The sequence below is a fragment of the Silene latifolia genome, chromosome 9 (assembly GCF_048544455.1).
Source record: "Silene latifolia isolate original U9 population chromosome 9, ASM4854445v1, whole genome shotgun sequence".
NCBI lineage: Eukaryota > Viridiplantae > Streptophyta > Magnoliopsida > Caryophyllales > Caryophyllaceae > Silene > Silene latifolia.
In genome coordinates this window covers 125929494-126001582 of record NC_133534.1, presented here as the reverse complement: position 1 = coordinate 126001582, position 72089 = coordinate 125929494, and the positions used below count along the sequence as shown (strand labels likewise).

Here is a 72089-nt window from a genome sequence, read left to right as displayed (position 1 = left end):
TCAATCCACCACAACTCCAACAATTAAGAATACAATCAACAACAATACTTATCATGCCAATTAAATCACAATATCACATCTTAACATAGTTATGCAATCAACTGAGTAGGGAAACCCTACCTTTAGCACAGATCCCATTACGAGTCAACAAGCGGAAGCTAGAAATGTCCTTCTACAAATTCTCCATCTAACAATAATCATAACAATCCAATCACAACATGTAGTCACCCCCTTTTCTCCAAATCCAATACTAGGGTAAACTCTAAAGACAAAACTAACAAAAGGTGTAAGACTAGTGACTTACCGAGTTAGATCGAGAAGAACAAAGACTCACGAACAACACGATCTTGGGAGAGATTAGGGATGATTAGAGTACGTAGAAATGTTTTAGGTTTTGGTAAAAGTGAAAAGTGACTGTTAATCGTAATTTATAATCCTAATCATCTTTAATCAAATCCCGGAATAATTCCCGTCAGACCGGATACTCGGTCGAGTATTGAGCATACTCGGCCGAGTATGCCTTACTCGGTCGAGTATTACCATACTCGGCCGAGTATTCTTGGACATTAGCCTGACCAGAAACACACGACGCATTACTCGGCTGAGTAAGCCCTATTCGGCCGAATAACATAACTCAGAAAACCGTAGTATTACACCCATATCTAATTCTCACCTCTATCGGTTTTAGATCAGCTCTGGGTGTAGGATGTAGCAATCTAAATATCTTAGGTGCACTTTCGAGTCGAGTAATTTGTATATATTATTATTTCTGTTGAGCAATTTATAGACGGGTCACTTCAAGTCTAAGCATTAGGCCAGCTTTTACTAGGGATGTCACTTGGGCAAATTATGGCGCGTCTCGTCCCGGACCTATCCCAGGTGCGACTTGTGAGTAATGATTTGATGGGTGGCTGCGCGTACTAACAATGCCATCCGTTGCGGGTCTTGCGGTGGTTACGGGTATACATGATACCTGTCCTATACTTACTCTGCCCCATACTCACCCGCCCCGCTAATACATTCTTGATGGTCCATTTTATACCGAAGAAGACACCATGTGTGGTCGAAATAAGATGGTCAAAGCTTCCCATCACAATCGCGGTACCACCGCCGAAAAAAAGATAGGTACGATCACTGATTTCAATAGACAAGACTCTCGTTGACGACCAAGAGGAATTTGGTGGTGGCCGCCAGCGAGAGAAGACGAGGTGGTGGATTAGCGGTGGGTAATAATAGTTTTTTTGGTAATTGAATTGAATTGACGCATATATTTGGGAGACGGGCATAAAAAGGTTGAAAGAAGGAGATTTATATTTGTCATCTTAACTCTTAGATTAAACCCTAATTCAGATGAAAGTGAACAATTTGAGTTTTTATAAGAAGAATTTTAAATAAAAACAATTATATATTTTAAAACTGGGTGAACTATGCTACTGTAAAGAACAAAATTGAAAATAAGGCAAAGTCATTTAAACAAGGAATGAAAGAAGAATTTTTTTGGATAAATGGGGTTATTTAGCAAATTAATTAAGAATTTGTGGCCCATTTTAAATTATTTTGGTCCAATGGGTTCACGACATCACTTATTTTTTTTCGTAGTTTTTATCTAAAACCGCTAAAGTCTCTAGCGGCTTGTATGAGTGTACCACATTCCAACCACTAATATAAGGTTTTTAAAAAGAAAAGATGTGAAACCGTCCAAGTCTTTAGCGGCTTTCTAAGTTTGCATACTTGACTTCATTTTCCACATGCATGCTGCAACTTTTAGAAATAGAAAGAGGATAAGCAGTCTAGTTTTTTAGCCGCTTTACTATATCAGTACAAAAAAGTTGCTAACACACATTACACTAACTTGAAAGTGATGCAGATATAAGCCGCTAAGGAACTCGGCGGTTTCAGCTAAAAGTTGGGGAAAAAATAAACCGATGACGTGGACCCGTTCACCTTAAATAGTTTGAAATCAACCCTTATAGTCGATTAATTTACTAAATAACCCTATTTAGCCAAAAAAATCATAAAAGAAAGGGTAATAAACATTGCAAATCATAAAGATACCCACGAACTTCACAAGTAATAAAATTAATTACATTAATAAATACTCACCCGAAAATAAAAATAAAAAACAAAAAATGAAAGTCACAACTCACCAAATCAAATACTCGTATTAGCCATGCATTATGTTAGCAAAGATGGCCAATTATTACACCAATAAGTAACGTAATATTAAAAAAATAAATAGAATTTTTTCATAACATAATTAGCAAGGCCTTTCCCCATTGAAGTTATTACACCATATTAGTAAGGCCTTTCTCCATTGAAGTTACCAGGAGGATAATACTCACAAACAAAAAGAACACCAACACCACGAGCACAAACCACCCTAGCACATCCAACTCTCTTAGTACTCCTCCACACAATTTGTGTATAATGCCCACAATCTCGAGCACGACACGTGTTGGCATATCGGTTATAGTACCGATTTTCAGACAACCACCCGGCCACAGCATGGCCGGGGGTCCAACTCTGACCTGAACCCCTATACAGGTTTTCACCATAGGGCCCATTGGAGTGGATCATTGAACAATCCCTACTTCTTAGGTTCCCATATGCCTTGGCATAGTTAGCTAGCTTGTAGTCCCATGTTAATGGACCGACCCCTACGGCTTTTCGAGCCATGTTTTGTTGGTTTAGCCATTGGCTAAGACTAGGGTCATATGACCCATATATTAAAGGTATGAAAACTAATATGACAAGAATTTTAAGATTATAGTAACTCATTTTAGGTTGGGTTGTTTTGTATGTACCCTTTGTGGTTATATATCAAGTGGAAACAACATAGATTCAACTTATTATGTTAGTTGACTAATTAAGGAGTAATTAGTGGAGGGCAAGTATAATTAATTAATGAATATTATGATAGATTAAAAAATTAGTATAATTTTGAAGGTTAGATTTTGAAGAAATGTTCATATGTAGAGAAGTTGGTAGAAGAACTTATCACTTATGGCCGGCTTATAACTTTATAAAGAGAATATGCGTACGTAAATGGTGGTTGAAGAAGTGTAATGCAGGCCGACTGTCATTCTCATCAGTGTAGTGTATAGCATGGAATTAAGTTGTTTTTGTATCACTTCATCAAGATCTAATAAGATTTAGAACATTTTAATATACATATTATTTTTGTTTAAGACGGGTACATCCGTTTTATATTTAAAACGAGTGTTTAGAAACTAGCAAAAAATTTATCTCAACTAGGGGTGTTCAAAACGGTTTCGGTTCACCGAACCGGTAGTTTGGGAATTTCGGTTCGGTGAACGGACCCTAAAAAAATTGTCGGTTTTGGTTTTTTCAGTTCGGTTTTTTCGGTTCGGTTAACCATAAACACCCTTAGTTATCTATATTCATTTTGGTGTATTAAGCTATTGGGCCAGCCCATGGACCATATGTTATGGGTGTTTGACTTATCGGTTCGGTTCAGTTCACCGTCCGTGATAAAAACGTGAATCGGAGCCGAACCGGTTTTTTTGATATATAAATCGGTTCGGTCACCGAACCGTATGGGAATTTCGTTCTGTGAACGAACCCTAAAAAAAATGTCGGTTTCGATTTTTTCGGTTCGGTTTTTGCGATTCGGTTAACCATGAACACCCCTAATTAGTGAGTAGTCTTCTCACTAGGGTTCGATTAATCCCTAAATGCCAAATTTACTTGATTAGATTCCATAATTAACTAGTTGTTGGGTAATTAGTTCGGGTTAATTAACAAATTTGACTTGTCTATTTTTTTTTTTTTTTGGGATTGTTGTTAATTCTTGACCCTTGATCATCAATGGGAATTGATTAGGTTGGGAGCCGACTCACCTAGACTAGTAGCCAACTCCAGTTGAACCCGTGAGGGAGAACTTGGGAATGGTACCTTTTAATTGTCGGTTTGAACTCTACCTTTGGGAAACAGATTGGGATGACCAGGAAGATAATGTGGGCTTATTAACCTTAGCTTTGGATAGAGGATTCCGACTCACGGACCAGGAGGGAGGTGATCGGGATGACTACCGTCCTAACGCGAACCTGGGAGGGAGATGTTAGGCGACTTAGAGGCCTTTCCCCCCTAACCATTACCCAATAACTTGTTAACGAGATTTATAGTCATAAAGAAGTTGGGTTGGTGGAGAAAATCGGATCCTAGACCTTTCTTTATTGCTTAAATATCTATTTCATTACATGTTTACTTAGTTTAGTAGTCTTCATTAGCTATTAGTTTCGTTAAATAGTTTAAAATCAACTCACTTCTTGATTGGCGTAGCTAACTTGTAATTTAAGACATACTAGTATTCAATATTTGATCTCCTTGTACTTCGACATCAACTATCTTTTACTAGTTGTGAATTTGTTTGGTTGGGTACGTGTTACGACGACCTTTACCCACATCGGTCTGTCTATAACCCAAATCATGTTGTTCCCTTTTGTGTTCTTGGTAGTCCTACGATGAAGTCCATGGAGATGGATTCTCATTTCCACCCGGGTAACTCAAGTGGTCTTACTTTGCCTTGCGGTCCCCCATGTTCACCCTTCACCATTTGGCATGTAAGACACCTAGCCACAAACTCTGCCGCTTCCTTCTTCATTCCGGGCCACCAAAAGGTCTTCTTTAGGTCTTTATATAGTTTATCCCCATCCGGATACACGCAATATGGTGTACGATGAGCGCCAGTCATAATAATTCTTTTCAACTCCTCATCGTTTGGCACACACCACCTCCCTCCGAATCTTAGACTACCATCTTGGTTCAAGGCAAATCGTGAAGGTTCACCCTTCTTTACTGTAACACCCCCATACTCCAAGTGCCTTACCAGGACCACTAAGGTATGAAGACATTACCATCTCGGTTACCCGAGGCAATGATAATCAAATAACAATGAAGAAACAACGTTTATTATAAATACTTAGTGAAGAGTACAATTCTCAAAACCAAACCAAAATGCAATACATGTTCTCAAACTGACTGTTCTAACTGAAATGTAAATATCTAATAAGCTACAACGGAAGACTCCTATCATCATGTCGTGGCCATCCCAGCTATCCCAGTACTCATCTCAATACCTGCTCAATATCTGCTCACCATCCCCGAATGGATCACCGCAGGTTTACAAAACAACACCGGGGTCAGTACTAATCACACAATTCAAAAGATATACCAACAATAAGATAAACAAACAAATTAATCACACACACACACACCAACCAATTCCAATCATCTCAATCACCGACGTCCACTTTGGACCAGCCATCGGGGGGACCGCAGCCGTACCCACCAAATCCCCGCTCCACATAGTGAGCGATAACCCTGTCCATTAATGTGCACATCCCTTCTGTGGCGGGTTCCACAGAAGGCGAAACTAGGCGTGAAGCCACTCCCGCAAGTGACCCCACTCGGTAGAGGCCACGCCTCGCGAACCATAAACAACGATCACAACCACAATCACAATACAATTACTATATCAAACAACCAAACACAACACATCAACCAATATCCCATTATGGGACTAATACGAGTAGGAAATCCTACCTGTAAGCACACAATCGACGGTCTCTCTCTACTTTGAATCAAAAAGCTTCCTCTATGAACCCTCCTCCTATCATACAACACATAAAGGCTACCAAATTACATACTACACATAAACCCCCAAATCTCTAAATTAAGGTTTAACCAAATCAAAGGAAAGACAATAAAAAGGGTACATAGATCTTACCCTCGACGCAAGGAACTCAACGGTATAATCAACGCTAAGAACTGACCTTCCAAACTCCGGGTATTGCTAATAATGCGATTAGGATGAAGAACTTGCTTGCTTTCTCTCTTAAACAGTAATTTAGGTTTTGCAAAAGTGATTTAGAATAATGACGACAAAGCTTATATAACTTAATCGCATAATTAACAAAACCCGAGAAAACTCCCCGTAAAACCGGCTACTCGATCGAGTACCCAAGGTACTCGATCGAGTACCCCCTTACTCGATCGAGTGCCCCAGCTACTCGACCAAGTACCCAACAGGTCAGAAACTTTTCTAAAACGCAACTTACCCTTACTCGACAGAGTAAGGCCTACTCGATAGAGTACCCCAAGACTTATAAATACGGAGTATTACATTTACACTTGCTTTCTATCCAGATATCATGTCATCAAGCAATTTCTTTTCTTTAATCTCATCATACAACTCCGGCTCGAGGGTCAAATGGCTAGTTAAATTTCTTTTCCTTTTCAAATGGATCCCCATTTTCTCCCCCTTTTCTCTTAGCTTTACTCTTGACATAGTGGTACACAAAGCGTGCACCGCCTTCCTACTCTAGGCGTCCCCCCACTACATTGGCCTTTCTGTTGTGGTAAACAATCTCCATGTCGTAGTCCCTTATTAACTCTATCCACCTACTTTCTCTTATGTTGAGCCCCTTTGGGTGTAGATATACCTTAAGCTCTTAGGATCCGAGAAAACTTTGAACGTAGCTTCATACAAGCTAAGTAATGTCTTCATAATTTCAATGTGAACACTATGCTCCCAACTCTATATTATGGGTTGGGTAGTTCCCCTCGCAGGGTTTCAATTGTCTTGATGCATAGGCTATCACCTTGTTGTTATGCTTCAACACGCAACCTAACCCATTCTTGGAAGCATTGATGTATACTTCAAAGTTCTAACTATCCTCCGACACCACTATGTTGGGAGCCATTGTCAAACACTCCTTTAAGAATTGGAACGCCCTTTCATAAACCTCATCCCACTATTCTCCTTCCTCATTAATGTCGTCATCGGTCATTTTATCTTTGCAAAGTATTTCACAAATCTTCTATCGTATCTTGCAAGTCCTAAGAACTCCTACTTCCGGCCACATTCTTTGGAGATCTCTAATATGCAACCGCCTCAAATTACTTGGATCTACCGACACTCTCTCCTTTGAAATTACATGCCCCAAAAATGCTACTCTCTCCAACAAAAAATCACTCTTGAGCAACTTGTCACAAAGCGTGTTATCCCTCACGGTTTGCAACATTATCCTCAAATGTTCCCCATGCTCCTCTTTGGATTTTGAATACACTAATATGTGATCAATGAAAACCACTTCAAATTTATCCAAATAGGGGCAAAATACTCAATTCATCAAGTTCATAAATACGGCCGGCGCATTGGTCAAATCAAATGCCATAACCACGAATTCATAGTGTCTATAACGGGTCTAAACGTCGTCTTAGGTCCATCACCCTCCGTGATTCTTAATTGGTGGTATCCCGGCCTCAAGTTAATCTTAGAAAAGACTTCGGCCATGTAACACCCTCATTTATGCATGGGCCTTAGGCAAGACATTCCCAAGTAAATAGAAATGTTACCATCTCTGTAATACTACGGTTTTTCTAAGTCTGTTACTCGGTCGAGTAAGTGCGTCGTATATTTCTGATTAGGCTACTGTCCAAGAATACTCAGCCGAGTATGGGAATACTCGACCGAGTAGGAGATAATCGGCCGAGTATACTCTATACTCGACCGAGTATCCGGTCTGACGAGGTTTATTTCCGCGGTTTGATCTAGAGACGATTAGAGTTATATAAACGAGATTTACAGTTTCTTAATCACTTTTACCAAAACCTAAACTTTCAACGTAACTCTAATCATCTCCAAATCTCTATCAAGTTTGTGGCTCTTTCGTGAGTCTTTTTCACCCTTCCTTCGCGTCGATTGTGTCGATAAGCCTCTAGTTATATGAGTTTTATCATTTGTCTTTTAGTGTTTTGCCCTAATTTTATGATTTGGGGGGAAGGGGTTATTGTGCATGTTTGTGATTCAATTGTATGATTATTATTAGGTGGGGACTTCGTAGAGGAACCATTTTAGCTTGCTTGATTTGCCTCGTGTCGGATTTTTGCTAAGGTAGGGTTTCCCTACTCGGTTAACTGTTTAATTGATTTAAGATATGTATTGTAATTGATTGTACGATTAATATTGTCATTAATTTTTGCTGGTGGATCGGACTATGGTGTTGGTGTTGTGATGGTTGATAATGTTCGCGAGGTACATCCTCAGCTGAGTGGAGTCACTTGCGGGAGTGGTTTCACTCCCTAGATTTTCCCTATGTGGAACCCGCCACAGGTGGGGATGTGCACATTAATGAACAGGGTTATCGCTCGTTAATGAGCGGGGGCTTAGGTGGGCAAGGTTGTGGTCCCCCACTGGCAGGCCTACACACTTTAGTGTGTAGTCAGTTATGAGATGTGATTGGGAGTTGGAGGTGGACTGTGGAACAGTTGTTTATCTTTATCGTACTTTGTCTTATTTTGATTATGCAGTGAACTGACCCCGTTGTTGTTTTGTAAACTCTGTGGTGATCCATTCGGGGATGGTGAGCAGATTTTGACAGGTGATGCTGGTCTTTAGCTTTGGGGACGAGATGGGGATTCAACACTTTGAGTCTAGCTCCCACTGTCACGAGATTAGCTGTTTTAGATTCAGCTGTTTTGAGAATTAGTAAACATTTGTTTTGATTTGGTTTTGGAACTATGTAACTTTATCTTTTATATACTTTAATAAATATTTTGGGATGGTTAATTTTGATCTACTAGCCTTGGGAAACCGAGATGGTAACAGTCTCTCATGTTAGGGTAGTCCTGGTAAGGCATCTTGGTATGTGGGGGTGTTACAATCTTAGCATGAGGTAGTAAGTACGAAAGACAAACAGATACCAAGTACTTAAAATTAATTAAAACAAATTGTCTCAAATTGATTTTGTTACAAACTTCCAAATTGAATTAACTGAGTAAAATAAACTATTACATTGCATTGGAAAGACTAAATAATGTTTCTATGTTTCGATGTGAATAACTAGACTTCGTGTGTTGCCATCTTGCGTCCCAGCTCACGCATCCAGTCAAGCATTTCAAAATCTAACTTGTAAATTAATTTGCTCCCCATTTAACCGGAAATATTAAATGATTCATTACAGGATGCCATCAATTAAAGTAGGCGACATTTTTACTTTGTCAACAGAAATATTAAAACGTCAACCAAAAGGTTGAGTAGGATAACTAAACAATGTAACATTAAAGCAATAATTATTAAACCAAATTTATGCCTGCAATAGTAAATAAAATAACAAACGAACAAATCACCACCACCATCATCTCGTCTCAACACTACCCACGGACCTACCATGGGTCTGCAGGACCACGGCTATAACAAGCCCCATCGTGCCTGACCACTCAGTCAACAGGTCCATGACTCTTCCATATCCTCGTGCCTGTCCACCAAATCATCAGGTCACAGTCTCGCTGTATAATGCATACATATACTTGTCATCATCAAAACTAAAATTAAAAATCAACTCGAGTCTTTAGTGTGTTTCGAAGTCTAGAATGACGATTGAAGATGTGAATCAAGTTCGTGAATTTTGGTCTCAAAAGTGCATGAAGGAAATGTAGTTTGTTTTTTTATTTTATGTTGAACATTTGTGGCTAGACATTGTTAGGTTGTATGCTTGTAGATACCCTTCTCTGTCGATACTGGCATTTATAGAAATCCCGTCAGCCACCCGATGATAATATGACACATTTATACTCAAACTACATGCTCGTAATATGGATACGTCATAGGGATCTCAAGCAAGGTTACGTCGGCGATTTTAGTTAATTTAAATAACGTTTTGAAATGTTTTGAAACAAATGGTTATTTGTCTCTTTACATTTGTGTTTTCGATAACTTGTGAAATAAAAGTTTTTATTTCATTTATTATATGTTTTGAATGATTTAAATGAAATTTATTTCATTCAGTATTGATTTTTGCAGGTTTTATTTAAATTTTAAATTAAATATTTGAAAATTTGATTTATTTTGATTTGAAAAATCAAGAACTATTTTTTTGTGACAATTTTATTTATCGTTTTAATTAATTCGAAGATTTGAGTTTTTTAAAGCGGGTTTTAATCCCGTTTTTGATGTGTTTTGTGAAGCAATTTTGGACCATATTTGACACGAGTTTCAAGGCAACTTAGAACCCATTACCTTCCCCCATGGTCCAATGTTCGAACCCCCTTTAGCCCAGCCAAAGCCTCTCCTTAAACCCAATCAAAACGCGACACAAAACAGCCCTTAGGGATCCCGCAACCTCTGTTTTGAGCAGCCCAAATCCACACCAAATACCACTTAACCCAAAACCAACCTAGCCTAACTCACTCACTACACCTAGCCCATGACCCTAGACCATAAACCAGCCTAGCCAGACATGACTCGAGCTCCCACGAACCCAAACAAAGCCAACACGAGCCCCTCTTCCCATGCTTTGTTTTTCGAGCCACCTTCCAAGCTCCTTCATCGACTTCCCTCACCTTAACTATCAAGAAACCTATCTTCCCTATATCCTATGATTCCATTTCCAGCCAAGAAAGATCTGAAAATATAGGAAAAACAGAGTGAAAATATAGAGAGGAGAGATTGTTTCCTAAAACCGAATTATCTTTTCTGTTCTCTAAACAACTCGAAATCCTAGAACTAAAGCCTATATAAGCTCCCCTTGTCCTATAAAATTAATAACTAATGAAAACCTAAGCTTAGAGACTTGAAAAAACATAGAAAAATCTCCATCTTCAACCTCGCCTCTCGCAAACCCAGAAAATAGAGCATCGCGCCGCTCTTCAAAAAACCACCTCAAACCAGCACCACAATTCACGAAAATTTACATGGAAAATATTGGTTGATTTGTGCCTTTGTACAATGGTTTAGACAAAGTTTATAGCGTTAATTTGCTCTCTAGTTTGCCCTTAAATGCATTCTGTCCAGCATCTTTGTACCGCTTTTTTTATCATTTTGAAAGCGTTTTAAGTTCGGTTTTTTTGTCAAACATCAAAATCGTGTTGTCCCGTGTTTCCAAAACATCTTTCAAAACGTGTTTTGGTCAAGAATTGAAGTCGTAGTACCCGTTTGAAGTTTGTTACGTGAAATGCCGCCTTGCTAGTGTTTGTTACTTTCGAAATTGTTTGAATTGTTTGAAAACCATCATAGACATACTCAAAAGTTTGAATCCCGACATTCTTGGAGTATCGTCAGAGATACATGTAAGTTGAGGGTGGCAAAAAACACTCCTTTTCTCTATTAATGTAATTTATTTTGTTAATTATCGTTTTTATTGTTTTATCGTATTAGTTATGCAATTTATGCGATATTTACGTTATTGTTGATAATTATGGAGGAGGATGGTATTAAGTATGATGATGAATACCGATAGATGGCCTATTATTTGTTTGGATTGTTTTATGCTAAGAATTAGACGATTTGTATTGTCATATGAATTGTTTTCTCATGTTTTATCGTTAAATATGCTAGGTTAATTCTCGTATGATTAGATCTATGTTAATTTGATTTTTATGCTTTAAATATGGAATTATAACATGCTTTTTTGTGATTATTTAGTATGTTTAGTTTAAAAGTTTGCATCTTGGTATTGTTCTGTTAACATATGACTTAATTAGACTAAATAATGATTTTTTAGTTCTAATTCGTATTTTGGCATTATTAGTGAGATGTTGGCATGAACATGATGCATATTGTTTAAATTAGATTATGCATGTTTATATGATTTTATTTGGTTTTTCTTCACATGTTAATTTGATTAATTAGGATTTAATAAATTAGAATTTCATGAAATCGCATGAAATAGGATGTTTGTGTCGATTTGCTTGTCTCGATGGGTGTGCCATGTGTTTGTGTCATGTGTCACGGTTCCCTAGGCTAAATAATTAGTCTAATTTTTGTATGATTAACATGATTCACATTATTAGATAAGCATGTTTATATTTTTTTTTTAATTATGATTTAGTTGAAACCATTAGCATGTTTGTGCAATTATCATCATATTTGTTTTGTCTCGTCCATTTGTGTCACGTGTTGTGCCTTGTGGCATAGGTTCCCATGCTGTTTTAGGCCTTGGTTTAGTCCTATTGCTTACATTGTTCATATGCTAATCGTTTGTGAAACAATTGATTGATTTGGATGCATGTTTGTCTCTTTTCATTTACATATGATGTATCGTTTCTTGTCATCTATTTGAAACCAAATTGACCTAGAATAGGTTATGTATGTACTCCTTGATGACCATGGTTGGCCGTGTGGTGTCTCTGCCAAGAGGCCTTTGGTTGCCTTGCTTGTTGCTATTGATCATGCTTTGTTTGTTTACGGTTTTATTGTAATTGTTGTTATAATTTAACCTGTGTTTGTTTACATCGCTTGAGTAAGCAAATTTCTTCTATTCTCTTTGTTTGTTCATTTATGATAGAATAGATTAATGAACTCACATGTTTAAATCACTTGACGCAGTTATGCGCATTTAAACCACTAGAATTGATTATCACATGTTAGGGTTAACATGAATGGTTGCATACGACAAATACTAGTTCAGTTAATATTGGCCATTATTTGACTAAGTAGAGGTCGTTGTTTACAACGAGCGGGGTTTTGTGTTTGAATGAACATCCCATCACGTACCCACGCACGAACCCTTTTCTCAAAAGGTTTCTAAGTTTACCTAAACCTTAGTGGCGACTCCATGTTTTTTAAAACCCCCGTGGATACAAATTCCCACATCCACAATACTTTAACCATAAATTTTAATGTGTGTGTGTCTAGTTGTGGATTTGTAACGCTTGGATTTAATTGGATGTTTGAATCGCGGTTGTAATAATTTAATAAAACTAGTCTAAACCGGCGTGCTACGCAAGACTCTTTCAAAACAATTATAATATCAAATTAGCTTTTAAATAAAATTAGCTATTAACAAATATGACATAATTACATAGTATTTTCATGTAGATCAGTTAAGACTTTACTTGTCCTGACCGATCCGTATATAGATCTTGACCGATAACTCATAACCCGAAACAACCTCAACTGGCAATGATTCAGCAATATGGAATCAACCATCATCACAACTTGGTATCACCTCGAAGATAAATTTACATAAAAAATATAACGACTTATATCTGTAAAACCTTGATATTTTAGGACCCGCAAAGGAACCATGGGATGCGTGAGAGGACCCTCGTGTTTGATGAGTCTACTCGAGAGTCAAGTATGACTATAAAGTGGACCGAGTATAATATATACTAGACTTAGTAGAATTGTTATAATGTCCGCCTATACAAGGGTCGTCGTAAAACTGTCATAACTTGAGATTTAAACATGGTATTTATGTTATTGCAATTGGAGGTGATATCTTGTTCTCATAAGATTATAACGGTAGGCCACACGCCCAAAATGACCAAGAAACAAGTGAGATATGACTGTTTTACGAAAACTGGTCATTGCTGAGAATTGCGTTGTACTCGACCGAGTAGATTGAACACTCGACCGAGGGAGGGTCACTCGATCGAGTGTTTGGCACTCGATCGAGTGGATGCGGCACTTAATCGAGTGCACTCTAGCAAACGAGTTTTAAACCCTCAAACCTCTTTTCTTCTATTTAATTTTCTATCTTCTTCCTTATCTCTTCAAACTCTCTCAATTCTCTCTGAAACCCTCATAAACACCATATTAGGGGATTTAAACTTGGATTAGAGGATTTCTCACCTTTTTCTTCATCCTTTCACCTTGTAAGTTAAGATATAGCCTTTTTCTAGTCTTATGAACCCTAACTTTTGGGGGTTTTTAATTCGGTTGATTAATTAGTAATTATTGTTAATATATGGGTAATTAGTAGGTAGTAATAAGGGGTTTGCTGTATTATAGTATAGGGTGATTTGTGATAGTCATTATGTGATTTATGTAGGTTGAGACGGTTTTATGAGATGGATACTTGGTGATTTCGACTAGCTTATGGATTATGCTATAAGGTAGGTTAATCCTACTCGATTTCAATAAGTTTGAATGGTCGTGCATGTCATTATTGTGTAGTCATTGTATTATACCATGTTTGCGGAGGATTCGGGTGAGTCTCATGTGTATTGACATTGCATTACGACATGATGTTGGATTGTATCGACTCGGGGGGTCGGGATATTGAGGAGTTGATGTTTATATCGTATTTGTGGATTGTGTTGCACAATGATTCGGAATTGGTATAGTATGTAGTGTCTTGCATTTATTATGCTTGTCATGTTTATTGGAGTATATGTCGGCTTGTTATTGTTTGATTGTTGTTGAGGAGACGGAAGGCAGTTGGGAGACCGTCTTTCGCTTGAGTCGCCTCTTGGAGCTTCCTACTCCAAGAGGGATGTGCAAACTAATGACTTGAGTACGGAGGAACTAGCTCGTATGGTTGAGACACGACGTCTGGCAGGGCTTCCGGTTGGCTTCCGGACCCGGTACGTGAGGGCGTATCTAGGTACCTGTTTGTGAGATGAGGTGTCATAGGCGTGTCCCTGGCGCCTGTGGTTGTGGGTACGTCTGGGCGTGTCCTGGTACCGGCATGATGATTGAAAATCATGTTTCATTATAATAGCCCGTATTTTATAATTATATATATTATATTATATTTCTACGAGTTATGTTGTAATATACGTTAATTATAATAACGATAATAATACCTCGTGCATATAAATGTATACACTCCCACTTACCACTATATATACCTCTCACCTTATCCATCCGCACCTTATCCTAACCCAATCTCACATAATCAACTCAAATCTTTGAGAGAAAGAAGAGAAAAAAGAAAATGAAGATTTTGTCTCTTCGCCTCGAGATCGTAAGGTAATACTGTCTTAAACAAGCTTATATATTATTTAATTAATACCGTTAACCCCTCTTGACCCCGACTCACCTCTGACTGCCTTTGACCCATCATTTGACCACCCATAATCGGGTCTGACCAAGTAGATCTAGGTTGTTTGTGTTGTTGTGTGACCGTCTTAAGACGGGTTTTTAACTCTCTTGTCGTGACTGACCTGGGTTGGGGTGGTTGTTTCGTGGGTTAAGTGAGGATTGTAGTAGTGGTACTGGGTGGTGGAATGGGTGGTTGTAGGTGGCGGAAATCAAGGGTATAAAAGAGGGAGGTCGGGGTGTGTTGTGTCGGTTGTTGTTATTATTGTGCCGGCTGCTACTGGGGTGTTACCGTGGTTGTGGGATGGTGGTTGGCTCCACCGTGGTCAGGGGATGCCATGGTGGTGGCGGTCCTTGGTGGTGTTTGTGTTTGTGTGGTACGAGTTTGGTAGTTGTTGTATTGGTGTTGTCGTGAGAAGGGGTAGACCGTGGTGGATGTTGGCTGGTCGTGGACCACCATTGGCGGTGGTGGTAGTCCATAGCGGCACCAGAGGTGGTGGTTTTAAAGAGGGAGTTTGGGTGTAAGTACGAGTCGGGATTTAAATAGCTTAAAACGAGTTTTGATTTATTTAATCAAATTCGTATTTAATTTAATTAGATTAGTTAGTATTTAAATATATTTAATTATTATATTTAGGTGACGGTTTTGTGAAAGATTATTATTAGCCCGATTGCTTACGGAGTTTGCTAAAAGATAGGTTAATCCTACTCAGTTTTAATATATGTTTTGAATGGTCATGTGAGTCTTATTTTATTGGTCATTGCATTACAACATGATATTGAATAAGAAGATTGGATGAGTCGGTAATTGGCAAATTGTGTGGCATCTTGCATTTATTGTACTATATTGGATAATATGACAGTTGCGATTGTTTGGTTGTTGTTGAGGACACGGAAGGCGATTGGGAGACCGTCTTCCACTTGAGTCGCCTATTGGAACTTCCTACTCCAAGATGGATGTGCACATTAATGACTTGAGTTTGGAGGGACTCGTGTAGTTGACACACGACGTCTGGCAGGGGACCCAGTTGGCTTCCGAACCCGGTACGACTTGGCGTGTCCCGGTACCTGTTTGTGAGTTGTGGTGTCGTGGGCGTGTCCCTGACACCGGTGGTTGTGGGTACATATAGGCGTGTCCTGGTACCGGTGTGGTGGTTGTTTGATAGCGTGTCATTCAATTCACAGTCATGTTGCATACTCACACACTTTGAGTCGTGTCACACTTTATTTATTGAAACTGACGTTTGCGTGTCTGTGTAATTGTCACCTACTTCCGGGGTGCATATAATATTTCCGATCATATGGGGAGCAGGTTAATTTCAGGGTTTCCTTCTTGACGTGATCGGGATTTGAGTCGCGCCTTGGATTCGGAGTCGAGTAGCATAACATAGATGACATAGATGGTAGTCGACTTGTAATTTGTATAGTTCATGTTTATTTATTTGTTTACATTTATGTAATCACTAAACTTGTTATTTATTTATAGAAGTTTCTTAAATGTAATTCTGATTTCACTGCCTCCGGAAATCGAGACGGTAACATCTCCCAATTACCTTGGCCGGGTCAGAAGGGGGTATTACACTCATTCATGTCAATGACATGTTTCATATTCTTTATCACATAGTGTCTTGTGTTTACTTATTGAAATTGACGTGTTGTGTGTCCGTGTAATTGTCACCTATTTTCGGGGTGGCCTGTGTCGATCTATATGATATTTTTGATCATATGGGGAGCAGGTTGAGTACAAGTTATTTTGGTGTCACGCGGGTGACGGGACGCGCTTTGGACTTGGAGTCGAGCACTTGGATAGTTTATAGATAACATATATAGTAGTCATGAATTGTATTCTTTTATTTATTCATTTTCTTATGGCTATGTAAATCATTAAGTACTTTATTTATAATAAATATTTCTTGATTGTATCTCCGATTCACCGCCTTGGGAAACCAAGATGGTAACATCTCCCAATTATCTTGTCCGGCTAAGAAGGGGGTGTTACAAAGTGGTATCAGAGCGACGATTTTGGAACCCAAACAATTGAACCAAAATGAACCCGACATGAGTACAATAGGATATCGGTTTTGGATGACTATGCGCCCTCACATCAAAACTAGTTCATATTGTCTCGGTTGGTCACTACGTGGGTGGTTGTGAGTATGGGTGTACGCTAAGTGGAATGTTGTATGGTTGCATGGGAATGTGGTGAGTATCAACTTTCTTGTATGATATAGTTTGTTGTTTCCAATGATGTGTGAATGTGTATGAAAGTTGAATGCTTTGATTGATGTGAGTAACATGTTTGAGAATGGCTAACATGTGTTGTCATAGGAATAATGATTTCGGTCTTCGAATTTACACCGCGCATTAATTAAATGCCAACTAGTGTTATCAAAGCGTATGATTAGTAATGGATGTTGGTAGAATAGCTACTGGTGCTACGGTAGTGTACTAAAGACGGTAATTAGGATGACGTATGGACTAACTCGGGTGAGTCGTCGACAGCCAGTGGACTCCTTCACCTTCTCTTTGTGTTGCATGGACTTCACCGTTCTAATTCGACTCAAAATTTCAAGCCGTAAGCAATCACTCGACCAAGTGGACCTTGGCACTCGACCAAGTGGATGAGTTTCCAAAAACTGGAAACATTCTGTAAAATGGGGCGCTCGATCGACTGAACTCGGCCACTCGATCGAGTGGCTGCTGTAGCTGAGATTTTTATACGGGTTAATCCCCTTCCTCTCATTTCTTATCTTTTTCTTATCTTCTTTTCACCTCACAACTTCAATATCAAAATTTCTCCAAAATTAATTCCAAAACTCCATTTTTGTAATTTGCTACTTGGGTTAAGCTTTCTACTCCATTTTCCATCTCAAATCTCTTCTTAATTAGCAATGTAAGTAGACCAACTTTCCTCTTATTTTCCCATTTTAATTTGCTCAGATCTACATTAATTTGTCCAAGATTTGTCAATTATTTACATGTTTTTGCTTAATTCATAGTAATAAATATATTTTTACACCATTGTTGTTGCTAAATATCAAATTTTTATGTAAATTTTGCCACATAAATGGTGGAACACGGAAATGGTCCTCTTGAGCTTATAAATTGATTTTGGTGCTTGTTGTTGGGTTTAGTTGAACAACAAGGGCTTAACCTTTGTTGTTAATGTTGTATCTAATCTTGTATGTGAAAATTTTGTCTTAAATTTTTGGAATATAGGGTGTTCATGCCCAAATTTAAATTTTCTATGCATAAAACTTGGCTGATTTCTCTTATAAAACTACTATCTTCATTAGTAATGTGGTACGTTGTCTTAAAAAAAACATTTCATCATTGATTTTGCCTAAAATTTTCGAACCAAGTGAGGAATTTGAACAACTGTTGATTTCATCTTAAACATGGTTTAGTGGTATTGTAAGAGTATAATATTATTTGGGAATTGCTATAAAATGGTGTGAGTCAAAAATTTTCCGTCTTAAAGGTTGACAAATTTCCCGAAATGTGACGAGTATATATAAGCTTTTATTTTACTCTCGTGATATACTTCATTTACTCCGTATTATCCTAATCTTTGATTATAATGTTTTGTGAAGTCGTGCATAAGAGATTTATCCGTCTTAAACTTTTTGAAAATGGGTGGTATACCTACCCGGATTTTGATTTTTCCAAGTTAGGTTTTATCTTAATCGATTCTTAATGCTTTGAACTTGAATAATAGTGACATGTGCCATCTTATGTCGGATGATTCTGTATTAAAGTTTTTAAGAAATTTGAGAAAAATGATCGTTATGTTAAAGTTTTAATATAACAATTCACATTTGGGTTAAGTTTGAGTAAAATTGCATAATAAGGAAGAGCATTTTACAAAGTTGGTAACTAGAGTTGAGTTTTGAAGTTGCATCATTTTACAAAGTTCATCATATTTCAAGTATGCTATTAAGACAAATTTGTGGTTTGATTAAAATACAAAAGAAGTCATGCCATAATTTCTCTAATTCCATTTTCGGGTTAAGTAAACTTCATCTCAATGACAAGCTCGTGTCAAGGGTTAATTTTAAAGTGTTGATCATTGATCTAAAGCATTGGAAAAAATTTCTATCCATTCCAAGTTATTTGATTTCCTACCATTTCCGCATTCGTTCCGTAGTGTTTTAATTCTCGTCACTCCTACCCGGGATTTGACATGTGAAATGGGTTCCATAATATGTCGAGGCCATCAAGGAACGCGAGGAGAAGCTAAGCAAGAGATGCTCGCTAAGAACCGGTGGTACCTCCTGTGATTGAACCTCCGGGATCTCCGAGCATAGAGTGAGTGGGTGAACCCAATAGAATGATTTTCTCACCCTATCCCTTAGGCATATGTCTCCGACAAGATGTGTGAAATTGGATATAGTCATCAAGTTTGAAAATTTAGGAACACTAAGAAGGTAGGTAGCTAATGCAAAGTTGTGAGTTGGGTGAGCTGATCATGAGAGACAACTTATAGATAATGAGTGGAGTGCAACCAAGGTTGGATATTTAACGGTTGTCCAGACTCATAGTTAGCAAACAGAATTTAAAGGACAAGTGAGAATGACCTTATTGAGTATGACTCGGGTATTTTGGGATAGCATATGTTTGAGTTGGGATTTATTTATGGGATTATAAATTGGAACTGTGGGTTTGACTTTGTTCTTGACCTTTTGGGAGGCTTGTACAGTTGAAGTTATATCGATTGAATTACGATTATATGAGATTTGATTACGGATTTTCAATACGTAAAAAAGAGTGATGAACTCGGAACATGGTCATTTGTGGAATTTGGTAGCGAGCACATGAGAGCACATTATGAAGTTTGACAGTTGAACTTCGGGACGAATTTCTCTTTTAGGAGGAGTGAATGTATAATTCGGAAATTAAGGAAAGAAAGAGTACGACACGTGAGGAAGTAATAAGAATTGAGCAAAGATGAAGGAAAAGTAGATCTATATATACTTACATATTCATATATGTCTTAATTTAATTTGTCATAAAATTAACTAATGATCTTATGCATGCAAACAAATAAATAAAAGAAGAAACATCCATTCTTACATTGGATTTTCGGTTCAAATGGGAACAAGAGAGATCATCTTTCTCTCTTGTTCTTGAGCTTTCCTTTTGGATGAACAAAGACCCAAGTGTAGGATCTCTCCCAAGGATTTATACCCAAAGCTTACTCTTAATTAAAATTAATACTATGAATACTAGATAATATTAATTTTGTATGAAAATTGCCCAAAATAATTTGGTTTTTAATCTCCCAAAAACCGGTTGAGAGAGGAGAGGAGAGGAAGTATTTTATCTTTTTAAAATTCTTAATTTTTGATGAATGAATATTGTGTAGTTACAATGACAACATTATGTATTGTTTTATCAAAAATATAAGGCAAAAACCCTTAGATTTTCCTATGCAAAACCGGGTAGGAAAGAGGAGGGAAGAAAAGAGAGTGAGCCAATGCATGCAAGAGTTTATCTTCACAATGTAAACTAGGTGCATGGCTAGTCTTATTAGGGAAATGATTGTGTTTTCCATTAACTTAATCAAACACAATATTTAGCCTAATCCTCCTCCTAATTTCGGCACTTTTATAAAATGGAGTCCATTTTATTTTTGTCAATTTGTCTTATGTCACATGTCATATGTTACATAAATTTGTTATGTATTTTTAACATATTAAAAATCAACGTATTAATAAAAATACGTCATATACAAAAATCGACTTAGTAATTCATAATTACTTGTACCAAAATATTTTACCAATTTACAAATCACAATAAATTGTATTTATAATAATTCATTCAATTTTAATTGTTTCTTTAAACAATAATTTCATCTGAGTAATGATACAATTCAATTACTCAGACCGTATCTCATTTAATCAAATTTCAATGAGATACGTAAATTTTACTTCCAAAATTGTCCGTCAATTTTTCAAGTAATTTAACTAACTCGTAACGCTATACGATTAATTAAATGATCAATTAAGAGTGTTGCCCTATAGGTATGACCTAGGGGGTCAACTGATCACCACCGTCGCACGACAGTAATGTCAAACTCTAGTCAGCCAATCATTACCGATATATGTTGACCAGTTGACAGTAAAAAATACTTCCCAATTGTAATCTTTATAATGAGATTTAAACATGTGATCATCATGATCAACAGTCGTGATCGCATTATTGTCGGAGGACACATATTCCAACAATCTCCCACTTGTCCTCGACAAGTGTGCGTCACCAATTCTCTTGTCCTATTACTATCTCCCACTCAATGCAAGGTGTCTTTCAAGTCGTACAGTTCATTACTCCTCGAGTGGCCATGAGATATTGTTATAACCCTGACTAGGGGTGGACAATTCCTATCGCACTCATTCCCTTCGACTAGCCACAGCCATCATAACCCAAAATATGCCCATTTGACCCCATTTACGAAGGTCGTAGTAACACAAATCAAAGTTAATCTGAAACTATTCCATCTTAGGCGAATAGTCTTTAGTCAAAAGAATCGACTCATTCGAATACTATAGCAGCTCTCGCCACGACCAGGCTATATAAATTTGCCAGAACTATAAGCGGTCATAAGGCCCGACAAAATGTTCCTAACAGTCTGCCTATGTGATCGACTAGTCATCTCACATAACTCTATGACACTTGAACTTGCCATCAATCGCATCACACTCTAGTCACTTCGAGACGTCACCTCATGTAAGTAACTATGGGCAAATACAATGTTAATCCATGTTCACTTTAACGGGGTTCAATTGTCTCCACAACCCGTTTGGATATAACAATGCACAAGGTGAGTTAATAATAACTCAAACGACAAATGTCGACATCACACTCGGGTAGTCAATTACAACCTTGTGATGCATATCGTAAGTGTAAACACTTATTGATTGCAATAGAAGTTTAACATGTCATGTGTCCATGTGTTCAAACTTCTTACACTTGCATTTTCCTTTACATTCATGTTCTCTCTCATAGCATAAATCTTACCAAGTACACATCAAGGTTCCCGACCTCGGTTTTGGTTCTTTATGTTGAAAGAACTTCCTTATCGATTATCACATAACGAACGAATTTGTGGTGAATGATATAACTTGTACTGCTCAAGTACTCCATCCAAACACAATGCACTAGGTATATGTTTTGCAGAGTCTTACAACAATTTGTCAAGACGATTGGTCTAGCACTTCTCACAAGTCCTAGCATATTAGGAAAGATTAGTTTTGAGTAACTCATTCTCTAACTAAGTATCTTTCCAAAACTTCTTATTTCTCTTTCTAGGCTTGAAAGATTTAGGATTCTCATAAATCCTTACATGTGCTCGGATTTTCATTAATATGTGCAACCTCTTGACACATATAAGAGCATTCTGACAAACACCGAAATCGCTCATCGGATTCTACTCGAGAATTCATGACGTTTCTATTGTGGCTTACCAATGAATCATCATGCTCTTATGCATATGATTCACCATTGGACATGTGCATGATTATTCTAATGGCGGAAACATTAGTAACTTTTAATAATGTCATCAACTATATTTAGGTTCAAGGAACGACCATGACTGCTAATGGCAATTCCATTTCATTTAGATGAATAACCTATGTTTCTGTTGATTCGATGTGTATCTCCCAATACTTATCCAACATCCCTCGATGTAATTGGATTCATCATAGTCCATTTTTATCCAGAATTGAAAACTCAAAACTTCCTCTATGAAGGAAGGTATTAGCTCGTCATTCTTCAATGAGCGGTGAGTTGTAAACATTCAAAGGATGATAGCTCCCACTAAATTCCATGTCTTCACATGATAATTTCCTAACTCCCACTCAATTCCACATGTTTCGAAATTGACTTCTTAATCGAAACTTTTCAAGAATTGAAATGTAAATTGCATTGCCAAGTTATTAAGATAGAACCATATATGTTCCCATCATATCCCTTCAAAATACCTATTTTGAAGTGGTCTTATTTTAACCTTATGGAAAGAGATTTTAATCTCTAACTCACACATATCATAATTATGTGTAGCGATGTCATTATTCAAATATAAATAATATCTAGAACACGTCCTTCGAAATACCCTTTCGGAAGGAGGTTTAACCATTTCATAATGAGGTTAAGCAATGACATTTGCGTGGTTAAAACTTGGCCATTGAAGATATCGGTATATCAATCTTTGCAACTCGATCATAACTAGTATGTTACTTTGATTCATTTAGGCTCTTAAGTAAATCTCAAGGTTGAAACTATTAATTAAAAATTTCATAAACTTAGTCAAAAACTTGTTAAGACTTTACATTAGTCATTTTGTTCCAAAACTTTCTTTTGGTCTCCTCGTGTAGTTATCTTAAGAATATGCTCTTATGATTACTACACTTGGTCTCTTTTGTCATATAGAACTTACTTGAGACCATAGATCTCATCTATTTGGTATACTATGTAAATAGATATACCTTCATTCAAATCATTCTCCCTTGCGTAGATCTCATATACACAAGTACACAAATTTATCTTGTCTTGTGTGTTGTGTCCTCATTTTTCTCCCACTCTATCTTTAGAATAAATACACTATAGATTCAAAGATAGCATATGAGACACAAATAATGATTTGAAGTATAAGGAGAACTATCTCATAGATTGACTAATAGTCAAGTGTACTTGGTGATTGACATTCCTTTAAGAGAGTTCATAGACTCAAAATCGCTTTATAAATGATCATACACAAGCCTTAAGTATGTGGACATATAATGAAACCCGTCATTATATTTGTCTATTAGATCACTTTAAGTTATATGTTTCTAAGAGTAAGCATTTAAACATGAATTTTAGAACAAAAGGATAAAATGATAAAACGGGTGACTTGGGTTGCAAACCAAGTCACCATTATCCAAATACAACCCATTATCCAAAATACCTTTCCATGTCGAACACGGAAACTTAAGGTTCTAAAATCCAAAATATAATTTAAAATAAGACAATGAAAAGCAAAGCTCCATGAAAGCTATCCCTAGCTTCTTGATGGTTTCTCATGCTTGCTGATGCGATCCCGCTTAGCATTCACAAATAGATAGATGTGGTCGTTGGTCACGGTCGAATCAAAACACAATTTATAGCTTAACAAGCAACTCTACAATTAGTAAAGAGGCAAGTAAAGGTCGGATCCCAAGGGACGGGAGTTGAAATGAGATTTCTATTGTAACTAGTGGTGTCTAAGGGGTGTCACAAATTGGGTTGATGTAGAAGGTTACTAAACTAGAATAACAATGAAAATAAACAAGCAAGATGAATTAAAGGGGTGTAAACAATTGATTAAAGGCACTAGGGTGTCATGGGATCATAGGGGAATCATGGGAATTGATCATACAAACATGTTCTCAAATTATAAGCAAGCAATTATTGTTGTGATGGATTGAGTTGGGTTATATCTTACAATCCTAGGAAAGTTTGGGTCCCGGAGCCGAATCGATTAGATTGTACAACACCTACAAGTCGACTTAATCTTCCCTACTCAACAACATGCATGGTCTAATGAGACTCGAGTTGGGTTATGTCTTACAAGTCTCATTGAAAAGATAGGAGATGATAGTAAATGCAAGGATTCATAGGCTTAGCATTTCATCAAATATAACATGTGCATGAGTTGAGATCAAAACAAGCAAGCAAATAAGATATGAAAGCATATTAATTTAAGCATGAATCATTCCCCATGTTGGTTTCCCTAATCACCCATTAACCCTAGCTAAGAGACTACTCACTCATTATCATGTTGATCATGCTAGCAAGGTTGTCAATCATACCAACAATATGAAACATGATGAATAAATGAAAGTAATTAACAATAATTAAAAAGGGATTAAGAGATTATACCTACTAATGATTCCAATAATAAAGCAAGAATAATAGAAGTACTTGAATGCTAGATTGAGAGGTTGTCAATCTCCCAATAATAACCCAAATAATCTTCAATTACCCAAAATAAAGGATGAACAAAAGAGAGATTAAAGAACTAAAACTTGGATTAAAACTTGATTAATACTTGATTACAATATTGAAGAGAGATTTGATTGATATTAACTACACTAATTATTGATAAGAAGAACATGCCCCTCTAATTAGACTAATGGGGTATTTATAGTGAAAATTAGGGAGGATGCATTAGGGTTAACTAAGGGCTAAACTAGTAATTACACTTTTTAAGTAGAGCAAGGAGACTCCGGTATTTTCCGAGAGAAGGGCTTCTCTTTTCGTAGCTTGAAGAAGGCAACCCGCGGCTGTGAAGGAATCCGGGCGGATTAGGGTCGGGACGGCGGGATTTGGTCGAAGGAATCCGAGCGGATTCGGGGAATCCGGGCGGATTGCTTTGAGGGGGAATCCGAGCGGATTCAGTGGGACGCTCGGATTGTGGATAGGCGGGACGGGCGGATTGCTGACAATCCGCTCGGATTGTCAGTCAGCGTGATACTTCTTCTTTTTCTTCCCTTTTCTTCATAAATTCCTTGGGGATTTCCTTGGGGACTCAAGGATCCTTTCTCAACATTGCTCTTCTACTATGATATGTACAAAGGCCTTCTAATCTTGTCTCTCCTTGATGCTTGGTCATTGAATTTGATTAATTTAGTCTTGTTTTGCCATGAAAATGCAAGATTCTTACTCCTTTCCTACCAAGGGATCAAAATCTCAAAGAATATGGAAAACAAAGAACTAAAGATAAGAAATGACCCAAATAAGCACTAAAAAGCATGGAAACAAGGGTAATTCGGGGGCTAAATATGCGCCAATTATGGTCACATCAAATATCCCCAAACCGAACCTTTGCTCGTCCCGAGTAAAGAGGTGACAAAGACTAGGACCAATACTAACCTATCCTAATAATATAGCCGATATGAGACAATTAGCGGGTCTCACTCCGCCCCTTCAACTCACAACAAGACAACCATGAGGTAGGATGCCTTCTTGCAAGGCAAGGTGGGTCTTGCCAAAATGGCGACACATCCAAACATTAAGCACACAAAATCACATAATGGATGCATCTACAAAAAGAATAGCCACTCCCTCATCAAGTGGCGGAAATTATCTACAAGGGAAGCAATTCAAGGGTACACAATCCTTCATAGATGCAATTTGTTCAAACTACTAAGCCTAGAAGGATACCAATAAATCACCTCCAAAATGTGTCAAGCTAGGGTACCTTTGTCCTCAATCGTTAAATGCTTTTGTCAAGAGTAGACTCCCTATGGTGTTAGAAACACTGGAGGATCGCGGAATTCCCCCTCTTGCCTAGACAAGAAGAAGGGTCGTCCCCTCTCTACCATGCACAAAAATGGATACGATGGATAAAGGGATCGTTAGATATTTGAGTTTTACTTTGGGAGTTTGCTTTTGTTTTTGTTTTTCCCCCCAATTTCATGTGGCATTTGACATTTGAGAACACTTGCTTTGCCATTTCTTTTTGATTTTTGGCATTTCAATACTTGACAACTTTTTGCATTTCTTTTTGAACATTTTCAAAGTCACCCCAATTAGTAACGAGGGTGCCTTGTATTTGAAGCTTAGGAGTCTATTTTTGCTCCTCTTTTCTTTTGATGCATTTTTGCAAACTTTCTTTCATTTTTCATTTCATTGAACTCAAATTGATTTCTTTTTGTGCCCATTCCCTTTGATGACAAAAATATATGGTAGAACATGGATGATGGATGTATGGGTGCATGGTTTCAAGGGTCACCTTGGAATAAACGGTAGCCAAGGAGTTATCACACCACAAGGTACTCTTGACTAGGCCTTAAACCATGGGTCAACGGATACTAGCATGACACATCCTAGGGTGTTTTACAAGTATTCTAACAAACAAAGTCTTAAGAATAAAAAGCATCTACTAGGGCCTATATACACTTGTCAAGCTTTCCAAATAGACGGTTTCACAAAATTTTTCTAACATGCAAACTACATGCCATGATGCAACTAGCATTTATACATCCTAATGCATATGATTCTACCAACTAGTATGCCAAATAATCTAAATGCAAGTCCTAAATTCACATTGTTTATACCGCATCAATCAAAATAAAGCCACATAGTCATTAACATAAAGAGGAAAAAGGAGATTGGAAAGATCATACCATGCGGTCTTCAATATCCTCATGTCTCGGATGTGGCGTAGTCAATCAATGTGAAAAAGGATAAAACAAACACAATATATACAAGACAATATATACAAAGGAAATGAACTTGTTTTTGGGTTTTCAATTTTTCCAATTTTTATGATTTTTGAAATTTTTCATTTTTATGGGTTTTTGAATAAGAGTTAAATGTTAGAATTCCCATCCCCACACTAATATGGGCATTGTCCTCAATGGCCAAAATGATGGAAATTATGCAAAGATGATGCATGATTTCTATACTAAATGCAATTCTATACTAAGCTACACTACATGATGCATGGTTTTTGTTATGACGGAGAGGATAATTTAGATTACCTCCCGTTGTGTATGCATTAACTTTCCCAAACCGAGTGAGACATTATTGCTAATGTCCAAGGATGGGTATAGTTCATGCACACACTATGCTATGCATGAAACTAGTTTTGTCATTTTGGATTTTACAAATGGGAACAATAAGAACACCTCAATGGTACCGAGGTGTGAGTCCTTTGATGTTGCTAGGACAAAACCAACAATGATCAAAATGAAATAAAATACAAAGAGATATAGACAAACCATGGGAGTGTAGGAGTCTCCAAGGCTTGCTAGTCTTCCATCACGCTATCATCATCACCACTTCCCTCATGAGAAGTGGTCACATTGCCACTTTCCTTGTCACTTTCTTCCTCATCTTCTTCCTCATCATCATCATCTCTTTCTCCTTCCATTGCTTCTTCCTCAATATTATCATCAACTTCTTCATCATTTCCAACAACCTCATTATCTCCCACCACGTCCCTAGATGCACCCGGAAATAAGACTTCTCTATCCGCCCAACTAGGCAAAGGACAAGATGGATCAAGGAGTCCTTGCCTAGCTAGATGTAGGAGGGGTGGATATTGAGCCAAATACGCATTTTTCCGATCTTCATGGGCTTGCTTGTGCATTGCTTGCATAAGAAGAGTCACATAGTCTTTCCCAATTTCAATTCCTTCCGGCTTGAACTCTTCATACTCAAAGGGGTAAGGTGGTATGATAATGGAAGAGGAGGGGGTTTCAAGATCACCCTTTTGTTGTTGAATGATATACTCGGCTTCTTCGGAAAGGGGAAGTAGATAATTGGTCCGGTGGACACTTAGGCGACAAATCTTCGAGGGCAAGGTGAACGATCTAGCTTCACGAGTTAGCCATCCATATTTAGTGTCAAGGGGGTTATGGGCAACCCACTTGAACTTGTTGATCATAATGTGCATATCAATAAGATGGCCATCTTCCTTTGCTTTTTACTTCTTATCCTTATTGAAATTAGGATCAAAGTGCTTAGCTAGGACCGTGACTAGCCCGCCATTGACAATAACGGTCGTGCCCTTCTTCCCATTATCAACATTAAGCCATCTATCAACCAATAGCCTCAAAGAATTGTAAGGCTTGGTGTGAATTCTTCCGATATTCAAAGCCGATTCAAGGAGAATAAAATCGAGTCTTGTGAAATGATTGGTGTCTTTCCTAGCAATTATGGTATTTCCCACAACCTTGTGCCATACTCTTATGCCCGGATGATGGACCAAAAGAGCACGACATGCATGAAAATCCTCAAATTTCTTCCCGGAGATTGCCTCCCAAAGAGGTTCGGGGTCATACTTTCCATAACTCTTGAAATAGCTTTCTTTATCACTAAGACCTAAAATTTCACCCAATTCCTTAAAGGTAATGCGTCTACTAACATTAGCTAGACGAAACTCAATATTTTCCCTATTCTCAACTTTGGTGACTTTCAAAGAACTTAAAAATTCCAAGACAAGGGAGGGGTATGTTAATTCCTTTGTTTCAAACAATTTCTCCAACCCCATGGCTTTGAAAAAGGCTTTTGTTTGTTCAAGAACACCCAATTTTTCCAAGGCATCTTTACATATGAATTTGGTGGATTGTAATGACTTCATAGCAAACTTGACAAAGGTATTTCTATGGGTATCGGAAATAAAAGTTACCTCCGGATAATGCAAAAGTTGATTAATTACCGGAGTAGAGGATGTTGATGGTCCCATAGAAGGTTGTTGTTGTTGTTGCACTTCCAAGTTTGGTGTTGCCACCACCATAGCCAAAGCTTTCTTTGTTTGAAGAGCCTTTTGCCTTTGTGAGAGTGCCTTAGCCTTTGGTGCCTTGGTTGCCTTTGTTGCACCCTTAGTCCTTGCCATTGATGAGCTTAACCAAGAAAAGAATGAAAAATCTTCAATATGTAGGATGCCCAAATCGATTTGAAGGTGAAAGGCTTTGCCTTTATGAAAACAAAAATCGACTCAAAGGTTGAAGATTTGGTTCTTGGTTTTGATTTTTGTTGAAGAAGGAGTGATTAAATTGTTGTTGGAAGGGTGGTTTGATTTGTTTTTGTTGAATGTTGTTGAGGGTTTTTGTTTTTATGATGGAGAGGATGAGGGTTTTGATGTTGTGGGTAGTGTTTATGAATGAATGAGTGAATGAATGAAGGTGGGAGGGGTTATAAAGGGGCCGAAATTTTTCGAAACTGCAGGTGCAATCCGTGCGGATTAGGTACAATCCGTGCGGATTCTGCTTCTTCAATCTTTGCGAAATCTCGCCTAAAGACGGGGCGGATTTGGTACAATCCGCTCGGATTGTCCGAACACGGACGTGCGGATTTCTCCAAAGACGGACGGATTTCATCCGAGATTTTTGCTTGTTTTCCTCAACAGCAAAGACGGGCGTCTTTTTTACAAGACGGCCGGATTCTTCAAGACGGGCGGATTTTTTGGAATCCGCTCGGATTCTTTAACAGTGGGAAAATTTTAATTTTCAGCTCAGTTCAAGACGGGCGTCTTTTGGTCAGGACGCTCGGATTGCACAAGACGGGCGGATTTTTGGGAATCCGCTCGGATTCTGGGCCTTTGTACCCGGATTCATTCCATTCGTGCACAATGCATTTCCCTTTACCATTCTTCCATTCTTCTTCATTTCTTTTGTTCTTCATTGTGGGGGCATTACTAAGGCATGGATAGCCTAGGCAATTCCCATCCCCACACTAAGGTAAAGCACTACACATCAATTGAAATCGTTAGTCCCTCCCTCACTTCTCTCTTACATGACAATTATTTTGATCAAAGTAAATAAAAATCCAAAAATGACAAAAATGCAATACAAGAATTGAAATGTAAGTTAGGGAGTTAGAAATATTTACAAGTGGTGGTTTAGGGAGGACTCCACCAAACTCTCATTCTTGATGAGATGTCAAGGGGGCATGTTCAAGGTGTTGTTGATGTTGCTCAACACCTTGAAAAAGTAATCAAAAGCTTGTTCATTATTATGATAAAGGTCCTCAATAGACCGTGGCCCTTGTTGTTGATCATGATCGATGGCATGCCCAATGTAGGGATTAAAAATTCCTTCAAATTCGTCGTCCCAAAGACCACAAACTTCATTGAGTTGATCATTGAAAATCTCTTGCTTAGATGGAGACAACTCTCCCAATTTCTTCTCTTGGCCAATGAGGCCATCCTCTTCTTCCTTGGTTGATTTTGATGAGCTTTGAAAGCTCTCCTTGTCACAATTCACTTGCTCTTTGAATGGAGGATCTTCAATTTTCTTCCTCCATTGGAGTTCCGATTTCTTCCTTTCATCTTTTCGGCTATAGTGATCAATCATGAAACATGGCTCATGCAAACGAGGAGCTCTCATGGTCTTATCAAGATTAAAAGTTATGCTTTCATCTCCCACTTCTAGAGTGAGCTCTCCATGTTTCACATCAATCACCGCACCGGCGGTGTGTAGGAAAGGTCTTCCTAGGATGATTGGAATGTTGGAATTTTCCTCCATATCAACAATGACAAAGTCCACCGGGATGAAAAACTTCCCAATTCGCACGGGGACATCTTCCCATATCCCTAATGGTGTCTTCGTCGATCTATCGGCCATTTGAAGTGTGATGTTGGTGCATTTAAGCTCTCCCATTCCCAACCTTTTACTTACCGAGTATGGCATGACACTCACACTAGCCCCTAGATCACATAAGGCTTTGTTGATCGTCGTGTCGCCAATGGTACACGGTATTGAGAAGCTTCCCGGATCCTTTAACTTTGGAGGTGAACTCCCTTGAATTATTGCACTACTCACCTTAGTGAAGGCGATAGTCTCAAGTTTCCGGATCGACTTCTTCTTTGTGAGGATATCTTTCATGTACTTTGCATAGGCCGGAACGTGGTTGATTAATTCCGTGAAAGGAATTGAGACTTCTAAATTCTTCACAATTTCCATGAACTTTCCAAGTTGATCATCAAATTTGGGCTTGGCTTGACGACTTGGAAAAGGAAGTCTAATCACAATGGGCTCCTTCTCTTTGGCCTTGTATTCATTTTTCTTTGAACTTTCTTCTTTTGATGATTCTCCATCTTTGGAGTTTTGCACAATTTCTTCCTTTTCACTAGCTTCCACAACTTCATCCTCAACTTGCTTCTTCGGTGCTTCATACCTTGTACCACTTCTCAAGTGAATGGCACTAACCGTTTCATGTCTAGGGGATTACTTTGAGGTGGTAATTGCCCCTTTTGTCTTTGTGAGCTTGAAGATGCTAGTTGAGTCAATTGTGTTTCCAACATCTTGGTGTGAGCTAGAATGTTGTTGATGGTGGTTTCTTTTGCTTGGCTATCTTTTTGCATTTGGGTGAAAAATTCTTGTTGATTCTTTTGCATTTGGAGGACCGCTTTTTGGACATCAAAGCCTTGGTCATTTTGGTGATTGTATGGATTTTGATTTTGGTAACCTTGGTTTTGATTGTAAAAGGGTCTTTGATTTTGGTTTCTCATGGGTGGTGGAGTGTATGTTGTTTGAGGGTTTTGAACATTTTGGCTCTTGTATGAGAGATTTGGATGGAACTTGGTGTTTTCATTGTAAAAATTTGAATAAGGGGTACCACTCTTGTAAGCTTGGAAAGCATTAACTTGTTCGGTTGTTCCCCTACACTCACTTGAGTCATGACCCAAAGTTCCACAATTCTCACATATCCCACTTGGGATTGATGAGGATTCCGTCATGGCATTGACATGATGCTTCGATGATTTTGAGTTTTCCTCAAGTCTAGCCATAGCTTGTTCAAACTTCAAGTTGATTGTGTCAATGTGAGCACTAAGTTGAGCACCCAATTGAGTAACGGAGTCCACTTTATGCTTTCCTCCTCTAGTAGCCTTGCGAGGTCTACTATATTGCGAGTTATGGACCGCCATTTCCTCAATCTTGTTCCATGTTTGATTGTCATCAACTTCGGTGAACATTCCATTTGATCCCATATTGAGAATGTTCCTAGAATCTTCATATAAACCATTCCAAAATTGTTGCACTAAAAACCATTCGCTAAGTCCATGGTGAGGACATGAGCGACAAATACCCTTGAACCGCTCCCAAGCTTCATACAAAGACTCTTCATCCCTTTGCTTAAAACCCGTAATTTGAGCTCTTAGCATGTTGGTCTTTTCCGGTGGGTAGAATTTTTTGTAGAAAGCTAGAGCCAACTTCTTCCAAGAATCTATTCCAAGGGTGGCCTTATCAAGGCCCTTCAACCATTGCTTTGCGGTGCCGATTAAGGAAAAAGGAAATAAGACCCATCTTATTTGGTCTTGAGTCACGCCCGTTTAAGAGATAGCATCACAATAATCGCAAAAGGTTTCCATATGAGAATGAGGGTCCTCACTAGGCATTCCCCCGAATTGGCTCCTCTCAACTAGTTGGATGAAGGCGGACTTGGCAATAAAATTTCCGGTGAGATGTTGCGGTGTAGGAGTACCATTTGGTAGATTCTCCTCGGTGGGTATGGAGTGTGACGAGAATTTTGGCATTGTAGGTGGATTTTGTGGGATATTGTGTAATGGGTTTTCTTCTCCTTCTATTGCGAAAGGATTGACAAACTCACTAGTGGGTTGAACAACTTCACCAACACCTCTCAAATTCCTCCTAACAAGTCTCCTATTATTCGTCAAGGTTCTTTCGATTTCACGGTCAAAAGGTAACAAATCACTTTGTAACCTTCTAGACATGCAAAATATTAAACAACTCAAAAACAATTAGAACAAACCTTGAGGATTTTTACTTCCTCAAGGCGAAGAAAGACACAACTAATAACAAAAAGGAAATCTAAATCAAACAAACACCGTCCCCGGTAACGGCGCCATTTTTGATGCGATCCCGCTTAGCATTCACAAATAGATAGATGTGGTCGTTGGTCACGGTCGAATCAAAACACAATTTATAGCTTAACAAGCAACTCTACAATTAGTAAAGAGGCAAGTAAAGGTCGGATCCCAAGGGACGGGAGTTGAAATGAGATTTTTATTGTAACTAGTGGTGTCTAAGGGGTGTCACAAATTGGGTTGATGTAGAAGGTTACTAAACTAGAATAACAATGAAAATAAACAAGCAAGATGAATTAAAGGGGTGTAAACAATTGATTAAAGGCACTAAGGTGTCATGGGATCATAGGGGAATCATGGGAATTGATCATACAAACATGTTCTCAAATTATAAGCAAGCAATTATTGTTGTGATGGATTGAGTTGGGTTATATCTTACAATCCTAGGAAAGTTTGGGTCCCTGAGCCGAATCAATTAGATTGTACAACACCTACAAGTCGACTTAATCTTCCCTACTCAACAACATGCATGGTCTAATGAGACTCGAGTTGGGTTATGTCTTACAAGTCTCATTGAAAAGATAGGAGATGATAGTAAATGCAAGGATTCATAGGCTTAGCATTTCATCAAATATAACATGTGCATGAGTTGAGATCAAAACAAGCAAGCAAATAAGATATGAAAGCATATTAATTTAAGCATGAATCATTCCCCATGTTGGTTTCCCCTAATCACCCATTAACCCTAGCTAAGAGACTACTCACTCATTATCATGTTGATCATGCTAGCAAGGTTGTCAATCATACCAACAATATGAAACATGATGAATAAATGAAAGTAATTAATAATAATTAAAAAGGGATTAAGAGATTATACCTACTAATGATTCCAATAATAAAGCAAGAATAATAGAAGTACTTGAATGCTAGATTGAGAGGTTGTCAATCTCCCAATAATAACCCAAATAATCTTCAATTACCCAAAATAAAGGATGAACAAAAGAGAGATTAAAGAACTAAAACTTGGATTAAAACTTGATTAATACTTGATTACAATATTAAAGAGAGATTTGATTGATATTAACTACACTAATTATTGATAAGAAGAACATGCCCCTCTAATTAGACTAATGGGGTATTTATAGTGAAAATTAGGGAGGATGCATTAGGGTTAACTAAGGGCTAAACTAGTAATTACACTTTTTAAGTAGAGCAAGGAGACTCCGGTATTTTCTGAGAGAAGGGCTTCTCTTTTCGTAGCTTGAAGAAGGCAACCCGCGCTGTGAAGGAATCCGGGCGGATTAGGGTCGGGACGGCCGGATTTGGTCGAAGGAGTCCGAGCGGATTCTGGGGAATCCGGGCGGATTGCTTGAGGGGAATCCGAGCGGATTCCAGTGGGGCGCTCGGATTGTGGATAGGCGGGACGGGCGGATTGCGACAATCCGCTCGGATTGTCGATCGTGATACTTCTTCTTTTTCTTCCCTTTTCTTCATAAATTCCTTGGGGATTTCCTTGGGGACTCAAGGATCCTTTCTCAACATTGCTCTTCTACTATGATATGTACAAAGGCCTTCTAATCTTGTCTCTCCTTGATGCTTGGTCATTGAATTTGATTAATTTAGTCTTGTTTTGCCATGAAAATGCAAGATTCTTACTCCTTTCCTACCAAGGGATCAAAATCTCAAAGAATATGCAAAACAAAGAACTAAAGATAAGAAATGACCCAAATAAGCACTAAAAAGCATGGAAACAAGGGTAATTCGGGGGCTAAATATGCGCCAATTATGGTCACATCAAATATCCCCAAACCGAACCTTTGCTCGTCCCGAGTAAAGAGGTGACAAAGACTAGGACCAATACTAACCTATCCTAATAATATAGCCGATATGAGACAATTAGCGGGTCTCACTCCGCCCCTTCAACTCACAACAAGACAACCATGAGGTAGGATGCCTTCTTGCAAGGCAAGGTGGGTCTTGCCAAAATGGCGACACATCCAAACATTAAGCACACAAAATCACATAATGGATGCATCTACAAAAAGAATAGCCACTCCCTCATCAAGTGGCGGAAATTATCTACAAGGGAAGCAATTCAAGGGTACACAATCCTTCATAGATGCAATTTGTTCAAACTACTAAGCCTAGAAGGATACCAATAAATAACCTCCAAAATGTGTCAAGCTAGGGTACCTTTGTCCTCAATCGTTAAATGCTTTTGTCAAGAGTAGACTCCCTATGGTGTTAGAAACACTGGAGGATCGCGGAATTCCCCCTCTTGCCTAGACAAGAAGAAGGGTCGTCCCCTCTCTACCATGCACAAAAATGGATACGATGGATAAAGGGATCGTTAGATATTTGAGTTTTACTTTGGGAGTTTGCTTTTGTTTTTGTTTTTCCCCCAATTTCATGTGGCATTTGACATTTGAGAACACTTGCTTTGCCATTTCTTTTTGATTTTTGGCATTTCAATACTTGACAACTTTTTGCATTTCTTTTTGAACATTTTCAAAGTCACCCCAATTAGTAACGAGGGTGCCTTGTATTTGAAGCTTAGGAGTCTATTTTTGCTCCTCTTTTCTTTTGATGCATTTTTGCAAACTTTCTTTCATTTTTCATTTCATTGAACTCAAATTGATTTCTTTTTGTGCCCATTCCCTTTGATGACAAAAATATATGGTAGAACATGGATGATGGATGTATGGGTGCATGGTTTCAAGGGTCACCTTGGAATAAACGGTAGCCAAGGAGTTATCACACCACAAGGTACTCTTGACTAGGCCTTAAACCATGGGTCAACGGATACTAGCATGACACATCCTAGGGTGTTTTACAAGTATTCTAACAAACAAAGTCTTAAGAATAAAAAGCATCTACTAGGGCCTATATACACTTGTCAAGCTTTCCAAATAGACGGTTTCACAAAATTTTTCTAACATGCAAACTACATGCCATGATGCAACTAGCATTTATACATCCTAATGCATATGATTCTACCAACTAGTATGCCAAATAATCTAAATGCAAGTCCTAAATTCACATTGTTTATACCGCATCAATCAAAATAAAGCCACATAGTCATTAACATAAAGAGGAAAAAGGAGATTGGAAAGATCATACCATGCGGTCTTCAATATCCTCATGTCTCGGATGTGGCGTAGTCAATCAATGTGAAAAAGGATAAAACAAACACAATATATACAAGATAATATATACAAAGGAAATGAACTTGTTTTTGGGTTTTCAATTTTTCCAATTTTTATGATTTTTGAAATTTTTCATTTTTATGGGTTTTTGAATAAGAGTTAAATGTTAGAATTCCCATCCCCACACTAATATGGGCATTGTCCTCAATGGCCAAAATGATGGAAATTATGCAAAGATGATGCATGATTTCTATACTAAATGCAATTCTATACTAAGCTACACTACATGATGCATGGTTTTTGTTATGACGGAGAGGATAATTTAGATTACCTCCCGTTGTGTATGCATTAACTTTCCCAAACCGAGTGAGACATTATTGCTAATGTCCAAGGATGGGTATAGTTCATGCACACACTATGCTATGCATGAAACTAGTTTTGTCATTTTGGATTTTACAAATGGGAACAATAAGAACACCTCAATGGTACCGAGGTGTGAGTCCTTTGATGTTGCTAGGACAAAACCAACAATGATCAAAATGAAATAAAATACAAAGAGATATAGACAAACCATGTGTGGGTTAATATCCGTATACTACCCTTTAATTGCAGGACTATAACGTAAAATTTACATGTGAATATAGTCATAAAACATAAAAACGATAAAAACGATAAGGAACAAGAAATAACCTCGGGTCCTTTAAATTGCGGCGTAAAGAACAGAAATCAAAGCAGATTTCCTCCTAATCGTTACACCCAAGACTTTGTCCGAGATATGCCCTTGTGCTAGAACAGTGTTCTCCGATTGCCTTGCAATATAGGGAGAACTGATGTGAGTTTTGTCGAGATGAGAGATCTCAGGTTTTTCAGAGGAGAATACTCTTCAAAACCCTAATTTTTGTTTCAAATGATGATTAGGTTTTACAGAAGGAGGAGGTCTCCTTTTGTTCTCCTAATTCGGCCAAAACCGTGACCCACAAGGGGAAGTGGGCTTCCACTTCCTCTTGATTTTAACTCGAGGTCCTGGTTCGTTAAATACCGAAATGTATATGACGGGTTTGTATCATAAATCGTTATCGGTTATCGGAAATTAATGCATCGACTAATAATACGGGTTAGTGAATTATTAATTCGTGTCCGACAAAGCGATTTGTATAATTATATTCAATATACATTTAATTAAATATAAATCGTTTATATTTAATTTTACGAATTAATCAAGTTAATTCGCCTTAGCCCATGATATTTAATCCGTATTAAATATAATATCTCAACATCACATATTTGACTAATTACTAGTCAAATAACTCGGACTAACCGGTTAGTCAATTTTGCATCTACATGACAAGATTTTCCATCTTGTCACGTCTCTCGAACGTATCCTATAGGTGTGACTTTTAGGGACCAGTTGATCACCGCCATCCGTATGACAATAACGTCAAACTTATCTAGCAAGCCAACCGTTATTGATAAACGTGGATCAATTGATAATAATACCAAAGTATGCCCTTTGATCCTTTTAGAGGTTTATAAGTCCTTGCACTAATTGTTAAGGACACCAACCCCAACAAGCTCCCACTTGTCCGTACAAGTGTATGTGCAATGACGTTATCCGCACTAACCGGAGGACACAAGCTCCAACAAACTCCCACTTGTCCGTACAAGTGTATGTGCGATAACCGATTCTCATATTCATTTAAAAATTTCTCCCACTCAATGTAAAACAATTTGCGGATCTGGATCCGCAAAGGTCGTATTTTACAATCGATCCGTATCTAGAGTGGTTTCCCCGACTAGAGAGTAACTTAACCGATAAAACGAATCCGTATCCGAGCATGGCCATGCATTTCGATTCTGACTCCTCGGGTGGCCCCGAGAAATATCGAGTACCTGATAAAGGCTGAATATTTCCTTCAACTCGACTCCTTCCGATCTAAGCACAAAGATGAAATGACCCGAAAAAAATCTACTTGGCCCCTGTTACGGATGACCGTGAGAAAGAAACCAAAGTCACCCAAAATCTGCCGTAGTCTCAAGAGACAACGATAGTCAAGAGATTCGACTCTAAGGATCACCATGGAAGTCCTATCCACGACCGGGCAACGAATGTTATAAAACATTTAGGACTCCACGTCGATGTCACAATGGTGTCCTACGAAATATCCGTATAAATCGCCTCTGTGATTGGTCAGTCAACCGGTTGACTTATGGCTCGTTGAACCCACCATCAACCAACGTCACAAAATAATTGCCAGAGTTATCAGCTCATGTGGGCAATTAAGGACTAACAAGATATGATGTTTGTTCAGTTCACTTTGTGGTGTTCAAAATCGTCGTACAATTCCACATGAAAAACAAAATATATATATAAAATATCAAAACGATGATGTCGTATAGAGTACAAGAGAGGATGAATCTGATCCATAAAAGAGTACTACAACTTAGGAACACGTTTAATTCCCATGGAATTAACATGCCCTTCATGCTTATCTTGTCGTAATGCTTTAGTGAGAGGATCTGCTATGTTATCATCTCAGCAATCTTTTTCTATCACTACTGTCTTTTGCTCCACGTAATCCCGGATTAGATGAGCTTTCCGTTGTACATGTCTAGACTTGTTGCTAGACTTAGGCTCCTTAGCTTGGAAGATGGCACCACTATTGTCGCAATAGATGGTGATCGGGTCATTCGAACTAGGCACTACAGATAGCCCATGTAAGAATTGACGCATCCATATCGCTTCCTTTGTAGCTTCAGACGCGGCATAGTACTCGGACTCAGTCGTAGAATCTGCTGTAACAGTTTGTTTCGAACTCTTCCACTGATCGCAGCGCCATTAAGAGTAAAAACGAATCCCGACCGAGATTTCGAGTCATCACGATCCGTTTGGAAGCTAGCATCTGCAGAATCGGTTGCGCATAGCGTTCGAGAGCCTCCATAAGTCAATGCCCAATCTTTAGTCCTCCGTAGGTACTTAAGAATGTTCTTGACAGCCAGCCAATGTGGTTCACCTGGTTGCTGTTGGAATCGACTTGTCATACTCAATGCATATGCCACGTCCGGACGTGTGCATATCATGGCATACATGATTGATCCTATAGCCGAAGCATAAGGAATCCGTGTCATGCGCTCTTTCTCTTCCGGTGTCTCTGGTGCCTGAGACTTGCTCAAATGCACCCCTGGAGCCATGGGAAGGAACCCCTTCTTGGAGTTAGTCATGCTGAATCTCTCTAGGACTTTGTATGTAAGACTCTGATCGAGAGATAACATCCGTCGTGATCTATCTCGATAGATACGGATGCCTAGAATTCTTTGTGCCTCTCCCAGATCTTTCATCCGGAAATGGTTTTTCAACCATACTTTCACCGAAGTTAAGAGAGGTATGTCATTCCCAATCAGGAGTATGTCGTCAACATACAATATTAGGAAGACAATCTTGCTCCCACTCGACTTGATATATAGACATGGTTCCTCGACCGATCGAGTGAATCCATTGTCTTTTATCACTTGGTCGAAGCGATGATTCCAACTCCGTGATGCTTGCTTAAGTCCATAAATGGAACGCTTAAGCTTGCATACTTTCTTAGGATGTTCAGGATCGATGAAACCTTCGGGTTGTACCATGTACAACTCTTCCTCCAAAAAGCCGTTTAAGAAGGCGGTTTTCACATCCATTTGCCAAATTTCATAGTCATGAAAAGCGGCGATCGCTAAGATAATCCGAATGGAACGCAGCATGACTACGGGTGCAAAAATCTCATCGTAGTGCAAACCTGGCACTTGGGTGAAACCTTTAGCAACTAGTCGTGCTTTGTAGATATCTTGTTGACCTTCCACAGAATGCTTTATCTTGTAAAGCCATTTGCATTGAAGGGGACGAACCTTAGCAGGTAAGTCAACAAGATCCCACACGTTGTTCTCATACATGGAGTCCATCTCGGATTGCATGGCCTCAAGCCATAGCTTTGAGTCGAATCGGTCATGGCACCTTTATAGGTTGCGGGTTCACTACTCGTTAAGAGTAGAACGTCATCTATGTCATGTTCCTCGACCATACCGATGTATCTGTCCGGAGGAAAAGAGACTCTTCCCGACCTCCTAGGTTCCTCGGAATGTTCACATGGCCGGGATTGAAGGAATAGGTTCCTCCAATAGTTGCTCGGTATTTGGTTCTGGAATCTCCGACAGGTCGAAGGTTCTATCACTCTTTGCATTCTCGAGAAATTCCTTCTCTAAGAATGTCGCACTAGCCGCAACAAAAACACGTTGTTCGGTTGGCGAATAGAAGTAATGACCACGTGATCCTTTAGGATAACCTATAAAGTATGTCTTGACCGATCGCAGTAGAGCTTATCTTCAGTCTCCACTTGACATAAGCCTCGCAGCCCCAAACCCGTATAAAGGACAAGTTAGGGACCGTTCCCTTCCATAGTTCATATGGAGTCTTGTCAACAGCTTTAGACGGACTTCGATTAAGTATTAGAGCGGCTGACAAAAGAGCATAACCCCATAATGAATCGGGTAAAACCGTGTGACTCATCATGGATCGAACCATATCAAGTAGTGTTCGATTTCTCCGTTCGGACACACCATTCAGTGAGGTGTTCCAGTGGAGTTAATCGTAGGGCAATCCCACAATCCTTTAGGTGTTGATCAAACTCGTGAGAAAGATACTCGCCACCACGATCCGAACGCAGTGTGTTTTAATCTTTCTACCTAATAGGTTCTGTACCCTATTTTGGTATTCCTTGAATTTCTCAAAGGATTCACTTTTGTGCTTCATTAAGTAGACATAGCCATATCTACTCAAATCGTCCGTGAAAGTGATGAAATACCTATAGCCTTCTCGTGCGGTGATTGACATAGGACCACATACATCCGTGTGTATGAGCCCTAATAGGTCGGCAGCGCGCATTCCAACACCTTTGAAGGAAATCCGAGTCATCTTACCGATGAGACATGATTCACACGTGCCAAATGATTGAAAATCAAAAGCCGAGATAGCTCCATGTTTGATGAGCTGTTTTACGCGTTTCTCATTAATGTGTCCCATACGGCAGTGCCATAGATACGTTTGATCTTTGTCACCAACCTTTAACTTTTTATTCATTATGTGTAATATTTCCGAGGTCTGATCTAAAACATAAATTCCGTTCATGGAAACTGCCTTGCCGTAAATCATATCGTGTAATGAGAAAATGCAAGCATTGTTTTCTATTACAAATGAAAAACCAAGTTTATCAAGCGCAGAACTAAATAATGTTTTTCGAAAGACTAGGAACATAATAGCAATCATATAATGATAACTCAAATCCGCTTGGAAGCTGGATCACATATGTCCCCTTGGAGATGGCAAAATACTCTTGCTCCATTCCCAACACGCAAGTCCACCTCACCCTTTACGAGGGGTTCGATGTTTCGGAGCCCCTGCACATGATTACACAGATGAGAACCACAACCAGTATCAAGTACCCAAGTTCCGTAACTTGCGTGGTTAATCTCAATCATATGAATAAAAGTAGAAGAGAGAGAAGACATACCAACAGGTTTAACACGACCCGCCTTTAAGTCCTCATGATAAACAGGACATGTGCGTCTCCAATGCCCAATCTTGTGGCAATGATGGCATTCCATGTTTTCACTCTTGCTCTTTGTCATGCCTGATGAGTTACTCGCCTCACCAGACCACTCTTCCCCCCGAACCCGACTTCTTGAACTTCGCCTTACCTCTCATTAGGTTTGCACGAGCTTTGCCCTTACCTTTCCCTTTGTTTGACACAACGAGAACATCCTGTTTCGAACTCCCACTGAACTTCATGTCCTTCTCGGTCTGTACGAGGAGGGAGTGCAATTCATGGGGAGTTTTCTTCAAATCATTCATATAGTAATTCGCTCTGAATTGCGAATAACCATCGTGGAGTGAGTGAAGAATACGGTCGATAACAATATTCTCGCTGATGTTACGATTAAAGGTCTCCGGTTTCTCGACATTCTCAATCATGCTGAGAATGTGTGGGCTAACCGGTTGGCCCTTCCGGAGTCTCGCATCAAAGAAGCGAGTGGTATGCTCATAGGTCACGATTCTCGGTGCTTTCGAGAATTCCTTAGTGAGCGTGGTGAAAATCTTGTTTGCACCTTGGGCTATGAAGCGTTTATGCAAATTGGGTTCCATTGCAAAAATAAGTACGTTCTTTACCGCACCCGCTTCTAAAGCGAAATCGTTATACTCGTTGATTTCGTTAATTCCGGCCGTGGGGCCTGGGTTTAACGGCATGGGCTCAAGCGGATATCCGAGCTTCCGTCGGCAGCGGCAACATTCCGTAATGTCGCCTCCCGATCCGCGAAGTTGGATCCGTCATTCTTGATCCGAGTAGACCGATTCATCCGACTCATGAAGATCCTAAGCCAGGACTCACGGTCCAATGTGGCACTTGGCATTGGGTTATCACTTGAACCAGCCATTTGTTGTTTAGTAGTTTAATACGTGATCTACACTGAAAAAGAAGAAAAACAAAACGAAATAAGCAACTCATCGAGGTGATTTAAGTCTATTTTAAAATTCATTTTAAACATGTAGACTCTTGCACTTGCATAATTGATCTCCCTCAAGAATGATACAAGTGATCCCAAGACTCAATTTCTGTAAATTGATAAGCCAACTGTTTAGCTAATTCTTCCGGAAGAACTCTTGGTCGATAGATTTCCGTAAATCCTATCTATAGTCCACCATGATCACAGGATCGTACGAGTGACCATAGTGTTGAGATAAAATAGGTCAATCGGTTCCAACTTACCCGACGTAGAAGGGGTCATAGTATGCCTACCGACGAAGAAGGGACTCATTGGAGTTTGACCTATAAAGACCGTTCTCAATTTTAGTTTATACGAGGAAGATCCCATCAACAAAATTATAATTCATTTTAAGTGAACGAATAACTAGCGTCTGTCGTGAATGAATTTATTTGGATGATGGCTTAAAACGTGTGACATGAGAATGTCAATGAAAACTAACTCGTGACCTCTATATGTGTCAGTTTTCATGCAATAATTAGGTGGTTTGGTTTTTAGGCGGAAAATGATGCAAATTATCGTAACAATAAATAAATAAAGTAATGCAATACGTAAATAAAAAATTTCCTAGTGTGGCCTATCCTAGTAAAAGAACATAATACAACTTTGGAATCCACCGTTGGACCCGAAAAGCTTGTCTTGATGTTCCATCTTGATCCAAGTAGCGGGAGTGAGCATCTGGTCTCCATCTTTGGTCTTCTCAAAAATTACAAATTTATAATTGCAAAATATAAACCTATTTACATTCTAATTAAAACTGTAATTACAAGTGAAAAATCCAAAACGGAGATACAAGATCTCAAAATACAACCAAGACCGTGTTCCATCATTACGGTAACACGTTCTACTAAGGCCACACTAAGTTACAACCGCTTGTAAAATTAAATACGTAATTAAAAGGCATTCACGGCATTCATAAATTAACGATAAATAAAAAAGCATCAACTAAAAACAAATTCATTCGTGACATAATTCCGTAATTATGTTAAATTTATCCAAACCACCTTTTAATGATTAAAATTCATGTGATAAAACCGCTTCTATCATTTAATTTTAATCCATTACAATCCGTCATTTTAAAGACGCTTTAAAACAACTATATGGTACGTGAGTGAACTGATTCACTATTAAGCGAGTGTACTATATCCGTATAAAGTACATATAGAAGCCAAAAGAAAATTTAAATCAAAGAAACAAATTTTCAAAGCTTTTAAAGAAGAAATCCCTCGATCCAGGGACATGAGTGCTCGATCGAGGAACTAAAAGGGTCGATCGATCAACTCGCAAGTCGATCGAGGGGTATGCTAATCGGGGAGCACTCGATCGACTAAACGGAGGTCGATCGAGAGCTTATATCAACAAATCTACTCGATCGAGTACGAGGACAACTCGATCGAGCAGAGGGGTTTTGAAAGCAGGTCGATCGAGTACAACAGGGACTCGATCGAGCAAAAGGTTTTTAAAACAGGGTCGATCGAGTACAACAGGGACTCGATCGAGCAAAAACAAGATGAAACGAAAGACTCGATCGAGTAGAAATACGCTCGATCGAATGCTTATATGGCTGAAACTTCAAAACCCTCGTGAAAACATATTTCGAGACAAAATCAATTGCAAATTCGATCAAAAACGCATTAAAACAAATTTGACAATTGACAAAAACTTGACATGTTGCTATAATCTCCGTATAAAATAACAACATGTAAAAACAACATGAAATTTGAAACAAAACAAATAGTGTAAAACATGGCACGGTTTGGTTTTCGAGACAAAACAACAACAAGAGCAACCGTGTAAACAAGACACGGTTCCCAAAGCAACCAAAAACGCAGCAATTAAAAAAATTTCTGCCGAGAAAAAAATATGGTCTGCCAGTGAAAAAATGTGAGCCGAGACATTTTTTTAACCATAAATCATCGTTTCAACAATCGTTTGATGAAAAACACATATAAAATTTTACGTGGCCTCGCTCTGATACCACTTGTGGGTTAATATCCGTATACTACCCTTTAATTGCAGGACTATAACGTAAAATTTACATGTGAATATAGTCATAAAACATAAAAACGATAAAAACGATAAGGAACAAGAAATAACCTCGGGTCCTTTAAATTGCGGCGTAAAGAACATAAATCAAAGCAGATTTCCTCCTAATCGTTACACCCAAGACTTTGTCCGAGATATGCCCTTGTGCTAGAACAGTGTTCTCCGATTGCCTTGCAATATAGGGAGAACTGATGTGAGTTTTGTCGAGATGAGAGATCTCAGGTTTTTCAGAGGAGAATACTCTTCAAAACCCTAATTTTTGTTTCAAATGATGATTAGGTTTTACAGAAGGAGGAGGTCTCCTTTTGTTCTCCTAATTCGGCCAAAACCGTGACCCACAAGGGGAAGTGGGCTTCCACTTCCTCTTGATTTTAACTCGAGGTCCGGTTCGTTAAATACTTTTGAAATGTATATGACGGGTTTGTATCATAAATCTGTTATCGGTTATCGGAAATTAAGGCATCAGCTAATAATACGGGTTAGTTGAATTATTAATTCGTGTCCGACAAAGCAAAAGATATGTATAATTATATTCAATATACATTTAATTAAATATAAATCGTTTATATTTAATTTTACGAATTAATTAATTAATTCGCCTTAGCCCATGATATTTAATCCGTATTAAATATAATATCTCAACATCACATATTTTACTAATTACTAGTCAAATAACTCGACTAACTGGTTAGTCAATTTTGCATCTACATGACAAGATTTCCATCTTTGTCACGTCTCTCGAACGTATCCTATAGGTGTGACTTTTAGGGACCAGTTGATCACCGCCATCTGTATGACAATAACGTCAAACTTATCTAGCAAGCCAACCGTTATTGATAAACGTGGATCAACTGATAATAATACCAAAGTATGCCCTTTGATCCTTTTAGAGGTTTATAAGTCCTTGCACTAACTGTTAAGGACACCAACCCCAACACCATGGGAGTGTAGGAGTCTCCAAGGCTTGCTAGTCTTCCATCACGCTATCATCATCACCACTTCCCTCATGAGAAGTGGTCACATTGCCACTTTCCTTGTCACTTTCTTCCTCATCTTCTTCCTCATCATCATCATCTCTTTCTCCTTCCATTGCTTCTTCCTCAATATTATCATCAACTTCTTCATCATTTCCAACAACCTCATTATCTCCCACCACGTCCCTAGATGCACCCGGAAATAAGACTTCTCTATCCGCCCAACTAGGCAAAGGACAAGATGGATCAAGGAGTCCTTGCCTAGCTAGATGTAGGAGGGGTGGATATTGAGCCAAATACGCATTTTTCCGATCTTCATGGGCTTGCTTGTGCATTGCTTGCATAAGAAGAGTCACATAGTCTTTCCCAATTTCAATTCCTTCCGGCTTGAACTCTTCATACTCAAAGGGGTAAGGTGGTATGATAATGGAAGAGGAGGGGTTTCAAGATCACCCTTTTGTTGTTGAATGATATACTCGGCTTCTTCGGAAAGGGGAAGTAGATAATTGGTCCGGTGGACACTTAGGCGACAAATCTTCGAGGGCAAGGTGAACGATCTAGCTTCACGAGTTAGCCATCCATATTTAGTGTCAAGGGGGTTATGGGCAACCCACTTGAACTTGTTGATCATAATGTGCATATCAATAAGATGGCCATCTTCCTTTGCTTTTTACTTCTTATCCTTATTGAAATTAGGATCAAAGTGCTTAGCTAGGACCGTGACTAGCCCGCCATTGACAATAACGGTCGTGCCCTTCTTCCCATTATCAACATTAAGCCATCTATCAACCAATAGCCTCAAAGAATTGTAAGGCTTGGTGTGAATTCTTCCGATATTCAAAGCCGATTCAAGGAGAATAAAATCGAGTCTTGTGAAATGATTGGTGTCTTTCCTAGCAATTATGGTATTTCCCACAACCTTGTGCCATACTCTTATGCCCGGATGATGGACCAAAAGAGCATGACATGCATGAAAATCCTCAAATTTCTTCCCGGAGATTGCCTCCCAAAGAGGTTCGGGGTCATACTTTCCATAACTCTTGAAATAGCTTTCTTTATCACTAAGACCTAAAATTTCACCCAATTCCTTAAAGGTAATGCGTCTACTAACATTAGCTAGACGAAACTCAATATTTTCCCTATTCTCAACTTTGGTGACTTTCAAAGAACTTAAAAATTCCAAGACAAGGGAGGGGTATGTTAATTCCTTTGTTTCAAACAATTTGTCCAACCCCATGGCTTTGAAAAAGGCTTTTGTTTGTTCAAGAACACCCAATTTTTCCAAGGCATCTTTACATATGAATTTGGTGGATTGTAATGACTTCATAGCAAACTTGACAAAGGTATTTCTATGGGTATCGGAAATAAAAGTTACCTCCGGATAATGCAAAAGTTGATTAATTACCGGAGTAGAGGATGTTGATGGTCCCATAGAAGGTTGTTGTTGTTGTTGCACTTCCAAGTTTGGTGTTGCCACCACCATAGCCAAAGCTTTCTTTGTTTGAAGAGCCTTTTGCCTTTGTGAGAGTGCCTTAGCCTTTGGTGCCTTGGTTGCCTTTGTTGCACCCTTAGTCCTTGCCATTGATGAGCTTAACCAAGAAAAGAATGAAAAATCTTCAATATGTAGGATGCCCAAATCGATTTGAAGGTGAAAGGCTTTGCCTTTATGAAAACAAAAATCGACTCAAAGGTTGAAGATTTGGTTCTTGGTTTTGATTTTTGTTGAAGAAGGAGTGATTAAATTGTTGTTGGAAGGGTGGTTTGATTTGTTTTTGTTGAATGTTGTTGAGGGTTTTTGTTTTTATGATGGAGAGGATGAGGGTTTTGATGTTGTGGGTAGTGTTTATGAATGAATGAGTGAATGAATGAAGGTGGGAGGGGTTATAAAGGGGCCGAAATTTTTCGAAACTGCAGGTGCAATCCGTGCGGATTAGGTACAATCCGTGCGGATTCTGCTTCTTCAATCTTTGCGAAATCTCGCCTAAAGACGGGCGGATTTGGTACAATCCGCTCGGATTGTCTGAACACGGGACGTGCGGATTTCTCCAAAGACGGACGGATTTCAGTCCAGAGATTTTTGCTTGTTTTCCTCAGCTGCAAAGACGGGCGTCTTTTTTACAAGACGGCCGGATTCTTCAAGACGGGCGGATTTTTTGGAATCCGCTCGGATTCTTTAACAGTGGGAAAATTTTAATTTTCAGCTCAGTTCAAGACGGGCGTCTTTTGGTCAGGACGCTCGGATTGCACAAGACGGGCGGATTTTTGGGAATCCGCTCGGATTCTGGGCCTTTGTACCCGGATTCATTCCATTCGTGCACAATGCATTTCCCTTTACCATTCTTCCATTCTTCTTCATTTCTTTTGTTCTTCATTGTGGGGGCATTACTAAGGCATGGATAGCCTAGGCAATTCCCATCCCCACACTAAGGTAAAGCACTACACATCAATTGAAATCGTTAGTCCCTCCCTCACTTCTCTCTTACATGACAATTATTTTGATCAAAGTAAATAAAAATCCAAAAATGACAAAAATGCAATACAAGAATTGAAATGTAAGTTAGGGAGTTAGAAATATTTACAAGTGGTGGTTTAGGGAGGACTCCACCAAACTCTCATTCTTGATGAGATGTCAAGGGGGCATGTTCAAGGTGTTGTTGATGTTGCTCAACACCTTGAAAAAGTAATCAAAAGCTTGTTCATTATTATAATAAAGGTCCTCAATAGACCGTGGCCCTTGTTGTTGATCATGATCGATGGCATGCCCAATGTAGGGATTAAAAATTCCTTCAAATTCGTCGTCCCAAAGACCACAAACTTCATTGAGTTGATCATTGAAAATCTCTTGCTTAGATGGAGACAACTCTCCCAATTTCTTCTCTTGGCCAATGAGGCCATCCTCTTCTTCCTTGGTTGATTTTGATGAGCTTTGAAAGCTCTCCTTGTCACAATTCACTTGCTCTTTGAATGGAGGATCTTCAATTTTCTTCCTCCATTGGAGTTCCGATTTCTTCCTTTCATCTTTTCGGCTATAGTGATCAATCATGAAACATGGCTCATGCAAACGAGGAGCTCTCATGGTCTTATCAAGATTAAAAGTTATGCTTTCATCTCCCACTTCTAGAGTGAGCTCTCCATGTTTCACATCAATCACCGCACCGGCGGTGTGTAGGAAAGGTCTTCCTAGGATGATTGGAATGTTGGAATCTTCCTCCATATCAACAATGACAAAGTCCACCGGGATGAAAAACTTCCCAATTCGCACGGGGACATCTTCCCATATCCCTAATGGTGTCTTCGTCGATCTATCGGCCATTTGAAGTGTGATGTTGGTGCATTTAAGCTCTCCCATTCCCAACCTTTTACTTACCGAGTATGGCATGACACTCACACTAGCCCCTAGATCACATAAGGCTTTGTTGATCGTCGTGTCGCCAATGGTACACGGTATTGAGAAGCTTCCCGGATCCTTTAACTTTGGAGGTGAACTCCCTTGAATTATTGCACTACTCACCTTAGTGAAGGCGATAGTCTCAAGTTTCCGGATCGACTTCTTCTTTGTGAGGATATCTTTCATGTACTTTGCATAGGCCGGAACGTGGTTGATTAATTCCGTGAAAGGAATTGAGACTTCTAAATTCTTCACAATTTCCATGAACTTTCCAAGTTGATCATCAAATTTGGGCTTGGCTTGACGACTTGGAAAAGGAAGTCTAATCACAATGGGCTCCTTCTCTTTGGCCTTGTCTTCATTTTTCTTTGAACTTTCTTCTTTTGATGATTCTCCATCTTTGGAGTTTTGCACAATTTCTTCCTTTTCACTAGCTTCCACAACTTCATCCTCAACTTGCTTCTTCGGTGCTTCATACCTTGTACCACTTCTCAAGTGAATGGCACTAACCGTTTCATGTCTAGGGGGATTACTTTGAGGTGGTAATTGCCCCTTTTGTCTTTGTGAGCTTGAAGATGCTAGTTGAGTCAATTGTGTTTCCAACATCTTGGTGTGAGCTAGAATGTTGTTGATGGTGGTTTCTTTTGCTTGGCTATCTTTTTGCATTTGGGTGAAAAATTCTTGTTGATTCTTTTGCATTTGGAGGACCGCTTTTTGGACATCAAAGCCTTGGTCATTTTGGTGATTGTATGGATTTTGATTTTGGTAACCTTGGTTTTGATTGTAAAAGGGTCTTTGATTTTGGTTTCTCATGGGTGGTGGAGTGTATGTTGTTTGAGGGTTTTGAACATTTTGGCTCTTGTATGAGAGATTTGGATGGAACTTGGTGTTTTCATTGTAAAAAATTGAATAAGGGGTACCACTCTTGTAAGCTTGGAAAGCATTAACTTGTTCGGTTGTTCCCCTACACTCACTTGAGTCATGACCCAAAGTTCCACAATTCTCACATATCCCACTTGGGATTGATGAGGATTCCGTCATGGCATTGACATGATGCTTCGATGATTTTGAGTTTTCCTCAAGTCTAGCCATAGCTTGTTCAAACTTCAAGTTGATTGTGTCAATGTGAGCACTAAGTTGAGCACCCAATTGAGTAACGGAGTCCACTTTATGCTTTCCTCCTCTAGTAGCCTTGCGAGGTCTACTATATTGCGAGTTATGGACCGCCATTTCCTCAATCTTGTTCCATGTTTGATTGTCATCAACTTCGGTGAACATTCCATTTGATCCCATATTGAGAATGTTCCTAGAATCTTCATATAAACCATTCCAAAATTGTTGCACTAAAAACCATTCGCTAAGTCCATGGTGAGGACATGAGCGACAAATACCCTTGAACCGCTCCCAAGCTTCATACAAAGACTCTTCATCCCTTTGCTTAAAACCCGTAATTTGAGCTCTTAGCATGTTGGTCTTTTCCGATGGGTAGAATTTTTTGTAGAAAGCTAGAGCCAACTTCTTCCAAGAATCTATTCCAAGGGTGGCCTTATCAAGGCCCTTCAACCATTGCTTTGCGGTGCCGATTAAGGAAAAAGGAAATAAGACCCATCTTATTTGGTCTTGAGTCACGCCCGTTTAAGAGATAGCATCACAATAATCGCAAAAGGTTTCCATATGAGAATGAGGGTCCTCACTAGGCATTCCCCCGAATTGGCTCCTCTCAACTAGTTGGATGAAGGCGGACTTGGCAATAAAATTTCCGGTGAGATGTTGCGGTGTAGGAGTACCATTTGGTAGATTCTCCTCGGTGGGTATGGAGTGTGACGAGAATTTTGGCATTGTAGGTGGATTTTGTGGGATATTGTGTAATGGGTTTTCTTCTCCTTCTATTGCGAAAGGATTGACAAACTCACTAGTGGGTTGAACAACTTCACCAACACCTCTCAAATTCCTCCTAACAAGTCTCCTATTATTCGTCAAGGTTCTTTCGATTTCACGGTCAAAAGGTAACAAATCACTTTGTAACCTTCTAGACATGCAAAATATTAAACAACTCAAAAACAATTAGAACAAACCTTGAGGATTTTTACTTCCTCAAGGCGAAGAAAGACACAACTAATAACAAAAAGGAAATCTAAATCAAACAAACACCGTCCCCGGTAACGGCGCCATTTTTGATGCGATCCCGCTTAGCATTCACAAATAGATAGATGTGGTCGTTGGTCACGGTCGAATCAAAACACAATTTATAGCTTAACAAGCAACTCTACAATTAGTAAAGAGGCAAGTAAAGGTCGGATCCCAAGGGACGGGAGTTGAAATGAGATTTTTATTGTAACTAGTGGTGTCTAAGGGGTGTCACAAATTGGGTTGATGTAGAAGGTTACTAAACTAGAATAACAATGAAAATAAACAAGCAAGATGAATTAAAGGGGTGTAAACAATTGATTAAAGGCACTAGGGTGTCATGGGATCATAGGGGAATCATGGGAATTGATCATACAAACATGTTCTCAAATTATAAGCAAGCAATTATTGTTGTGATGGATTGAGTTGGGTTATATCTTACAATCCTAGGAAAGTTTGGGTCCCGGAGCCGAATCAATTAGATTGTACAACACCTACAAGTCGACTTAATCTTCCCTACTCAACAACATGCATGGTCTAATGAGACTCGAGTTGGGTTATGTCTTACAAGTCTCATTGAAAAGATAGGAGATGATAGTAAATGCAAGGATTCATAGGCTTAGCATTTCATCAAATATAACATGTGCATGAGTTGAGATCAAAACAAGCAAGCAAATAAGATATGAAAGCATATTAATTTAAGCATGAATCATTCCCCATGTTGGTTTCCCCTAATCACCCATTAACCCTAGCTAAGAGACTACTCACTCATTATCATGTTGATCATGCTAGCAAGGTTGTCAATCATACCAACAATATGAAACATGATGAATAAATGAAAGTAATTAATAATAATTAAAAAGGGATTAAGAGATTATACCTACTAATTATTCCAATAATAAAGCAAGAATAATAGAAGTACTTGAATGCTAGATTGAGAGGTTGTCAATCTCCCAATAATAACCCAAATAATCTTCAATTACCCAAAATAAAGGATGAACAAAAGAGAGATTAAAGAACTAAAACTTGGATTAAAACTTGATTAATACTTGATTACAATATTGAAGAGAGATTTGATTGATATTAACTACACTAATTATTGATAAGAAGAACATGCCCCTCTAATTAGACTAATGGGGTATTTATAGTGAAAATTAGGGAGGATGCATTAGGGTTAACTAAGGGCTAAACTAGTAATTACACTTTTTAAGTAGAGCAAGGAGACTCCGGTATTTTCTGAGAGAAGGGCTTCTCTTTTCGTAGCTTGAAGAAGGCAACCCGCGCTGTGAAGGAATCCGGGCGGATTAGGGTCGGGACGGCCGGATTTGGTCGAAGGAATCCGAGCGGATTCTGGGGAATCCGGGCGGATTGCTGAGGGGGAATCCGAGCGGATTCCAGCTGGGACGCTCGGATTGTGGATAGGCGGGACGGGCGGATTGCTGACAATCCGCTCGGATTGTCGATCGTGATACTTCTTCTTTTTCTTACCTTTTCTTCATAAATTCCTTGGGGATTTCCTTGGGGACTCAAGGATCCTTTCTCAACATTGCTCTTCTACTATGATATGTACAAAGGCCTTCTAATCTTGTCTCTCCTTGATGCTTGGTCATTGAATTTGATTAATTTAGTCTTGTTTTGCCATGAAAATGCAAGATTCTTACTCCTTTCCTACCAAGGGATCAAAATCTCAAAGAATGTGCAAAACAAAGAACTAAAGATAAGAAATGACCCAAATAAGCACTAAAAAGCATGGAAACAAGGGTAATTCGGGGGCTAAATATGCGCCAATTATGGTGACATCACTTGCTTTTCCTTTCCCTTGTCTTTGCTTGGTGGAGGCCCTATTTTCAATAAAAAAGGGAGATACATTATCAAAACTTTGCATCATAATACCATAGTTGAATTAGAAACATAAAAGAAGGATAGTTATTTACCTACTGGAGTAATCTTTCCAACCTTAATATCACCAAGGTATTTGGAATAATTTCTTTTCCAATGTCCCATACCATTACAATAATGGCATTTATCAAGAGGACCCTTCTTGATTTTTGAAGTGCTAGCTTCACAAGTCCTAGCTTTGGTGAATGTGGGAGCTTGTTTCTTACCCTTCCTCCCATTCTTCTTGAACTTCCCCTTACTCTTAGTGCTTATGTTAAGCACATCCTTGGGTGGGTTCACATTTAACCCCATGTCCCTTTCGGCTTGCACAAGTAACTTGTGCAATTCTTCAAGAGACACATCCTTGTCTTGCATGTTAAAATTCACCCGGAATTGAACATATGCTTTGACTTTGGACAAGGAGTGTAGAATCCTATCTACAATGAGTTCTTTGGGGATTTCAACCTTTTGAATCTTCAAGGTCTCGACAAGCTCCATAAGTTTGAGCACATGAGGGCTAACCTTTTGGCCCTCTTTGAAGTCGAGATCAAAGAATGCCGCGGCCGCCTCATATTGGACGATCCGCGGAGTTTGTGAAAACATTGTCACAAGCTTGGAGTAAATCTCATTAGCATTGCCCATTTTAAAGGCTCTCCTTTGGAGGTCCGCCTCCATCGCAAATATCAAGACATTTTTCATTGCGGCGGACTCCTTTTGGTAAGCCTCATATGCTTCCCTAGTGGCGGCGGTCGACCTAGTAGTAGGTTCGGGTGGAGAGGCCTCGGTAAGGTAACGAAGCTTGTCGTCACCTTGGGCGGCCAATTTGAGTTGGGCATCCCAATCAGAGAAATTTGACCAATTCTTTTCAAGTTTACATCGATCCATGAAGGATCAGAACCATGATGAACTAGCGAGAGGCGTTGCGTTAGGGGTTGATGTTGCCATTTGTTATGAGGAAAAAGAAGTGGTCTACAAAACAAAATAGAAGGAGTAAAACAAATGTCGTTTTAATAATAATACTCGTAAAAATGTATGATTTAAACAAGTTTTATGCATTTTTCTAGTGACCTCTACCCAACTAGATAAATGATTCCAAGACCCAAATTCATATCGACTTAGGCACGGTATGGCCGATGAAACCTTTATCAATATAACTCGGTGGATTAACGTTTTAATCGATTCTACTTTTAGAACTCTTGGTCGATAAAATTACTCTAATAATTATCTATAGCCCAAAACACATCCGACAAGGGCACGGTATGGCCGATGAAACCCTTATCGAAAAACTTTTGTTGAGTTCAATCCAAATTTCGAATAAATGTGTCCATGATCCAAATCCACATCAATTTAGGCACGGTATGGCCGATGAAACCCTCATTAACATGAACTTGGTGGATTAACATTCATCACCCACTTCCCCTACGTAACAAGGTTTGTACCCCGGGATGGCCGAGTGCACTCCCTCGCGAAATAGGTTTTCATGGTTTCTACTATTTGGTAAGGCTATGTCTCAATTAATTGTTTTAGCGAGAGGTCATGTCAATTTATTATCTATCATGTTTTAAGTGAACTAAAGTGGTGAACTACGATAATTTTAATTGACGCGGTCGATAAACTCGATGAGATGAGGATGCATGTTTTAGTTATGGCGATTTAGCGATGCATGTGACATAAAATAAAATGCAAGCATAAAATTAATAAATCCTAGTATGGCCTTTTCTAAAATAGAAAAACTATTTAACTATTACATATTCGGAAACCAACTCCATTGGTCCCTTGAACTTCGGTTGTGGCACGCATCTCGAGGTAACACCGTCTTTATGTATCGCCATCTTGACGAAATCCGTCTTTGGGAACTCCGAGATAAAATAAATTACATAGCAAATTACATAATTTCCTATTATACATTTGTAACTAAAATAAAATAAATCTATTAAATTACAAAACGGTGATACGAGATCACAATAAAATTACAACCGAATCGATATTCCCATACATTTCGGGAAATACCAATTAAAAATTAAGGCCATACTAAGTAAAATTACATAATTCAAAAATTACATAAATAAAATTATGACAATCATAAAGAAAATGCAGCATTATAATATGTATGAACATGCCCAATTTTATGCTAAATCGCCTTTAATTTGCCAATATCGTATATTACTCGGTTTTTACGGATTTGCGTGATTTCAACATTTTACAATCACAAAATTACATAAATTCATATTTATGCATAAGTTAATTACCCTAACCTCTTAGGACTCAAAATTTAGTCTTCACTAATTATTTGATCATAATTAACTCATATTTATAAAATTGTTCATTAATGGACCAAAAATTACAAAAATAAGCTATAAACTTCAAATAAATCACAAAATTTCAAATAAATTCAAAATTTGAAATTTAAACTCATGAACATTCTGGGAAAATACCATGACACTCATAATGTTCAAAAACTTAGGTTAAAAATTTCGAAATTTATCCGGAAAAACAATGTTGCGGATTATCGGTTTTAACTAAATAATCATAAAAACATGTGAAAAATTATAAACATTAACTTTTCAATTTTAGATCTGAAAAAGATAATAAAATGCAACATTGGACGTTTTTCCTTAGTCATAGATTATGTTTTATAAATTTTTCACTAATAATGTCACTATTTATGCTATTTTTCTTCAAAAATCCATACATCATGCAAAATGCCTTCACTATAGCCTATTATTTTACACACATCTTGTAAAATTGCATGTGACAACATACTAAATTTCTATGACCAGATTCGAAATTTATCTCATATTAACTATTTTTCACCTAAATCCGAATTTAATAATGAAAAATCCATTTTTCGAGCATAAGAAGTCCAAAAATTATGAAAATTTACAGGTTATCTCAAAATAATATATGTGACAACATATCCAAAAATCACTGGAAAATACAAAGTATAGCTAATTTTAGACCGAAAATGACATTTTTACTCATAAAATCATATTTAAATGCCATTATTGTATAATATGAACAATAAAAATCCGTAAATTAACCAAAATATCCTAAAAACATTTTAGGACCATAAATTTTAACATGCATGAATTAATTTCGTGATATCTCATAATAACACAAAATACAAGTTTTATATGTTATTCTTATAACTCGGAAAAACTTTTAACCGATTTGCATGCAAACAACCATGGCTCTTGATACCGATTGAAGGAAAAGTAGATCTATATATACTTACATATTCATATATGTCTTAATTTAATTTGTCATAAAATTAACTAATGATCTTATGCATGCAAACAAATAAATAAGAAGAAAAATCCATTCTTACATTGGATTTTCGGTTCAAATGGGCACAAGAGAGATCACCTTTCTCTCTTGTTCTTGAGCTTTCCTTTTGGATGAACAAAGACCCAAGTGTAGGATCTCTCCCAAGGATTTATACCCAAAGCTTACTCTTAATTAAAATTAATACTATGAATACTAGATAATATTAATTTTGTATGAAAATTGACCCAAAATAATTTGGTTTTTAATCTCCCAAAAACCGGTTGAGAGAGGAGAGGAGAGGAAGTATTTTATCTTTTTAAAATTCTTAATTTTTGATGAATGAATATTGTGTAGTTACAATGACAACATTATGTATTGTTTTATCAAAAATATAAGGCAAAAACTCTTAGATTTTCCTATGGAAAACCGGGTAGGAAAGAGGAGGGAAGAAAAGAGAGTGAGCCAATGCATGCAAGAGTTTATCTTCACAATGTAAACTAGGTGCATGGCTAGTCTTATTAGGGAAATTAACTTAATCAAACACAATATTTAGCCTAATCCTCCTCCTAATTTCGGCACTTTCATAAAATGGAGTCCATTTTATTTTTGTCAATTTGTCTTATGTCACATGTCATATGTTACATAAATTTGTTATGTATTTTTAACATATTAAAAATCAACGTATTAATAAAAATACGTCATATACAAAAATCGACTTAGTAATTCATAATTACTTGTACCAAAATATTTTACCAATTTACAAATCACAATAAATTGTATTTATAATAATTCATTCAATTTTAATTGTTTCTTTAAACAATAATTTCATCTGAGTAATGATACAATTCAATTACTCAGACCGTATCTCATTTAATCAAATTTCAATGAGATACGTAAATTTTACTTCCAAAATCGTCCGTCAATTTTTCAAGTAATTTAACTAACTCGTAACGCTATACGATTAATTAAATGATCAATTAAGAGTGTTGCCCTATAGGTATGACCTAGGGGGTCAACTGATCACCACCGTCGCACGACAGTAATGTCAAACTCTAGTCAGCCAATCATTACCGATATATGTTGACCAGTTGACAGTAAAAAAATACTTCCCAATTGTATTCTTTATAATGAGATTTAAACATGTGATCATCATGATCAACAGTCGTGATCGCATTATTGTCGGAGGACACATATTCCAACAAAAGAACCTTGGATAAGTACGATAAACATGTGTGGTTAATAAGAGTGATAGTGATAATAAGAATCTTGATGGACTTTATGATTGAGTAAAATGGCGAGAGAGTACATGAGGACCGGTAATGAGACTTGAGAGAAGATTGAGGAATAATTGTGAAAAGATAGAGTGAGGCGAACTTTAGGACGAAGTTCATTTTAAGGGGGGTAAATTATAATAACTGCATAATTTGGGACCCACAAAGTAACCTTGGGATACGTGAGAGGACCCTCGGGTTTGATGAGTCTACTCGGGAGTGAAGTATTACTATAAAGTGGATCGAGTATAACCTATACTAGACTTAGTAGAGTTGTAATTATAATGTCCGCCTAAAGAAGGATCATCTTAAATCTGTCATAACTTGATATCTAGAAGTATGGTATTGATGTTATTCTAATTGGAGGTGATAGCTTGTTCTCTTACGATTCCAACGGTAGGTCACACGCTCAAAATGACCAAGAAACGAGCGAGATATGACTGTTTTACTAAAAATGGTCATTGCTGAGAACTGCGTTGTACTCGACCGAGTGGATTGAACACTAGACCGAGTGACGGTCACTTGATTAAGTGGACTCGACACTCAATCGAGTGAACTATGGGCAGACAGGTTTTAAACCCTCAAATCTCTCTTCACCTATTTCATTTTCTATGTTTTTCCCTATCTCTCAAAACTCTCTCCCTTCTCTCTAAAACCCTCATAAGCACCATATTAGGGGATTCAAGCTTCTATTTGAGGATTTCTCATCTTCTCTTTCATCCTTTCACCTTGTAAGTTAAGATCTACCCTTTTTCTAGTCTTATGAACCCTAACTTTGGGGGGGGGAGGGGGGTTATTCGGTTGATTAATTAGTAATTATTGTTAATATATGAGTAATTAGTAGGTAGTAATAAGGGGTTTGTGCTGTATTATAGTATAGGGTGATTTGTGATAGTCATTATGTGATTTATGTAGGTTGAGACGGTTTTATGGGATGGATACTTGGTGATTTCGATTAGCTTATGGATTATTCTATAAGGTAGGTTAATCATACTCGATTTAAATAAGTTTGAATGGTCATGCATGTCATTATTGTGTAGGCATTGCATTATACCATGTTTTTGGAGGATTCGGGCGAGTCTCATGTGTATTGGCATTGCATCACGACATGATGTTGGATTATATCGACTCAGAGAGTCGGGATATTGAGGAATTGATGTTTATATCCTATTTGTGGATTATGTTGCATAATGAGTCGAAATTGGTATAATATTTATCGTCTTGCATTTATTGTGCTTGTCATGTATATTGGAGGATATGTCAGGTTGTTATTGATTGGTTGTTGTTGAGGAGACGGAAGGCAGTTGGGAGACCGTCTTCCGCTTGAGTCGCCTCTTGGAGCTTCCTACTCCAAGAGGGATGTGCACACTAATGACTTGAGTACGGAGGAACTCGTGTGATTGAGACACGACGTCTGGCAGGGATTCCGGTTAGCTTCCGGACCCGGTACGTCTGGGCGTGTCCCGGTACCTGTTGGTGAGATGAGGTGTCGTGGGCGTGTCCTAGTACCGGCGTGATGATTGTATAATTGTGTCTCATCCATATCATTGGCATGTTGCATATTTATTTATTACGTTTTGTCTTGTGTTTACTTATTGAAATTGGCTTGTTGTGTGTCCATGTAATTGTCACCTATTTCCGAAGTGGCCTATGTCGATCCATATGATATTTCCGATCATATGGGGAGCAGGTTGAGTGCAAGGTGTTTTGGTGTCACGCGGGAGATGGGATACGCTTTGGACTTGGAGTCGAGCACTCAGATAGTTGATAGATAACATAGATAGTAGTCATGAGTTGTATTCTTTTTTTTATTCATTTGTTTATGACTATGTAAATCATTAAATACTTTGTTTATAATAAATGTTTCTTGATTGTATATTCGATTCACCATCCCGGGAAACTGAGATGGTAACATCTCCCAATTACCTCGGCCGAGTAAGAAGAGGGTGTTACAATATTTATGGTACGTGATACGGCTTAATTTCACTTTTTACAATAGTTTAAACTTAAGAGGTTTTATATGACAATTAGACTAAGTAAAAGGGTTAGTTTAACATTTTTGCGCAGTTCATTGATGTCCACAAGTTTATTAATGTCTTAGAGTTCATCTTACTCTTTGCAAATGAATTCCTTTATATCAATTCATTTATAATAGCCACAAGTCACTACTTTATTCTAGATTCTGTACACCACACATCACGGTTTATTCGACTCATGGTTCTAAATTCGACCTACCCTTTGTTGTTTCTCCTTTATAGGTAACTTGTTTTTATGCCCGTCTCTTAACAATATTGGTGCTAACTAAATTTTATAATTAACACGTCCAACTTGGACCCCCAGACCGTAGCCCCCCAGACCGTAGCAGCTTGGACCCCCTGCCTCACCTTCGTCCCATTCCTTAGCATACACCAGTCAAGAACTTGTCTGTCAGGTATGTGGCATTTCAGGCTCTGGTTGATGCAACCAATTACTTGCTTACTGTAAATACACTCAAAAAATAAGTGTTCAGCCCCTTCAGAATCTTGAGCACATAGGAAACAGGTAGCATCTATATCCAGTCCAAACTTCACTAGCTTATCATTAGTTCTCAGTGCTCCCTGTGCATACAGCCAGGCAAAGAACTGATGCTTAGGTAGCACCCAACCATTCCAGATTAAGCTGGCCCACGGGACCTTTGGTACACTCCCTTGTAGCCAGTCATAACAGGCAGCAGCTGTATAATCCTTCCCCTGCACATTCCACTGTCCATCAGTATAACAAGGGAGTAGCTCTTGTTTTACCCTACAAATTCTTCTCCAAACCCAACTAGACTGAGCAGCAGGAGTGTAGTCCATCCAATCTGTTCCTTTCAGGTAGTTTTGTTGCACCCATTTTACCCAGATTGTGTCCTTTTTTTCTGCTACCCAATTCACTAATCTCCCAACCATTGCTTTATTCATGCTTTCCTGATTCTTAAGCCCAAGTCCTCCTTCTTCTTTTGGCCTACAGATCTTGTCCCATGCCACCAGTGGGACCCTTCTGTATTCTGCACTATTGTCCCACAGGAAATTCCTACAAGTAGCCTCAATTCTATTTATGATCCCCTTTGGTAGAACAAACATAGATGCCCAGTATGAATGTAAAGAAGACAACATTGCCTGCACCAGGACTAGTCTCCCACTGTAAGAGAATTTTCTTGCCCCATATCCATTTATTCTACTGCATATTTTCTCCACCAAGCATTCACAGTCTTTCTTCTTCAATCCGGTAGTTTGAATTGGCATTCCCAGGTATTTAAAAGGTAAGGTACCTTCTGCAAAACCAGATACACTGAGTATATCTTGCTTAATAGTCTCTGGCACACCTTTAAAATAAGCATTTGATTTTGATGCACTCACTTTCAATCCAGAAGCCTTTGAGAAAGTAGAGAAAGACTTTAGTAACAACATCATAGACTCTGTGTCCCCTCTACTAAACAGCAGTACATCATCAGCAAACATCAGGCTTGCCAGCTTCAGTTGCTTGCATAAAGGATGATACTGGAAGTTAAAATTTGCAGCTGCATACTTCAAGCTCCTAGTTAAGTATTCCATGCAGAGGGTAAAAACAAGAGGAGACAGTGGATCCCCTTGTCTCAAACCTCTTTTGCCCTGAAAGTACCCAAACATATCCCCATTAATTGCCCAGGAGAAAGTTGCAGTTGTAATGCATTGCATTACCATAGCTTTGAACCCAGCAGGAAAGTTTAGCATATCTAAGAGCTGCTCAACAAATGCCCATTCCACTGTATCATATGCCTTCTGAAGGTCAATTTTGAACATACATCTGGGGGTAGCATTTGGCCTTTCATACAGTCTTATCAAATCTTGGCAAATCATGATATTCTCCTGAATGCTCCTATTTTGAATAAAGGCTCCTTGATTCTGGTCAATCAAATCAGGCAAGACTTCAGCTAATCTAGCACACAGCAATTTAGATATGATTTTGTAAATCACATTGCAGCATGCAATTGGACGATACTGCAAAACATTCAGAGGCCTGTCACACTTTGGAATCAAAGTCAGGGTAGTGGCATTAATCTGCTTCAGTAATTGCTTTGAAGTAAAGAAATCTTGTACAGCATTAATTATGTCCTCTCCTACCACCTCCCAAGCATCCTTAAAAAATTTGCTAGTATATCCATCAGGTCCCGGAGACTTTGTATCAGGAATGCTAAACAAAACATCCCTAATCTCTTTCCCACTGACTGGCCTGAGCAAATAACCACATTGTTCTTCATTGCATTTTGGACCCTGATCAATGATTTTCTTATGAATCCTCTTAGTATCCTGACTAGTACCAATCAAGTATTGATAGTATTCAAGAAAGGCATTGTGGATTTGATCTGGACTGTCACACAGCTTCCCTTTCATGTCTTCAATCTGAACAATCTTATTCCCATTTCTCCTCTTCTTAAGCAAACCATGAAAATAAGAACTGTTTGTATCACCCTGCTGAATCCAGTGCTGCTTAGCCTTCTGGCTTAAGAAACTAGCACGAGCTGCATCTTTCTCCTTTAACTCAGCAGAAGCAACATATTCCTCATGTAAAAGCTGTGCATTAGATGGATCCTTGCCCAAGAGTTCTTGCAAATCCTGCACTTTCTTCTGCAGCATATCCGTGGCATTCTCAATATCACTGAATCTATCCTTGTTCAATTGCTTCAATTTTGGTTTCAGGATTTTTAAATTCTTTGCCACTCTAAACATTAGGGTACCTGCAATATTCCTGTCCCAAGATTCTCTTACAGTAGGCATGAAATTTTCTGAACCACCCCACATGTTGTAATATTTGAAGCATCTGTTACTTTGAGAATGTCTAGTGCTGCTAACAATACAGGGAGTATGATCAAATAAACCTTCAGGTAAGAATTGAGCATATAGATCAGGCATCAAATCACTCCAATCTTTGTTCAGCATGAATCTATCTAACCTGCTATATATCCTATCTTCAGGCCTTTGTTTATTATTCCACGTGAAGAGAGATCCTATAGCAGTGATATCAACCACCCCACAATCCTCTGTGCATCTTCTAAAAGGATCAATCTCATTAGGAGAAGTACTCCCTCCCACTCTTTCATTAGCAGCTAAAACACAATTGAAATCCCCTGCAATGGCCCAAGGTCCAGATGTGTATATAGCCAATCTTCTCAGGTGATCCCAAAGAGAGGTTCTCTCATGAATACTATTAAAAGCATATACCATAGTTAAGTGAAACACACTCTTATTGACTACTGACTCAACCTTCATATATATATATATATTGTGCATTATACTCCAGAAAATGAACTCTAAAGGCCTTAGGTTGTTTTAACCTTGATATTGCTAAAATGTCATTCTTTTGGTGTCATTATTTGTTTGAAAATTAGCGTTAATCTTCCATTTAAGTACCTGGCAATTCCTATCACAGCAGGAAGACTAAGAAAACAGAATTGTGCTGTATTGATAGATAAGATTGTGGAGAGAATTAGAGGGTTGGGTGTTAAGAGACCCTCTTATGCTGGAAGACTAGTCTTAGTTGAATTTGTGCTCTCTACAATGTATACCTATTAGGCATCTATGTTTGTCCTTCCCAAAGGAGTAATAAGCAGAGTTGATGCTATATGCACGAACTTCCTGTGGGAAGGCAACATTGAATATAACAGGGCCCCTTTGTTGGCCTTGCATAAGGTGTGTGTCCCAAAATCAGAAGGTGGATTGGGTTTAAAGTTAAGTCACATCTGGAATATGGCTACTATTGGTAAACTTGTCTGGTGGTTAGTTCTTAAATCAGATAAGTTATGGGTTAGATGGATTCACCATGTGTATGTAGCAACAAATTTGTGTAAATCTGCAAACAAATAGAGAAAACACAAAAGAATGCAACAAAATAATAATTTTATTAATTTAAAGATTTTGGGTACAATCTTCTAGTTATTCTACTGATTCGATTTCCGCAGTTGGATGAATAAGAGAGTCTTGATTTGAAGACTTGATTCTCCTTGGATGAATTTGATTTGCTTCTCTTCAGTTGACGGCGATGAACGCTTGATGTCGGATCGAAGAGTAGTTTTCTTTGTTCTCTAGCTTTCTCTTGGAAGAGGATTTTTGTAGAGAGGGTTTCTTTGTAGAGAGGTTTTGTTTTGTAGTTTGATTTTCTTTTGTAATTTTCTGATTAACCTCAAAATGAGAGCTAATGCTTGTATTTATAGAAAAACATAAAGGGTTTGGTTTACACCCTAGGTGGACTTGGTAGTCTTGACATTTCTATATGGACTTGGTAGTCATTTTGGCCCATTTGAATGTATTTGAACCATTTATGGAGTTTGACCCGCTTGTCAGATTTTATCACTTTAGAGAGTCGAACCCGACTAAAATAATTTAAATGGACTACTTTATTTAAATTTCGTCCAAATTAATTACATTATTTTGTATTTCTTTGACGGGTCAACATTTTGACTTTTTGACTTTCGACGTGGCAACATTTTGACTTTTGACTTCCGACGTGGCACTTGTATAATTTTTTACGTGTCTACAAATTGCCCCCTCGAGACTTGGTCATATACACGACTTGAGTGTTTAAGCATGATCGGGTCTCGAATTGGTAAGTTCAACCGTTATAGTAGCGTCCGAACTTGAGCATTTGTTTGCTTCCTATCTTGTCATTGATTTTTGTATGCCAACTTAGATGGATTTGTGTACCCGTGTTTGTCTTACATCCTTATGTCAAACACACACTTTGCTTTCAATATTTGACCATCTGACCATGGATTACTACACCAACTCAAAATTTGGAAATTGAGCAAGGAGTAATAAAATTACCTTCCTTATTATCCCCTTCTCTGGTTTTGGTAACTTTTCCATTTTTTTTTTTTTTTTTTTTTTTTTTTTTTGCTAAAACCGAACAATGGAATTATTTTCTTCGGACATGGATTTCCATATTATTGCTCCAATTCTTGTTTCCATAATTCCATATATTGCTCAAGTATAAAAGGAAGGGAAGGCCTCTATAATTTTACGCCATTGATAACGCCAGAGCTCGAGTTTGCCTCAACTTTCGACGACGAGAAACCCGAGTCCTCTGACCGTGAAGCCCCTCCTCAGTTGACGTCTTTGCCGAAGTTCGAGACGAGCCAGAAGACCCTTATCATACTACGTCGAACCGAAGCTTTGGACGCATAGGTGAGCAAATATTCGAAATTTACTAACCACTTTTTCTGTATTTATGCAGTATGGCACTCCGACATCATGAGCAATTTTCTTTGTCGTAACGGACTGACCTGTGCTAGAACGGCATTGATAATACCTATTTTTACCGGCGATCCGTCTTCAAACTGATTTGTCCTCGACGCGTGCTCAGTGCTTATCGTTAACTCGACGCGGACCGCGATTCTCAAAGTTCAAAATTCACCCCTCTTTTGGCGTGTGGACTGCGAAATCGAGGCGGTCGTTGAGCTTGGCGGTGAGATTTACATTGAGCATACCTCGTGGACTCGTTGAACCGTCAATAAAGAAAGCGTGCTGCTGAACTCGTCTTACGTGAAACTGAAATCGACGTCGGCGGCTTTAGATCAAGCTTCGTAGCGCGGCAAAAGATCAGCACCACATGTCAACCCTCTCTACCCATGTATCGAACTACCTAGTAGTGATATTTTCATCGTTCTCGTGATGTGACCACCGACTAATGGACTCATTTGCAATCGGAATTCGATGGTGTGTGGCAAGGCCTGCGACTTCGACTTCGACGACTCCTGAAAGCTTCACTTGATGTGCATTGTCGGGCTCGACGTACACCGTGAAAAACCACAAGAACTGCACTGGACTCAAATTTAAATCTTTTTTTTTTTTTTTTTTTTGAAGCCTACTGAATTTGGTTTGGGAATTCAGGAGTTATTAATTGATTAGAAAATCTTTGCTTTTGGTATTGATTTTCCGTACTCGTAGTTTGGCGGAGTACTTGATTATTATGAAGTATTTTTTTTGTTTTCTTGTGTCCTAGTCTTCTTGATTTTCTTTCTTTGACTTTTCTTTCTCTGCTTTTTGGAAACATGTGGCTACAGCCGCTACACCACACTTGATTTTCTTTTTCCTTTTTTTTTTTTTTGTGAAAATCTTGGATGTGATTACAGGGGTTGGTTTCTTTCTTTCTTGTTTGCTTGTTGGTAACATGTGACTACGTGGTCCACACCATATTACCTCACTTTATACTTTTTTTTTTATTTTTTTTTGAAAAGAAAATATGGGTAGTAATTTGGTTTGTCTTTTTGTTTTAGGAGACGATATGGTGCACTTCAAGACGAGCGAATCTAAGACATCTGGCAAGAAGTATTTGGTGACGATTGACGGTGCTGATGACGAAGCAAATAATGGAGTTAAACACACCATCTTTCCTTCGATGACGGGTCCCTTTGCTGAGTCGTGGTTGCCGTTGACATATCCGTCAAGTCTGGATTGCTGGTGGCAGAAACCTGAAAAACCATTGCTGGTGCTCCTTTCGTCCCATCATCGAGAAAGTGCCGACACGCCATCCTTTTCGAAGCTCTTACACTCTCGATGCTCCAGAGGTGAAGTTCAACGAAACGGCAGTTTTCACTTTGGATATGATTTTTCTTATATTCCACGCTACTGGGAATGGTTAGAAGATATTCTTTGCGAGTGCCGCAACAGTTTGAGATCCGTCTACATTTATGAAGCAGTTTACGCCTCCCTTTTCCTTTACCGCCGGAGTAGTCAGCTAGTGGAGTCATTCTGCGATTTTTGGTGTCCACAGACTAACACTTTATTGACAACGGCGGGAGAAATTTCAATCAGCCTTTGGGATATACACTCTATCACCGGACTACCTCTAACGGGCTCATTTTATGATGAAGTAGTGCCTTCAGGCGAAGAACTCCAAGGCTTTGATGAGAACGATCAACCGTACTTGCCCCCAAGTTGCAAGTATTTATTTTCTGCGTTCCACCGGATTTCTCTTTCGGCGAACAAAAATGGCAAAGTACCCTTTGAAGACTGGTGTCGTTTTTGGTTTAAAGGCACCTCCAAGTATTTTCCTTCGTCTAATGCATCAAAGAAGGCACATTTCCCGATTCTACGGCAAGATTTTTCTTCATACGGAGAACCTTCGCAATGGAACGAGACCACTCATGACTTCTTTCTTATTTTAGGCGTTCCGGAAGCAGAGAGACGACAGACATATCTTGCAGCCTTCCTTTCTTGTTGGCTCTGCGCATTTGTTCTCCCTGTTCGTGATCTAGGCCACATACGAGCGAGCGTCTTTAAAGTTTCTTCTTTGTTAGCGAGCAACCAGATGGTCTCTTTGGCCATACCAAGATTAGCGAGCATTTATCGAGGTCCGAACGACATTTCTACTTGACAACGCCGGCAAGGACCATGGACATTTTGCTGCACACTATGTTTACGGGTGGCTTGCCAAGTACTTTCGTTCACATAGATCTGTTAGTCATTCGTTTGTTGAAGGCACTATGATCGAGTTTCAAGGTCTCGATGCCGTCAAAACTTTTCGGTCTACCGAGGCAAAGGAGCGGATTCGATCTGGCACCCAGGTTTCATGGCACTCCACATTTCATGGGACTAAGGAAGATGCGGAATACAAGGATGATGGCCGTAACATGATGCGTCGACCGAATGACTTTCTTATTGCGTCGCGATCCAGCTTCTTAACTTTAAGGCACGATGACAACTTCATCGTCGAACCGTATAGTCCTCATCGCTTTACGCGACAACTGGGTTTTCATCAGGATGTTCCAGGTGTACTTGCTCGTGATATTCGTGGTGGCAACCTCGAACGCCTTTTCCAATTGTTCACGACTTCTATTTGCTTGAGAACAAATTCACGGTTTATCATCCCGTGAGAAGATTCAAGAGTTGGCACTTCAGTCACTCCGGCTTATGCGACTTGGTTGAAGCGATTTTCTGAGTTAATAATTGCACACGAGGTTAGAAATTCATCAAAATCTCCGCTTCGGAGTGAGGTCAGACGGTCTTCAAAATCTCCACTTTTGAATGAGGTTAGAGTGTCTTCCAAATCTCCACTTCTGAATGAGGCTAGAAGGTCTTCTAATTCTCCTGACGACGAGGATGCCACTCCAATTGTGAAAAGAAAGCGAGACATAGTTCAAGGCTTGGCGAGCTCGGATGACTTTGTGAAACGTTCTTTGAAGGTAAAGATTACACAGAGCTCACTCCAGTCATCCGTGGGTCATGCCGTAGCAGAGTCAAAAAAGAAAACGAAACGTGCTCGCAGTCAGGTGGATCAAACTTTGAAGAAGAGGCCATAACCACCAAAGGGTCAGAGCAAGTCGAACGACACAAATTTGAACGATGCAACTTGTACGCCTTTGTCGGTTCCCTCGAAGGTGAAGCTTACTCCTAACCTGGCTCGTTCGTCTTTGGACGAAGAGGCTCTTCCTGTGAAGGAGATTGTAAAAGAAAATCCCACTAGCACTGGATCGTTTGGATACAAGGCTGAGGAACCTAGTATTCGACACCTTCTTGACGACGTTCCTGAAGCAGACGGATTTCTTTCAACTGAAGACTTTCCTGTCCTTGAAGAGGTAAATGCTTTTTTTTTTTTTTTTTTTTTTTTTTAACACCTTCGTTTTTTTTTATATATCATTAACCCCGTTTTTTTTTTGCAGGGTTTCATGCCTTTGTTGAGCACCGTTGATGATTTTTCAGACCTTCATGTTGTACTAAATCCTGATAGTCCTACAGAGAAAGCGATGTTTGATGCCATTATGAGTCCAACCAAAGAAGTTTCTTTCGCGGAAAACATGATCCTTGAAACTGAGCGACAAGCGTATTTGTCCATGGCGAACAAGTTGCGAGCAAAGTTGTTGGCATCTCTCATTGCCGAGATTCGAGCACTTGAAAAGGACTGTGAAGCCGTCTTTGAGTATTTCGGGTCAAAGAATGTTGATGTCTCCACTCTTCGTGCCCATGTGGAGAATTATTTTAAGGCTGCTTTACAACTTCAAGCTGTGGGAGGAGAATACACGATGAATCAGCCTCATCCTTTGGAGCTTGAGGAACAGATTAAGGATATCGACGACCGTATTTCGAGTGCCGCATCTTTGGAAGCTCAAGCAATAAAGGAACTCGAGACTCTCCAAAGAAATTTCGAAGAAGATGCGTCAAAGGAAGAGCGGTTGAAGAAGGAATTGGAAGAAGTACAGGCGAGGAAACAACAGTCGGTTGCGTCTATTGCTGCTGCAAAAAAGAAGAAACTCGATCAAGCCTCAATTGTCAAGACTTTGACTCACGATAAGTCCTCTTTGGAAGCACGTATGGCGACTGCAAAAGAAGAAGCCGGGAAGATTGAACATGCTGAGAAAACTTTCACTGAAGCTTCTGAAACTTTTAAGAACTTGCAGTGGCTCCTATGATGTCATTTGTTGTATCTTCTTTTTTTTTTCTTTTTCTTTGTTTTAGATATGTTTTTTCTTTTGACACTTAAGAGTGTGCGATTTTTTTTTTTGAAGGATGAATAATAATAAGTTGAGTTTTTTTTTTATTTCTCAATCTCATATATTCATTTTGCTTTGCCGTACATAGTTTATACTCTTATGGGCGAGGAGCAAAAGGTTTTTTTTTTGGTGTGGCTGGACTAAAGCAAGATGTTTACTTCAGCTGCCTACGTACCCATAAAGCACGAACGAATGTACTTTACGAGATCAAGCCAACGCAGTTCAAATAAAACAGAATTGATTTTGTTTGGGGGAGGTTTGGCCGCACCTAAGTAAAAGGATTTTACTTAAGCTGCCTATGTACCTACAAAGTAACATACTTCGCAGGATCAAGCCAACGTAGTTCCTTAAAGGGATTTTTTTTGTTGTTTTTGTTTGGATCGTTTTTTTTTTTTTTTTTTTTTGTTTTTGTTTTTGTTTTTGTTTTTGTTTTTGTTTTGGGTGTGCAGTTTAGGCTCGTGCTTAGGAGCTTATTGCAGAGTCGTCGTCTTATGCGTAATAGCGCTTCAAAAACTTGGCGTTGATCGGGCCAACACGTACTCCATCACTATCGACAATCTTGTACGCGCCGTTGGTGTAGACCTCTTGCACAACGTAAGGTCCGTCCCACTTGGAGGTGAATTTACTTCCGGCTTTACGAGGCATTATGATAGGTCTTCGAATTGCCAGGACCATATCGCCAACTTGAAAAGATCTAGGACGAACTTTTTATTGAACGCCCTTGATAGCCGAGCCTGGTAGCACTCCAACTTCTGCTGCGCATCAAGCCTTTTTTCGTCAAGAGCTTCGAGTTCGGCCAAACGCAGCTTGTCATTTTCGCCTTCCGCCAAACCCATTTGAACAGCCATACGAAGAGAAGGGATCTCCAATTCAAGTGGAAGGACCGCCTCTACTCCGTAAACCAAGGCATAAGGCGTTGACTGGGTAGGAGTTCTATACGTGGTGCGATATGCCCAGAGTGCTTCTCCAAGCCTCTCATGCCAATCACGCTTTGATTTTGAAACCATTTTTTTCAACAGATTGCATAGAGTTTTGTTGAAGGCTTCGTCGAGACCATTGGCTGGCGCATTATACATTGAGGATTTGTGTTGCGCGAACTTGAACTTTTCAATCAAGGCATCCATGAGCTTGTTGAAGAAAGGTTTGCCATTATCGGTAATGATGTACCTTGGGACGCCGTACCGATATATAATTTGTGTTCGCACGAAGTCCACGACATTCTCCTTTTTCACTTCTCGAAGGGGAACAGCTTCCGCCCATTTCGAAAAATAATCAGTTCCGGTTAAGATGTATAGATGTCCAGCGGACGACTTATTTGGCAAAGGTCCAACTACATCGAGTCCCCAAGCTTCAAAAGGCCATGATGCGACAGTGGGATGGAGAACCTCCGGCGGTTGATGGATAAAATTTCCATGAAACTGGCATGCGTCACACTTCTTTGCGTAATCCATGCAGTCTTGCACCATCGTAGGCCAGTAATAGCCCATTCTTTTGATTCGGTCGCACAACTTTGGTCCCGATTGGTGAGCACCACATATACCAGCATGAGCTTCCTCCATGGCGTGCAAACCTTCATCTTCATCAAGACATCGTAGCCAAAGTCCATTGAACGATCGGCGATACAATGTCCCTTTGTAGTAGATGAAACGAGAAGAACGACGTCGCACTTCCATCTTATGCCTCGGATCACTTGGCAACTTATTATGCTCCAAGTAGTCAATGATTGGTTGTCGCCAATCTTCTTTGTCGACGACATAAACAGAGATCGCATTTACATCTTCTGTTGAATCGTCATCTTCTGCTTCTGGTAGCACAACCCATCTTTTACAAATTGGAACTGTAGTAGGAACACTTGCTCCCAGTGCCAAAGTGGCTGCGAGATTTGCGAGAGCGTCAGCCATCTTGTTGGCACTCCTTGGCACATGATCTAGGAAGAACGAATCGAAATTTTGCAACAAGCGGGAAGCTAGTTTATGATATGGCACAAGACTATCCTCTTTCACTTCGTATTCACTGAGCAATTGATTAATTATCAACTTGGAATCACCATAGATGTCAAGATCTTTGCATCCCATTTCAAGAGCCATTTGTACGCCTATGATCAAAGCTTGATATTCGGCGGCGTTGTTTGTGTACAATTCCCTTTCTCCCAATCTGTTGAACACGGAAGAGCGAGGCGTAGAAGTTGGTGGTCCCAACCTATCGAAAACAGACCTTCGCGTCAACATTTCCGTATTATCGCCTTCACTTTCCGCCAGTTCTGCCATAATATATTGTGACGACGCTTGCTTCTCTTTACGTCGTGCAGAAATTCGAATGGGCTCAGGATGTGAAAATCTGATACCAGCCCTTCCGATTTCAAGCTTGTTCCCTTGTTGATGCAATTTCTTTTGCGTTTGATTCAGGCCATACGGGGTAACTTCAATCACTTGCCCTAATGGAGTTGGATTTTCAAAATCATATCCTGACTTCGACATGAGCTTGTAAGCATTTGGATCGAATCGTCCCTTGTTTGACTCTTCAATAGGTGCTTGAACCTCTTTCATTAAGGCTTTCGTGAATCCGGACAACGGTTGTTTACTCGCCACAAGGCAATCTGTTCGCGTAACCGGAACAATGACCTTCTCCTTCAAAGTTTGAAGATTGTCTTCATTGATTGTTCTAGTTGACGTAGATGCCTCTTCTCGCGGTGTATACTCTGTGAAAGGCGCCTCTCCATTTTTACGTTTTGATTTCGGCACGTACTTAAAGATTGGCGTTGCTTTCGGCATGGTTGGAGTGACTTTCTTTGTAGACGAATTCACATTTGTTTGGTTGGTCTTTATCAAGACGCTTTCACGATGTTCGACCACCATCA

The 72089-nt window shown here is 38.9% G+C and overlaps 1 protein-coding gene and 2 non-coding genes across 3 annotated transcripts; 2 read left to right on the top strand and 1 right to left on the bottom strand.

Annotated features, from left to right (window-relative positions):
- Positions 1 to 2295: 2295 nt before the first annotated feature.
- Positions 2296 to 2676, bottom strand: LOC141601562 (pathogenesis-related protein PR-1-like). Its single transcript, XM_074421857.1, has one exon. The coding sequence runs from the start codon at positions 2674 to 2676 to the stop codon at positions 2296 to 2298; it is 381 nt and encodes a 126-aa protein (XP_074277958.1).
- Positions 2677 to 32313: 29637 nt separating this feature from the next.
- LOC141602839 (small nucleolar RNA R71) lies at positions 32314 to 32420 on the top strand. The gene has a single exon (XR_012524747.1). It is a non-coding gene; the product is annotated as a small nucleolar RNA R71 (small nucleolar RNA).
- An 18147-nt stretch (positions 32421 to 50567) lies between these two features.
- On the top strand, positions 50568 to 50674 carry LOC141602838 (small nucleolar RNA R71). The gene has a single exon (XR_012524746.1). It is a non-coding gene; the product is annotated as a small nucleolar RNA R71 (small nucleolar RNA).
- The last annotated feature ends 21415 nt before the right edge of the window (positions 50675 to 72089 follow it).

Coding starts and splice junctions, on each gene's coding strand:
- LOC141601562 (XM_074421857.1), bottom strand. CDS start 2,676: ATGGCTCGAAAAGCCGTAGGGGTCGGTCCATTAACATGGGACTACAAG.